Raw genomic sequence first — 70,552 nt, forward strand, 5'->3', positions numbered from 1 at the left:
CTTAATTATAGCACAGGATTGTAACATGGATTCCTCGTATTCAACATTAATATAGCTAGACCACTAAGTCTAGGCCCTTGTTGATATTTCATTTAGAAGGTTCTGTGCCTCTTCCAAATCAGTAAACAGAAAAAAATTTCCCTTAACGAGAACCTTTAGTTTTGATTGCTGTGCAATCGAGGCCTGTGCCCCATTAGCCTTGAATAACTGCAGCAATTTTACAAACTCTTTCCTTCTTTTAGCCGCAGTTGCTGTCATATCTGAGAAGATTCTGCATTTTGTGGTTTCGGAAACAGAAAACTGGCGTTGTTGATATGCCTTGGAGAGTATACGTTCCTTGATTCTAAAATCCGCAAAATTTAATAAAATAGTTCTAGGAAATGGAGAGTTCGCAAAGCGCTGAGCCGATACTCTGTGGGCTCTTGTTATTGTCAAGTCTCCTTCAAAGTCTGGCAAAACTGCCTTCTGTATAAAAGAGTTAACCCACTGCACTGTATCGGATCCTTCCGTTCCTTCAGGAACCCCTACGATCCTCAGGTTAGATCGACGGGAGTGGTTTTCCAACTCCTCGAGTTTGTTCTCCATAGAAATCCTCTTTTTTGAGGCCTCTTTAGTCTCTCCAGAAACCAGATTCATCTGATCTTCAAGGACAGCTATCCTTGACTCAGCTTCCGAGACCCTATTGGGGAGCGCCAATGTTAATTCTTCCAGCTTATCTATTCTAGCGTGGATAACAGCAAGTTCTGTTCGCTGATTATTTTTGATTTCACGGATCTCATCGAGAATTAAATTGAGCATCTCGCGAATATCAAGCTGGAATTTTACCTCAGATCTTGCTTCCTTATCGATGAGACTAGAGTCAAGTCCTGGAGTTTCTTCGTTCCCGGGAGTCTTGTCTTGCATACACCCCTCTTCCTGAACCACTTCATTTGTTACATTTATTGAAGGAAACTGAGTTTGAGATGGGGATGGAGATGCAGTCAAGTCAGGGCCCTTAGCTAACACATTCGAGGCTGGGGGATCCAGAGTACAAGAGACCAGCAGGGGCTGTGAAGAATTAGCGAGGGGAGATTTCGGAGTAGTTCTTTTTGTAAACAATGGAAAATCTTTCATCTCCTTTCCTCCCGTCCCGCTGTTTCCCCTCTCTTCTACCACCTGAGGCACTGTACCAGCCTGTGCCGGGGTGGGATTAAGAGTTAGAGGGTGGATTTCTACTTCTGCTTGTGGCTGTGTAAGTACGTCTACTGAAATAACATCAACTCCCTCCTCTGACGCTTCTTGCTGTTCGCTGTGCTGTAAGGAAGTAGAGGAGGAGGGCGACTCGTTATCTGAGGATTCAGGTGTTGTATCATCTGTTATTAGGCACCCTGCCTCCTCCTTATTGGTGTCTTTATTTTTTTCACAAGCCGCTTTACGTGCAGCTTTTTTAGCAAGAGCTAGGGCGAGGCGAGTCTTAGCTCTCTGACGGGCCGCTGCTTCCACTTTGCTGAGTTTTACCGTGTCATCATCTTTCAAAAGTTTGCCCATTTTTTCTTCCTTCTTTTTTTTTTTTTTTTAGAGGAAGTAAACTCCCCTTGTCCTTTATCCCTTTTTTTTTGATAGAGAAAAGTTTTTTTTTAATGTTCCAGTGAATTCAGGAACCCCCAGCGAATTTTTGTGTTCAATCACTACTATGCAATGCACTTCAATGCAGCTACTCCTCCGTGGAGAATTGGAATTAGCACAGCCCAATATGGTTCAATCTGTGAGTGGAATCACTCCATAGCTGTCCTGTATTTGACCGTATCCCCCACAGCCTGAAGAGATGCACTTACAGCAGACAGATATAGGATTCCTTGACTAGTCCACTATTAATTAATGATGTGCTCACCTCGTGGAGGTGCAGATGATAGGCTGCAACACAGATGAACGGCTTTTCCTGAGCCCCTGTCTGTCTGGCTGGCGGACAAAAAAAACAGCTACTGCAGCGGCGAGGTAGCATGAGATAGCGTCATCTCTCTCGGCGCATTCTAACGCCCGCCGGAATTCCTCTGCTCTGCTCAGCTCGGCGCCGCATTACACCTTCTACTTTCCCGCTTTGGCTCCCGATATCGGCGGTAGTATCAGCGTTTCAGCATTCACTGCATACGCCATTACAGAGGCGGGGCCATGGGTCGAGGATCTCACGGGAGCCTAGGCAGAGGCGTGGAACTCTGCGGACATCCCCCTGCTATTAAAATATAATTATTAGAACAAGAGGCTTTAATTTTTTAAGTTTTAGAAGAAATAACCCTTAGAAGCACGAAACACCGCTTTTGGTAATCTGGTCATGGTGGACTAGGGGAAAGTCGTAAGTCCAGACCTACCATGATAGAGCGTGGGTCAGACACAGGGACTGGATCAGTCCCACTGAGGAGTTACCTTCTCAAGTCTGGCAAGTTCCATTCTCATTTGGAGGGGGCCACTAGGAGGAGGCTTTTCATTACAATTGGTTAATCATTGCAGACGGTTGAAGTCAGCGCAAAGAGCTGGTCTTTCTGGAGCTATGAGTTTGTGGTTGTCGCAGGCGGTCGATTTCCAGAGTAAAGATGTTGCTTTGTGGTCACACGGAGCCCAAACTTTAGAACTTCTGCCTTTTATTGGGGAGGAGTTCTCGTTGATGATAGCCAAGGGTAGAGGGCTGGGGATGTAACTCTTGGGGATCAGGACTTACTCCACCAGAGGCCAGCAGCAGGGCTCAGGCATGTCTAGGCAGGGTCAGTTTGTGATGGTCTGCAGGACAGTTGTAGGGAAGCCTGTGGAAGCTTATATTTGCCCCTTTAGCCCACATAAGAGGTCAGCCAACTGACCCATGAAGCCACTCTGGGTAGCATGAGATCAAGGCAAGCAGGTCCAACCTTCCTTATTCAGACACGGCAGTCCTTCCAGCAGTAGGGCATTTTGGTTGGCAGAAGAGCAGTCCTTCTTCTGAATTTCCCAGAGATTCAGGAGTTTTCTGATGAGAGGTTCATCAGAGGTTCTCCATGCTACATTTATCCCTGGTGGTGGGGCTTTGTCTGGGGTATTCCATGGCCCACCACCAAATCTGCTTCTGGTCAGTTTTTCCCATGGATTTGCCTCCAAACTATGTAAGGTGAAAAGGGCTGGGGCAGGCCTGGTGCCAGGTTACTTTTGTGTGCTGAAGGCATGGCCCTTTGAAGAATAATCAGGTCAGGGGACAGCTCTAGCTTAGCCATCCTGTCAGGCAGAACCACACTCCTCACACCTATGCTTTCTTTCTTCCTATGTCTGTGAGCATTACTTGAAATACCATAGGAGAGCCATTCATAGTCATATGGCCCTGGACACAAGCAGAAAGGTGCATTTGGTTTAGGAAAGCAAATGTCGACTTTTCAAAAGAGGCATTTTGGGGATAGTAACTTAAAATAAGGCTCAGGAGGATTTACAAATATAATTCATTTGAGACTAAACATCACGTATCCAACTGTTCCCAATCTGAAGCTAGCACTTCTTAACTGCAGTAAAGTAACCCAGAGTTAGTGTATGAGAGAGATAGACCGTACAATAATGAGAAACAACTTAAGGAGTTTTTGACAGCTAGGACATGTAAACCCTAAACATGCAGGTCCTACTTCTTAAATAGCATTCACCCTGCTCTGGGTTGATCTTTGGTAGTTTACTACGTGAGGGAAGCTCGCCCATCTTTTTCATTGGCTTATGTCTTTGTCCTCCTAAATTCTGCCTTCCGGTTGCTTTATAGGCTTTCTTTAATGAGGTTCTCCTACTGTCCGTTCCTCCCCCTCCCGCAGTCCGTGCCTTCTCCCCCCCTGCCGCCACTCCATTTAATTGTGCCGTCTCTCCCCTCTGCCCCCCACCTGCATTCCCGATTGCTATGCAATAGGTCTTGCGTAAATGCGAGTCCTATTGCATTGCAAATGCTTGTTGTTTCTATTTTCACTCTCGGCCATTACCATTTAGGAGCATAGAGAGGGGAGTGTGTTTATGAAAGCTTGGGTTCATCCCTGTCTTTCGACTAACAAATCTTCAATGTCGTAATCGGTGAAGTTAAAAGACATTTAAAAATAGGACTTTATGGCTTGCCCATGCATTGCCTGCCCTTTAAATATGAATTAATATGTATTTTGTGCTTTGATTGGTCTAGGTGGTTACGTTGTACCTGTTCTAAGCAGGCCCGGTTCCAGGAATTTTTATTTGGGTGGGCCAAGGGTGCATTTGGGTGGGCCACTGCAAGCTCGATTTTTCGCATATATGTCTGGGCAGGCCTGCTTCAGGGCCCTCCTTTATCTCTTCTTAGTCTTAAAAGGCCCAGTAAAATGCACTCTTTCCCAAATCTCTTTCTAAATGTGATCACTCTCAAAAAGTGTTTTTTCCATGTAATGTCCCTTTGAAGGGAAGTGGAGGTTTCTGAGGTGGGAGAATCAGGCAAGTGACACTTTTCGGGCTCCCTCTGTGCGAGCCTTCAGGGAGAATCCCTCTTCATTACTACCTCCACCTGACCACGGACTCTGCAACTCACTCCCTTACAGGCTTGATTATCCACTACTACTCTCCAGTGCACCTTATCTAACAGATGACCTTGGGTCCCAGCCCCATATCAGGCACCATCGGGCTCCACTTTAATTTTTCCCGGTAAAAACATTAGGAAAATCACCATCAAACTTAAAACATTGAATATAGCAGTAAATATAATTAGCACGCACTTTAAAGTATTTTCCACAGTAGCCCTTATGACCCGACTGCTAATTAAATAAACAAAAACAGAAAGGCCAGCTTCAGCGCTGATGCGAAAGTCTTTTTTGGCGCTGCGCCAATAACCTCTTTCTCCGTAAATACCTTTACTCCCACCTTTCAACAGTGCCCTTCATCTCCCAAATGCCCCCCTCTATTGACCTCCTCCTCGGATTCCCTCAAAGCCAGACGCCACAAGTGCCCCTCATCTTCCCATAGCCCCTCCCCCTATTGATCTCCTCCTCGGATTCCCTCAATGCCACCCTCCACCAGTGCCCCTCATCGCTCCATAGCCCCTCCCACTACCTCTTCGGATTCCCTCACTGCCACCCTCCAACAGTGCCCCTTATCTTTACGTAGCCCCTCTCTCATATGCATTTCATTTGTCGCATAGCGCTACTCATATCAGTGTAATGTGTGTCAGTACTTTACACAACACACACATTATACAGATACAATGAATCATACATGTATGTAAATCAGTCTATAGGGAATGTCACATAAGCCAATGAGGATTTCAAGGTGTATGAATCACATGTCATCCATACTGGTGGGCGGGATATTTTAAGAGGGTTTGGTCTGGGGAAACACAACCTTAGGATTTAAAGAGTATTCCTTGGGGGTCAACTTTACTGATAAAAATGTATATCTGGCCAAACATACTCATTATAACAACATTAGAATAATGAAAGACTGGGGAAGTCCTAACTATATCACAAAACCAAAAAAACGAAGTTCTAACTTTACCATTCATGTTTGTATGCAGCTCTTAGATGACAGTTCATTGGTTACTGTCCTATGTTAGGATTGTAACTTCTGAACTGCAAGTAACACAAGGATCTCTGTGACAAAGGCAGTAGCCCACTGAGCTATCCAGGGCTTTAAGTGGGCCGGGTCTCACTGGATCTGAGCACCGGCAGTTTTTTTAAAGGGGCCTCGAAGCGGGTCTCTATCGGGCTCTGTTTTGTGCGCTGGTCACAGGTAGTCCGTTTTTTTCCGAACTGCAGTGACAGCAGTCTGCTGTCACTGCAGTCCAGAAGAAAGTGCCAGGGCACAAAACAGAGCCCGATAGAGACCCGTTTCGCGACAGCAGGCACATCGGTGTATCCTGCTCACACTACTCACAAGTGGAATGTTACGGCATGACGTCATGCCAGGTGAGAATTGTAGGGGGAAGAGAGTCATTTTCTCTCTGGATTTCCCTTCTCTTTTTGAAACTCAGGAGCAGCAACATTGTTTTGATGTCACGATTGCTTTAAGTGGAAGCTTTTGCAATTATATACAAGCCATAGTTGCTGTTATTTATCTTATGCTACTAACAACCATTGACAAAGCCAATAGTCCTGGCTTGTAGGTATGTTGTTACTTGTTGTATCAAATACCTGGATGCAATGACAGAAACAGCAAAATACAAGTCGGGACGCACACTACTAAACACAGATTTTTAACGTACTGTTTTTAAGCCAGGTCCTCAATTACATTAGCCACGCCCCTTTGGGAGACCCCCCATTTTTTTTATCCCTCTCAAAGCCCTGGAGCTATTCACACAAAATAGAGTTCATCTGCATTTGAAAACTACTAACAGACAAACAATTGCTCTCCAGCAGGATTATTAATCACCAGCGTTATCTGGGCATGTTGTATTCTTATTGTTGTCCTGCATTGGCCATGATAAAGATAAAAACTGTTTAAATGAAGCACACACGTATGTGTCTTGCTGGGCCTGTGCACATTTTAAAAAGAAAAATATATAGTAACAGATTCTCTTACCTACTCCAGTGCTTTAAATGGGCCGGTACTCACCGGTACTGAGTACCGGCACTTCCGATTTTTTTTGCCCACAGTACCGGCACTTCTCCACAGACAGGTTAGAGTACCGGTACTGTTGTTGTCATTTGCTGCAAGCAGCATGCTTGTCGTTATTATGGGAAGTCAGCGGCTCGGGTATACGTGTGTCACAATAAGAAGTGTAAGCTGTGTATTTCTATTTCCTGCCAATGCCCACAGTCTGTGTGTGAGGCAGGCTTACACCGACGAAATTGAGTTAAGTGTGGTTAACGCCTCATGCAGTATTTTTTGCGAAAGCCCTTTGTATTCTACAGACGCTTCTTTTAAACCGCGAGTTGGCGTCAGCGAGTGGTGGTGCGCTTGTGTATTCCGCTTAGTGCTCTATTATTTACGGGGATAACATTTCCCTCCTGGGGTCAAAGTCTCCAAAAGGGCAGAACTTGTTTCTAGAGCTAGTACAAAACAAGCTGAACATTGCAGAGTTATTCTGTCTTCTGTTTTATCTTGGCAGTTGGCACAGGTTCCCAGGTGCTGGTGATGGTAGATCGTTTTTTTGTTCATTGACCAGTCACACCAATGCCCACAGTATATCTAAACGGCAGTTTATTGCTTTTTTCTCTTTCTTCGCCCAACAAAAAATGGAAAAAGCATCATGTGCAATCAATTAAGCTGTTTTATTGCCATAAACACATTCCTCGTGTGTTTTGATGTGCTGCAACTGGTACAGAAGTCATTAGGTACGATCATATAGTGCTCTTTGCCCTGCCCCTAGCCCCGCCCACTTGCCACGCCTCTATTCTAATGAGTACCTGCACTTATTTTTTCCCATTTAAAGCACTGACCTACTCCATTAGTCAAACTTCGTGTCACAGCCTTATGTGATAAGCCACTGCAGGTGTCAGGAAAGGTGAATAGGTATAAAGAAACTTCTTTTCTCCTGCGCTGCATATAAAAATAAATGTAAACGCAGCAGAACAGTAAGCAAAGGTTACCAAAGGTTACCCTTGTCAAAGAAAGGATTTATCGCCTTTCGCCATGCAGAGATGAACGGGTGAAAGAAATAAACAAAGCCTCGTTAACATATACATGGTCTTTAAAGACCTGTGAAGTACTCGGGTGCGGCTGCGATCATCTCTAAAACTGTCTGTGAATGTGCGCCCCTCGGCCCGGGCTGACACACGCGACGGGGGAGGTTTGAAGCACTTGATCCCAAAGACGCCTGCCTTCTAGCCCTCACTGCGAGGGCCAAGGATCCCGTTTGGATGGGCCAGGCTCATGTTTGGGTGGGCCTGGCCCACCCGGCCCACCCGCTAGAACCGGGCCTGGTTCTAAGATGGCCACACTCTGTGCTTAGGACCGGTGCGGCAATTAAAGACACACCGAGGCTGTCCGTGGTGCCAAAGAAGGAGGTGCAGCGGCTTGGCCGGGAGTTGGTGGACCAGAGCCAGTCCTTGAGCCAGCGATTCCGAACTCTCTTTACCCTCCTCGCCTTGAGTGGTCCGGAGGCCATTGCCGGTATCAATGGGGCGGTCCAGGACCCGTCTGCCCTGCTCAAGCATGGGGCAGCCTACTGCCTAGGACAGATGGGGTCCGTGCAGCAGAGCCGGCTCTCAGGACAGTCCTGATGGACAGAGTGCAGGAGCCCATGGTGCGGCATGAAGCGGATGAGACTGCCAGTCTACCCAGGGCAGAGCCAGGGACACTGGAATTATGCAGCTAGGGTGGGCCAAATTATGTGGTAGGTACACTAAATTATGTGGTGAGAAAAAGCAAGTTATGTGTTATAATGCAGCACATTTCTTAATGGTATCTGCTCATTATTTAGTCATTTCTACACATTAACCTTAGAAGTGCTAGTTTATTACAGAAATACAACTATACGCCACTGAAAGTTGAACTTTCAAGTTTTGCTAAGTGTCTTCTGCTTCACACAACAAACACACAGCACATTTTTAATGATTTTTGATCTGTGTGAGCTAGTTTTTCTAAAAAAAAATCCTCTAATTATGCAGCAGATGATGAATTATGTGGCAAAACCACAATTATGCGAACAACGCTTCAAAATCTCATAATTCCAGTGTCCCGGAGTATAACTAGTTAATCATAATCTTTTATAAAGCTCCCGTAGTCGAAATGATCGCTTGGCGCTAGTGTTTTTAAGTGGATGAGAAACACAGGATAAGGGCAGTAGGCTTCTTGCTTTACTGAACAATGATCTAAGAAGCATTCACTAAGCAGCCATTATAGAATGTAGCCTTCAGCCAAGGATGCGTGCCAAAATTCTGAAAAATAAATGATTAGTTCTATCTTTATTATACACCTTGTAGCAGAATGAGCAAGAAAATAGCCTTCTCTTCCCTGAACGAGGACCATTAACAATAAAGCATTTGTCAAGGTACGCAATAGGTAGAAAATATATCTCAGCAGATCTGAAACCTTTCACCTCCAAGCCCTGTATCAGCAACCCGCACTGCACAAACTTCAGTCTCAATAGAAAACCTCTTTCAAGCGGCCACGCACCTTTAATAGTTTTTGTTAATTTTTGTTATTCGCTGTGCTCCCCCATCTGCCCCCTCATCTATTCTGTGGTTCCCCCCACTCTATTACCCATCACAGGTGCAATTCACCCCAGACAAGGCCCTGTAGAAACCCTTGCAGACACACCTCCACTCTCTCAGGGGGCGCCTGGGGCAGTGCTTCTGCCCCCTGCTGACCCAGAGATGTCTGCCCCGTTCAGGGCCAGGGGCATCTGCCCCTTGCTGACAAGTGCTTAATTTGTAAAATATTAAGTGCCAGGGCTCTGACCAGGAGGCCACTGCAGCTTGCACCACCCATCGCATTGTCATTGCTGCAAAAACAACTACTAACCATCTCTCTTGCATGTAAATGCAACAGTTCAGATTAGTCCAGGTCCCCAAAGCAAAAGAAATGGCTGGGGAGGCAGGTATTAGCACTATTTTAATGTAAATTGGGGCATATTACCTAGCAATAGCGATATTTATAGCTAAGCAAGGTTAGCGGGAATAATTTTATCGCCGCGCTACAACGATTTTTATCGCTGAGATACCTTGCTATCATCAAGGTTTATCTCAGAAACGATAAAAATCATTTGAAATGCGTGAATATCTCTGGAAATACAGCGATATTCACACATTATCGTGACAATGCTCTTAGCCATGTTATCCACCTCCCATTGGATAACATGGCTAAGTACTGCTCTGGAAAGGTGTTAGCTTTTGGAGATATTCGCGCTTAGCGTGAATATTTCCAAAACTACGCCTTTGTAGGTAATAGGAGATAGCGATGTTAGCAACTGTTTTCAGTCGCTAACATCTTGGCACGCCCACTTTGCATGTCATTAGCGATAATTATCGCTGACTTGCAAAGTGGGCCCTTAAATGCCCGCTATCGCCTACAAGCTGTCGCTAACTGGTGTTAGCGACAGCTTGGTAATAGGGCGATAAAATTATCGCCGCATTAGTGGGAAAATGTCCCACTAAAGCGGCGATAATGGCCCTTGGTAATATGCCCCATTGTATTCCTAAACAACCGTTGTCTGTTCATCTCTGAATTTAATGAGCAGCACCACCATGTGGTAGACTGTTCTAAGTACGGTGTTGACAATTAGGTGCCGGTGTCTAGCACCGGAAACAAATGAAGTGCCGGTGCTGAGCACCGGAAAGCACCAGCTCAAATTAAGCACTGCTACTGACCCAAATAAATCAGCATCCCACCAACACCAGAGATAGCAGCCCTCTGTCAGCATCATGGACCGGCACTCATTCAGGATAAGGGGACTTCAAGGTGCACGATGCTGCTGTCTATGACAGGGAGCCGAGTTGCTCTTATCAGATTTTCATGAGTGTTAAAGAAGTTTTACATGGCGTGGAGTGAAATATCAGAGGTGGTATGTTAGGCTAAACTTATAAAGCGCACTGACACCATAAGTTTCCTGGTGCTGGTACCATTTTTCGAGGAGAGATGCACATCACCATAGGAATAGGAGAAATGCGTCAGTCTTTCTTTAAAAACAAAGCACATTCAGCCAGAGAAAAAACATTTAAATGGCCTCCTCATTGTTCTTTCTCTGTCTAAAATCTTTCAGGTTTTATAGGCGGGTGTAGCACCTAGTGTTGCAGTGCACTGTGTTACATACAGATGGTTAACAATTGTGTATTCTAGATTTCTTCCATTTTTTGTCACAGTCTGTCCCCAGACCGGTTAAAGTGCTTTCATTGTTATTGCACAGGAAATCTCCACTGATCCATCCATCTCCATTCATAACACGGGCAACAAGCATTCTGTAAGATCTTGAATCTTTCTTTTAAAGAAGGAAAACTCCCTCAGCAATGGAAAGAGGCAGTAGTGAATCCCATACGTAAAAACTCCACCTCCCCTTGGACGGAACTCTCCAATCTTCGTCCTATCTCTCTTCTGCCCCTCCTAAGCAAACTGGCTGAGAAACATGTTAACACCCAGGTTTCCAGTTTCATAGAGGCGACAGGGGGCCTGGACCATTCTCAATCTGGGTTCAGGCCCAACTACAGCACCGAATCAGCACTCCTCTCCGTGACCGATAACATCAAGATGTCACAGGATAGAGGAGGCTCGATGATTCTGGTGCTGTTAGACCTGTCGGCCGCCTTTGATACTGTGTCCCATAAAATTCTTCTGAGCCTTTGCAGGGAGTGGGCATTGGAGGACAGGCCTTATCTTGGTTGGAGAGTTTCCTCCTCGGGCGCTCACAATCTGCCAGCTTGGGCCTCTATCGTTCCATCTCAAGGGTGCTGATGAAGGGGGTGCCACAGGGCTCATGTCTAAGCCCCACATTGTTCAATGTGTATGTGGCCCCCCTTGCTGAAATTGTGAGGAAGTATGAATTCACACCGGTGTCTTACGCCGATGATACCCAACTTCTCTACCCTTTCCATTCCCTTAACTCTAATGTTAGAGAAAATTTTGCTGAAGGCATGAGGGCTGTCTCAAATTGGATGGCTTCCAACTGCCTCCAATACAATGTCAGGAAGACGGAGGTCATGCTCTTTGGAAAAGCAACCATGTTATGGTCTCCCGACTGGTGGCCTCTAGATCTAGGACCAGTTCCTTCCCCAAAATCAACTGTAAAAAATCTGGGTGTGAAGTTAGACCAAAATCTAACTTTAAGGGAACACGCAAATGTGACTGCTGGAGCGTGTTTCCGCACTATTGGTCTGCTGAGAAGAGTTTTTCCCTTTCTGCCGGATACTCACAGAAAGACCCTGGTACAGGCCTTGGTGATTAGTCGATTAGACTACTGCAATGGGCTTCTGATATTAGCGAACGAAGACGCCATAAACCGGCTGCAGGTAGTTCAGAATACAGCGGCACGACTGATTGTGAAGGCTCCCACAAGAACCCCTTTGAGGCCCCTACTGAGAGAACTTCACTGGCTCCCAATACGGCAACGTGTCAAATTTAAAATCTGTTGCACGGTGCACAAATGCCTGTTTGGAAATGGTCCCAATTATCTGTCCCAAAAACTACTGCTCTATAAGCCAGTTCGATCTCTGCGCTCTAGCAACCAATTGCTATTAAAACCTCCATTCATTAAAAAGACCAGACAAGGCGGGCGGGCGCTTTCCCTGATGGGCCCGACCCTGTGGAACAACCTGCCTTTCAGTCTCAGACAAACCTCCAACCACCTATCTTTTAGGAAAATGCTTAAAACCAACCTGTTCCTGGAAGAATAACAGTTTAGATATTTTCACACTACGTCTTGCTGTAAAGCCCCCACTCCACCAACATAACGAGCAAAGCGCGGAGATACCCCGTCTGGGGTCGATTCCTGCGCTATAAAAGAAACTAAATAAATGTCTTTTTTTATTTTGTAATAACAGTATTCACTCTATAATCTTGAAAATAGTTGGGTTTTTATGAGGTTTAAGATGATCTGTTCAACAGTAAGATGAATCAGACTTTTATATTTTAATTGTATCAGAATAGGACCTAATGCAATTGATTTGTTATACAACAAAGAGAAAAGCAAGGCGCTGCTGAGAGTTGAACTCAGGATCTAGCTGTTTACTAGACGGGCGCTTTAACCAGCTAAGCCACAGCACCCCCTTGAGTCTTAACTTTGAAAGACTTTTCTTTATGGTGTTCAAGAGAATATTGTTTTTTCACTTTCATATTCTTTACTAAGTTCACAGACTTCTCTACCCAAACACTTTAGATGAAGACGCTTCACTTATTCAAAAACACCTCTTTAATTTGAAGTTTACCCTATTCATAGAATTTTAAAATATACCTTGCTGAAGAATGGATTAGTTGTATTCAACAATAGAGTGATCATTTGGCTCTATCTTGTTCTTTGTCATTTTCTTTTCGCTATTTCAGTCAATGCATTCCTATAAAAATCTTCACAATACCAAGTATTTTATTTAATTTTAAGATAACTTATTCTAAAGTTCATAGAACTGGACGTTTATTCTTAAATTGTATTCAACACTTGTTTAATGAAAATTATTCCTAAAGCATGGAGAAAACAGTTAGGTGCTGCTGAGATTTGAACTCAGGATCTCTTGTTAACAAGACAGGCGCTTTAACCACTAAGCCACAGGACCAACATCAATAACAAAAAATACATACATAATTTATTGTTGATGATGAAAATTTGTTTCCTGCTATAAATTCTTCTTTATATGTACTGTAATCTTAAACACAAAAAGATACTCAATCACTAAACAAGTATTAATATGTTTTAATAAACAGGTACTCTTATAAAACCCAATTTCATTTATTGAATACATTACAATTTTTGTTCATGAAGGCATTAATATTCCTCAAATTGAGGTAGTAATGTCATCTATGTCTTTCTCATACATATGTCTTTTTTTATTTTGCAATAACAGTATTCACACTATAATCTTGAAAATACTTGGGTTTTTATGAGGTTTAAGATGATCTGTTCAACAGTAAGATGAATCAGACTTTTATATTTTAATTGTAGCAGAATAGGACCTAATGAAATTGATTTGTTATTTATCAAAGAGAAAAGCAAAGCGCTGCTGAGAGTTGAACTCAGTATCTTCTGTTTACTAGACAGGTGATTTAACCAGCTAAGCCACAGCACCCCCTTGAGTCTTAACGTTGAAAGACTTTTCCTTGAGTCTTAACTTTGAAAGACTTTTCTTTATGGTGTTCAAGAAAATATTGTTTTTTCACTTTCATATTCTTTACTAAGTTCACAGACTTCTCTACCCAAATACTTTACATAAAGACGCTTCACTTATTCAAAAACACCTCTCTAATTTGAAGTTTACCCTATTCATAGAATTTTAAAATATACCTTGCTGAAGAATGGATTAGTTGTATTCAATAATACAGTGATTATTCGGCTCTATCATGTTCTTTGTCATTTTCTTTTCGCTATTTCAGTCAATGCATTCCTATAAAAATCTTCACAATACCAAGTATTTTATTGAATTTTATGATAACTTATTCTAAAGTTCATAGAACCAGACGTTTATTCTTAAATTGTATTCAACACTTGTTTGATGAAAATTATTCCTAAAGCATGGAGAAAACAGTTAGGTGCTGCAGAGATTTGAACTCAGGATTTCTTGTTTACAAAACAGGCTCTTTAACCACTAAGCCACAGCACCAACAGCAACAACCAAAAATACTTAAATAATTTATTGTTGATGATCAAAATTTGTTTCCTGCTATAAATTCTTTTTTATTTGTACTGTAATCTTAAACACAAAAAGATACTCAATCACTAAACAAGTATTAATATGTTTTAATAAACAGGTACTCTTATAAAGCCCAATTTCATTTCTTGAATACTTTATAATTTTTTTCATGAAGACATTAATATTTCTCAAATCGAGTTAGTAATGTCATCTACGTCTTTCTCATAGATATGTCCTTTTTCATTTTGCAATAACAGTATTCACATTATATACCTGAAAATACTTGGGTTTTTATAAGGTTTATGATGATCTGTTCAACAGTAAGATGATTCAGACTTTTATTTTTTAATTGTATCAGAATAAGACCTAATGAAAATGATTTGTTTTATGAGAAAAGCAAGGCTCTGCTGAGAGTTGAAATCAGGATCTCCTGTTTACTAGACAGGCGCTTTAACCAGCTAAGACCCAACACCGCCTTGAATCTTAACTTTGAAACACTTTTCTTTATGGTGTTCAAGAGAATATTGCTTTTTCACTTTCATATTCTTTTATAAGTTCACAGACTTCTCTTCTCAAACACTTTAGATGAAGACGCTTCACTTATTCATAAACACCTCTCTAATTTGAAGTTTACCCTATTCATAGAATTTTAAAATATACCTTGCTGAAGAATGGATTAGTTGAACTCAACAATAGAGTGATCATACGGCTCTATCTTGTTCTTTGTCATTTACTTTTCGATATTTCAGTCAATGCATTCCTACAAAAATCTTCACAATACCAAGTATTTTATTTAATTTTAAGATAACTTATTCTAAAGTTCATAGAACCAGACGTTTATTCTTAAATTGTATTCAACACTTGTTTGATTAAAATTATTCCTAAAGCATGGAGAAAACAGCTGCTGCTGAGATTTGAACTCAAGATTTCCTGTTCGCGAGACAGGTGCTTTAACCATTAAGCCACAGCAACTATGTCAAAAACAAAAAAAAATAATAATAATTTATTGTTGATGATGAAAATTTGTTTCCTGCTATAAATTCTTCTTTATATGTACAGTAATCTTAAACACAAATAGATACTCAATCACTAAACAAGTATTAATATGTTTTAATAAACAGGTACTCTTATAAAACCAAATTTCAATTCTTGAATACTTTACAATTGTTTTTTTCATGAAGGCATTAATATTGCTCAAATCGAGGTAGTAATGTCATCTACGTGTTTCTCATAGATATGTCTTTTTTTATTTTGCAATAACAGTATTCACTCTATAATCTTGAAAATATTTGGGTTTTTATGAGGTTTAAGATGATCTGTTCAACAGTAAGATGAATCAAACTTTTATATTTTAATTGTATCAGAATAGGACCTAATGAAATTGATTTGTTATATAACAAAGAGAAAAGAAAGGCGCTGCTGAGAGTTGAACTCAGGGTCTCCTATTTACTAGACAGGTGCTTTAAGCAGCTAAGCCACAGCTCCCCCTTGAGTCTTAAATTTGAAAGACTTTTCTTTATGTTCTTCAAGAGAATATTGTTTTTTCACTTTCATATTCTTTACTAAGTTCTCAGACTTCTCTACTCAAACACTTTAGATGAAGACGCTTCACTTATTCAAAAACACCTCTCTAATTCGAAGTTTACCCTATTCATAGAATTTTAAAATATACCTTGATGAAGAATGGATTAGTTGTATTCAATAATAGAGTGATCATTCGGCTCTATCTTGTTCTTTGTCATTTTCTTTTCGCTATTTCAGTTAATGCATTCCTATAAAAATCTTCACAATACCAAGTTTTTTATTTCATTTTATGACAACTTATTCTAAAGTTCATAGAACCAGCCGTTTATTCTTAAATTGTATTCAACACTTGTTTGATGAAAATTATTCCTAAACCATGGAGAAAACAGTTAGGTGCTGCTGAGATGTGAACTCAGGATCTCCTGTTAACAAGACAGGCGCTTTAATCACTAAGCCACAGCACCAACGTCAATAACAAAAAATACATAAATAATTTATTGTTGATGATGAAAATGTGTTTCCTGCTATAAATTCTTCTTTATATGTACTGTAATCTTAAACACAAAAAGATACTCAATCACTAAACAAGTATGAATATGTTTTAATAAACAGGTACTCTTATAAAACCAAATTTCAATTCTTGAATACTTTACAATTTTTTTTCATGAAGGCATTAATATTGCTCAAATCGAGTTAGTAATGTCATCTACGTCTTTCTCATAGATATGTCCTTTTTCATTTTGCAATAACAGTATTCACATTATATACCTGAAAATACTTGGGTTTTTATAAGGTTTATGATGATCTGTTCAACAGTAAGATGATTCAGACTTTTATTTTTTAATTGTATCAGAATAAGACCTAATGAAAATGATTTGTTTTATGAGAAAAGCAAGGCTCTGCTGAGAGTTGAAATCAGGATCTCCTGTTTACTAGACAGGCGCTTTAACCAGCTAAGACCCAACACCGCCTTGAATCTTAACTTTGAAACACTTTTCTTTATGGTGTTCAAGAGAATATTGCTTTTTCACTTTCATATTCTTTTATAAGTTCACAGACTTATGTACTCAAACACGTTAGATGAAGACGCTTCACTTATTCAAAAACACCTCTCTAATTTGAAGTTTACCCTATTCATAGAATTTTAAAATATACCTAGCTGAAGAATGGATTAGTTGAACTCAACAATAGAGTGATTATAAGGCTCTATCTTGTTCTTTGTCATTTATTTTTCGATATTTCAGTCAATGCATTCCTACAAAAATCTTCACAATACCAAGTATTTTATTTAATTTTTAGATAACTTATTCTTTCACTTCAAAACAATTTTATTGAATTTTAGCAGAGAAAAGACACAAAGAGACAAAACAGAAAAGTATATGCTTTATCAGTAAAATGCAAATAATGGATCAAGAACAATTACAAATAACAGTCATAAAAAAGTGCAATACAATACGCAATAGTCAATCAAAGGAAAAACCAAAGTCAAGGGAGGGAGGGGAAGGGAAGAAGGGGAAGGGAGCAGACCATTTCATAGCATAATAAAGTTAATAAATAGAGTTACCAATAATATACTAAAAACGAGTATAGCAAGTAATAGGTAAAACAGTTAACAATGTATAACATGAGTCATAACAATAAATATGAATCAATAGGGGACCAAAAAGATTGAAAAATAGAATTATGAAGAACACCTTGTAACGACAATTGAGCACCTCTTCTTGCAAAGATAATCCATGACCACCAAGCATGAACTGAAAGAGAAGTAGCATCCTTCCTACAAAAAGTAATTGACTTTAACGCAGCAGAAACCAAAAAATTAAATAACTTTGCCTCAGTATCTTCAAGAGGGTGTGACAAAACAACTGATTTGCAAATTAATAATTTATAAGAGAGCACATCAGAAATAGGCAAAATTTTCAATATTACATTCCAAACTTCGGACCAAAAGTTCATAATCACAGGACATTCAAATAACATGTGACGTAAAGATCCAGGAATCAATTTACAGTGCCAACAGAGATCTGATGGTAATAAATGAGCACGAAATAAACGTAGTGGGGTCCATAAGGAATTAAACAAAATGTATGCATTCGTTTGATAACGTGATACTGGTAACCAACCAGAAATACTATTGGTCCAAATTAATGACCAAGAGTCAACAGATAGGGAAATGGGAAGCTCATCATTCCAAAAAGCGGAAAGTACATCAAGGTTGGTGCCCATTGAAGAGGTAAGTTTTTTATAAAATACAGAAACTGCTTTAGAAGATGCAGAAACAGTATTGAGGTAAATTATAAAATCAGATGAAAAACTAGTTGGAATACCATTTGGGAAGGAGTCTAAAATGGAGTTACATAAAAACTTGGTATTTCAGCAAATCAGACTTTGACAAGCTGAAGTGTAATTGAAGCTGAACGAAGGGAATAAAAGCACCATCAGAAAAAACGTCTTCGAGATAAAAAATGCCGTTGGCAATCCACGAGGACCAAAAAGTAACATTTCTATTTAATTTTATTAGAACACTGTGCCATAGTGACAAATGTACCGTAGAAAGTAGAGGAGAGGCAAAATTAGAATCCAAATCATTAAAAATTAATCTGGATGATTTGATTATAGTTGAGTAATGTACAACCTTAGAGGTATGAGACATGGTTAACAGGGAGGGTAATGGGAAAGGTTTTATAAGTGATTGTTCGATATGAAACCAGATAGGGGGCTTAATAATAGGCGAGGTATTAAACCACAAAAAACTCTGTTTTAAGATAAAGGCCTTATGGTACAAATAAAAGTCAGGGAGGGCAAATCCTGCTTGGCATTTAGGAATTTTAAATTTTTTATACGCAATACGAGGAGGTTTATTATTCCAAAGAAATTTGGATAATAGTTTCTCAATATCTTTATAAAATGTAAGTGGGAATTGAGTGGGGATCATAGCAAGGGAATAAAATATTTTTGGGGCAGGATTTCTATAGATTCCATTCTCCCCCACCAGGAAAGATGAAGGGAAGACCATTTAGAAGTTTTCTGTTTGACAAAATCATATATAAAAGTATAATTTAATTTTAACTTATCATGTAATGAGGATGAAAACAAAATGCCAAGGTATTTCAACTTGCTTTTTTGCCAAATAATATCAGGTGAAGGTAACATATCGGAAGTACAAAGCATATTCAAAGGAAAAAAATCAGTTTTGCTAACATTTAATTTATACCCTGAAACAGCTGAATATTTGGCAATAATGTCAAGTAAAACCGGAACAGAAGAAATAGGATTGCTGATAAACAATAACACATCATCAGCATATGCTAAAGTTTTAACAGTAACATCTTTGATGGTGATACCCTGAATATCCTCACACCTACGTATGTAATTAAGAAAAGGCTCTATTCCTAATAAAAATAAAAGAGGGGAAAGTGGACAACCCTGTCGTGTGCCTCTAAAAAGGGAAAATTGAGTAGAAATTTGACCATTAATAAACAATCGGGCAGTGGGAGCAAAATATAAAGCCGAAACCATAGGAATAAATGAGGGACCAAAATTGAAAGACAATAAAGTTTTAAATAAAAACTGCCAATTAATTTTTATCAAAGGCTTTTTCTGCATCCAAAGCCATGACACCTGCTGGAACAAGAAGTGTGGAACTCTGCTCAATAACATGTAATAATGTTCGAGTGTTGTTAGCGGAGTATCTATTCTTCATAAAACAAGATTGATCTGGATGAATAATAGAATGGAGGACAGGAGCTAATCTAGAGGCAAGGATTTTAGCATATAGTTTGCAATCTTGGTTTATTAAAGATATGGGACGGTAATTAGAGACAAGGGTGGGATCTTTATCAGGTTTAGGGAGTACAATAATTAAGGCTTCTGAAAAAGAGCCCGAAATGGTTCCTGAGGAACCAAAATGTGAAAAAAGTTGGAATAAATAAGGCAACAAATGAGGTTGGAATTCTTTATAAAATTCAGCAGGGAGGCCATCAGGACCTGGAGATTTATTCTTTGGGAGTGATTTGATGGCATTCAGGATTTCATCAGTAGTAATTGGTAAATCTAACCCAAGTCTGTCTGAGGGAGAAATGTAAGGTAAATCACATGTGTTTAAAAAAGTATCAATTAAGGAATAATCACAAAAATCTGGTTTATTATATAAGTTGGAATAAAAGTGTAAAAATTCCTGAACAATATCATTATGGGAGAGAGCAACATTACCCTGAAGGCCCCGAATGGAAGTAATTTGTGTTTCATCCCTTTTAATACGCAAATTATTTGCGAGGAGTTTCCCAGACCTATTGGAATTGAAGCGAAATTTGGCATTGGATTTAGAGAGTTGGACCCCGGCCCTAGTACTAAGGATAATATTACATTCATATCTAAGTTTTTGTAATTTAAGTTTATATTGAGGATCATTGGAAGTAATAAATAAACGCTCACATTTTGCTATTTGTTTCTCCAGAAGTTTAATGTTGGAGTTAAATTATTTATTCTCATGAGCCATAATAGAAATTGTAGAGCCTCTAATGTATGCTTTAAATGCGTCCCATCTATTTACTATAGACGTAGAGTCTTCAGGATTGAGCAGAAAGTAATCCTGAATCGCCTGTAATAATTTAGGTTTATGAGTGTCATTAAGGACAATGCCAGTATTCATACGCCATCTAGTTTGCTTAGCAAAAGTGGACGAAACATTCAAAACAAAAGAAATCAAGGCATGGTCTGAAATATCAATGGTACCAATAAGAGGATTAGTTGCAGATTGAATAAGAGAAGGGGAAAGCAAAAAATAATCAATTCTGGAATGGGCATTATGAGGGTTGGAGAAAAAAGAAAAAATATTTATCAGTGGGGAAGTGTAATCTCCAAATGTTAGCTAATTTGGTAGTATGAATAAAAGCTTTAATTCATGGAAAACCTTGGAGGGTCGAAATCGGGTGGCAGATAACCTATCTAACAATGGGTCAGCAATAACATTAAAATCCCCTCCAACGATCAATGGAACTCTTCCCAACTTTAAAACTTCAGTAGTAATAGTAGCCCAAAATACGGGATCATCTGCTGTGGGGCTGTAAATATTAAACAAAAAGAAAATAGAGTCATGAATTTTGATTTTGACTAAAATATATCTCCCTTCAGAATCTGAAATCTTACTGAGAATTTGGCAATGTAATCTTTTAGCAAAGAAAATAGCGACTCTTACCTTTGGCAGGTGAGGAGACAATAGTATCTACCCAGTTTTTTATTCATGTACTGTAAGATCCTATCCTCAACATGTGTTTCTTGAACAAAACAAATATCAGCTTTGGAACTACCCAGATAATCTAGAATTTGTGTACGTTTAATTGGATGTCTCAAACCCTTTACATTAAGAGAATCAATTTTAATCTTATGAATATTAGCCATGAGGACTTAGAAGGAAGAAGAAAAAGGAATCAGAACAAGAAGAAGGAAGAAATAGCCATGTTAAAGGAGTAACCCTATATAGAAAATATGAAAGGGAAGAACAGAAAAGAAAGAGAAAGGAACAAACAAGAAACATAAATAAAGACAAGGAAATGCACACCCATTCCACAAGTATGGCCAGGAACCGTTGAAGCCCGTGAATATATGAATAAGCAAAGATGTGACAAGTGAAGTCAGACTAGACGAACTCAAGTATTAGGATCATGAGTGTCCATAGATGGAGGAGCTTGCTGATCAAGAAACAGTCGAAGATCTTCAGGTCGTTGAAAAGATTTGGAGACATTGTCTTTCCACACACGCATTGTAGAATGATCAAAAACTCCATATTTAAATCCAAGGCTTCTCAGCTGCGGACGAAAGGCAGAAAACTCTTTACGAATAGCAACCGTTTCTTTAGCATAGTCCTGGTGAATAAAGATTTTCGTTCCATTCACCAATAATGAAGGAATTTCTCTTGCAGCCTTCCGAATGAGAACCAGATGATGATGACGCAGGACCTTGAATATCATTTGCCTGGGTTTAGTATGTCGAGGATTGCGATGTGAAGGGACTCTGTGGGCTTTATCAATCTCACATTTTTCTGTGAATTTAATACTCAAAAGACCCGGTAGAAGAGATTCAAGATATAAACGACAGTTTGACCCCTCAAAATCTTTAGGCAAATTAAAAATACGAAGGTTGTATTGCCTATTACGATTTTCCATGTCCAGCAGTTGAGTATGCATTGGAACTATTTTGGCCATTAAAGGCGCGAAAGCGTCAAGTTTATTTTTATTATCTTGAATTTTGATGGCATTGTCAGAAACTTTCATTGACATAGAGGCCATATCTTTACGGACGTTTTTGACTTCTGAGGCAATTGTATCAGTATTTAGACGCAATGCTTGAATTTCTTCCAAAATTAGTGCAAGAGAAGTTTCTGAAGATTCTACCATCTTAGATTTGGTTGGAGGAGGAGAAACCTGCTGCTTCCTTTTATTAGTAGTTGAATTCTTGGAATCCATTCTGAGGTGAAAAAATTCTCAACAATACGTGAAGAATAATAAAGTCAAGAAAACAGCCTCAAAATGCAAGAAAAATTATGTAATTAGTGAAGAAAACATCAAAACTCTCTTCAAAACAACAGGTGCAGCAGCTAAATTGGACAGTAGACGTGGCTAGGCCCAAGCCAGGAGCTGTCATAGATATTACTCCGCCCCCAAGCACTCAAAGCCGGTAGTACCTGCAGGTGAGGCTGGGAGCAGGAACCATGGAGCCACGAAGAACACTTCCGCTGGAGGAAATCGTCCAAAAGTTACTCCACAGGTAGGAAATAGTATGTACAGGCAAGCGCCGCTATTTTCGCCGACTACTTGACACAAAATTCGGCGTTATAAAGAGATTCGGGCTGTAATATTTACGGAGCTCCGGTGGCGGCGGCCATCTTGGTTGACACTCTCGCGCGTCTCCAAGATAACTTATTCTAAAGTTCATAGAACCAGACGTTTATTCTTAAATTGTATTCAACACTTGTTTGATGAAAATTATTCCTAAAGCTTGGAGAAAACAGTTAAGTGCTGCTGAGATTTCAACTCAGGATCTCCTGTTTACGAGACTGGCGCTTTAACCACTAAGCCACAGCACCAACGTTAATAACAAAAATACATAAATAATTTATTGTTGATGATGAAAATGTGTTTCCTGTTATGAATTCTTCTTTATATGTACTGTAATCTTAAACACAAAAAGATACTCAATCACTAAACAAGTATTAATATGTTTTAATAAACAGGTACTCTTATAAAACCCAATTTCATTTCTTGAATACATTACAATTTTTTTTTCATGAAGGCATTAATATTGCTCAAATCGAGGTAGTAATGTCATCTACGTCTTTCTCATAGATATGTCTTTTTTTATTTTGCAGTAACAGTATTCACTCTATAATCTTGAAAATACTTGGGTTTTTATGATGTTTAAGATGATCTGTTCAACAGTAAGATGAATCAGACTTTTATATTTTAATTGTATCAGAATAGGACCTAAAGAAATTGATTTGTTATATAACAAAGAGAAAAGCAAGGCGCTGCTGAGAGTTGAACGCAGGATCTCCCGTTTACTAGACAGGCGTTTTAACCAGCTAAGCCACAGCACCCCCATGAGTCTTAACTTTGAAAGACTTTTCTTTATGGTGTTCAAGAGAATATTGTTTTTTCACTTTCATATTCTTTACTAAGTTCACAGACTTCTCTACTCAAACACTTTAGATGAAGATGGTTCACTTATTCAAAAACACCTCTCTAATTTGAAGGTTACCCTATTCATAGAATTTTAAAATATACCTTGCTGAAGAATGGATTAGTTGTATTCAACAATAGAGTGATCATTCGGCTGTATCTTGTTCTTTGTCATTTTCTTTTCGCTATTTCAGTCAATGCATTCCTATAAAAATCTTCACAATACCAAGTATTTTATTTAATTTTAAGATAACTTATTCTAAAGTTCATAGAACCAGACGTTTATTCTTAAATTGTATTCAACACTTGTTTGATGAAAAATATTCCTAAATCATGGAGAAAACAGTTAGGTGCTGCTGATATTTGAACTCAGTATTTACTGTTTACGAGACAGGCGGTTTAACCACTAAGCCACAGCACCAACGTCAATAACAAAAAATACATAAATATTTTTTGTTGATGATGAAAATTGGTTTCCTGCTATAAATTCTTCTTTATATGTACTGTAATCTTAAACACAAAAAGATACTCAATCACTAAACAAGTATTAATATGTTTTAATAAACTGGTACTCTTATAAAACCAAATTTCAATTCTTGAATACTTTACAATTTTTTTTCAATGAGGGCATTAATATTGCTCAAATCGAGGTAGTAATGTCATCTACGTCTTTCTCATAGATATGTCTTCTTTTATTTTGCAATAACAGTATTCGCTCTATAATCTTGAAAATACTTGGGTTTTATGAGGTTTAAGATGATCTGTTCAACAGTGAGATGAATCAGACTTTTATATTTTAATTGTATCAGAATAGGACCTAATGAAATTGATTTGTTATATAACAAACAGAAAAGCAAGGCGCTGCTGAGAGTTGAACTCAGGATTTCCTGTTTATTAGACAGGAGCTTTAACCAGCTGAGCCACAGCATCCCCTTGCGTCTTAACTTTGAAAGGCTTTTCTTTATGGTGTTCAAGAGAATATAGTTTTTTCACTTTCATATTATTTACTAAGTTTACAGACGTCTCTACTCAAACACTTTAGATGTAGACGCTTCACTTATTCAAAAACACCTCTCTAATTTGAAGTTTACCCTATTCATAGAATTTTAAAATATACCTTGCTGAAGAATGGATTAGTTGAACTCAACAATAGAGAGACCATACGGCTCTATCTTGTTCTTTGTCATTTTCTTTTCGATATTTCAGTCAATGCATTCCTACAAAAATCTTCACAATACCAAGTATTGTTTTTAATTTTAAGATAACTTATTCTAAAGTTCATAGAACCAGACGTTTATTCTTAAATTGTATTCAACACCTGTTTGATGAAAATTATTCCTAAAGCATGGAGAAAACAGTTATGTGCTGCTGGAATTGAACTCAGCATCTCCTGTTTATGAGACAGGCGCTTTGACCACTAAGCCACAGCACAAACGTCAATAACAAAAAAATACATAAATAATTTATTGTTGATGATGAAAATTTGTGTCCTGCAATAAATTCTTCTTTATATGTACTGTAATCTTAAACACAAAAATATACTCAATCACTAAACAAGTATTAATATGTTTTAATAAACAGGTACTCTTATAAAACCCAATTTCATTTCTTGAATACATTACAATTTTTTTTCATGAAGGCATTAATATTGCTCAAATCGAGGTAGTAATGTCATCTACGTCTTTCTCATAGATATGTCTTTTTTTATTTTGCAATAACAGTATTCACTCTATAATCTTGACAATACTTGGGTTTTTATGAGGTTTAAGATGATCTGTTCAACAGTAAGATGAATCAGACTTTTATATTTTAATTGTATCAGAATAGGACCTAATGAAATTGTTTTGTTATATAACAAAGAGAAAAGCAAGGCGTTGCTGAGAGTTGAACTCAGGATCTCCTGTTTACTAGACTGGCGCTTTAACCAGCTAAGCCACAGCACCCTATTGCGTCTTAACTTTGAAAGACTTTTCTTTATGGTGTTCAAGAGAATATTGTTTTTTTCACTTTCATATTCTTTACTAAGTTCACAGACTTCTCTACTCAAACACTTTAGATGAAGACGCTTCACTTATTCAAAAACACCTGTCTAATTTGAAGTTTGCCCTATTCATAGAATTTTAAAATATACCTTGCTGAAGAATGGATTAGTTGAACTCAACAATAGAGTGATCATACAGCTCTATCTTGTTCTTTGTCATTTTCTTTTCGATATTTCAGTCAATGCATACCTACAAAAATCTTCACAATACTAAGTATTTTATTTAATTTTAAGATAACTTATTCTAAAGTTCATAGAACCAGACGTTTGTTTTTAAATTGTATTCAACACTTGTTTTATGAAAATTATTCCTAAAGCATGGAGAAAACAGTTAGGTGCTACTGAGATTTGAACTCAGGATCTCCTGTTTATGAGACAGGCGCTTTAACGACTAAGCCACAGCACCAACGTCAATAGCAAAACATACATAAATAATTTATTGTTGATGATGAAAATTTGTTTCCTGTTATAAATTCTTCTTTATATGTACTGTAATCTTAAACACAAAAAGATACTCAATCACTAAACAAGTATTAATATGTTTTAATAAACAGGTACTCTTATAAAACCCAATTTCATTTCTTGAATACATTACAATATTTTATCATGAAGGCATTAAGATTGCTGAAATCGAGGTAGTAATGTCATCTACGTCTTTCTCATAGATATGTCTTTTTTCATTTTGCAATAACAGTATTCACTCTATAATCTTGAAAATACTTGGGTTTTTATGAGGTTTAAGATGATCTGTTCAACAGTAAGATGAATCAGACTTTTATATTTTAATTGTATCAGAATAGGACCTAATGAAATTGATTTGTTATATAACAAAGAGAAAAGCAAGGCGCTGCTGAGAGTTGAACTCAGGATCTCCTGTTTACTAGACAGGCGCTTTAACCAGCTAAGCCACAGCACCCCCTTAAGTCTCAACTTTGAAAGACTTTTCTTTATGGTGTTCAAGAGAATATTGCTTTTTCACTTTCATATTCTTTCATAAGTTCACAGACTTCTCTACTCAAACACTTTAGATGAAGACGCTACACTTATTCAAAAACACCTCTCTAATTTGAAGTTTACCCTATTCATAGAATTTTTAAATATACCTTGCTGAAGAATGGAATAGTTGAACTCAACAATAGAGTTATCATGCAGCTCTATCTTGTTCTTTGTCATTTACTTTTCGATATTTCAGTCAATGCATTCCTACAAAAATCTTCACAATACCAAGTATCTTTTTTAATTTTAAGATAACTTATTCTAAAGTTCATAGAACCAGACGTTTATTCTTAAATTGTATTCAACACTTGTTTGATGAAAATTATTCCTAAAGCATGGAGAAAACAGTTATGTGCTGCTGAGATTTGAACTCAGCATCTCCTGTTTATGAGACAGGCGCTTTAACCACTAAGCCACAGCACAAACGTCAATAACAAAAAATACATAAATAATTTATTGTTGATGATGAAAATTTGTGTCCTGCAATAAATTCTTCTTTATATGTACTGTAATCTTAAACACAAAAAGATACTCAATCACTAAACAAGTATTAATATGTTTTAATAAACAGGTACTCTTATAAAACCCAATTTCATTTCTTGAATACATTACAATTTTTTTTCATGAAGGCATTAATATTGCTCAAATCGAGGTAGTAATGTCACCTACGTCTTTCTCATAGATATGTCTTTTTTATTTTGCAATAACAGTATTCGCTCTATAATCTTGAAATTACTTGGGTTTTATGAGGTTTAAGATGATCTGTTCGACAGTAAGATGAATCGGACTTTTATATTTCAATTGTATCAGAATAGGACCTAATGAAATTGATTTGTTATATAAATAACCGAAAAGCAAGGCGCTGCTGAGAGTTGAACTCAGGATCTCCTGTTTACTAGACAGGTGCTTTAACCAGCTAAGCCACAGCACCCCCTTTAGTCTTAACTTTGAAAGACTTTTCTTTATGGTGTTCAAGAGAATGTTGTTTTTTCACTTTCATATTCTTTACTAAGTTCACAGACTTCTATACTCAAACACTTTAGATTAAGACGCTTCACTTATTCAAAAACAACTGTCTAATTTGAAGTTTGCCCTATTCATAGAATTTTAAAATATACCTTACTGAAGAATGGATTAGTTGAACTCAACAATAGAGTGACCATACGGCTCTATCTTGTTCTTTGTCATTTTCTTTTCGATATTTCAGTCAATGCATTCCTATAAAAATCTTCACAATACCAAGTATTTTTTTTAATTTTAAGATAACTTATTCTAAAGTTCATAGAACCAGACGTTTATTCTTAAATTGTATTCAACACTTGTTTGATGAAAATTATTCCTGAAGCATGGAGAAAACAGTTATGTGCTGCTGAAATTGAACTCAGCATCTCCTGTTTATGAGACAGGCGCTTTAACCACTAAGCCACAGCACAAACGTCAATAACAAAAAATACATAAATAATTTATTGTTGATGATGAAAATTTGTGTCCTGCAATAAATTCTTCTTTATATGTACTGTAATCTTAAACACAAAAAGATACTCAATCACTAAACAAGTATTAATTTGTTTTAATAAACAGGTACTCTTATAAAACCCAATTTCATTTCTTGAATACATTACAATTTTTTTTCATGAAGGCATTAATATTGCTCAAATCGAGGTAGTAATGTCATCTACGTCTTTCTCATAGATATGTCTTTTTTTATTTTGCAATAACAGTATTCACTCTATAATCTTGAAAATACTTGGGATTTTATGAGGTTTAAGATGATCTGTTCAACAGTAAGATGAATCAGACTTTTATATTTTAATTGTATCAGAATAGGACCTAATGAAATTGTTTTGTTATATAACAAAGAGAAAAGCAAGGCGCTGCTGAGAGTTGAACTCAGGATCTCCTGTTTACTAGTCAGGCATTTTAACCAGCTAAGCCAGAGCACCCCCTTGAGTCTTAACTTAGAAAGACTTTTCTTTAGGGTGTTCAAGAGAATATTGTTTTTTCACTTTCATATTCTTTACTAAGTTCACAGACTTCTCTACTCAAACACTTTAGATGAAGACACTTCACTTATTCAAAAACACCTCTCTAATTTGAAGTTTACCCTATTCATAGAGTTTTAAAATATACCTTGCTGATGAATGGATTAGTTGTATTCAACAATACAGTGATCGTTCGGCTCTGTCTTGTTCTATGTCATTTTCTTTTCGCTATTTCAGTCAATGCATTCCTATAAAAATCTTCACAATACCAAGTATTTTATTTCATTTTATGATAACTTATTCTAAAGTTCATATAACCAGACGTTTATTCTTAAATTGTATTTAACACTTGTTTGATGAAAATTATTTCTAAAGCATGGAGAAAATAGATGCTGCTGAGATTTGAACTCAGGATTTTCTGTTTACGAGACAAGCACTTTAACTACTAAGCTACAGCACCAACTTCAATAACAAAAAATACATAAATAAATTATTGTTGATGATGAAAATTTGTTACCTGCTATAAATTCTTCTTTATATGTACTGTAATCTTCAACACAAAAAGATACTCATTCACTAAACAAGTATTAATATGTTTTAATAAACAGGTACTCTTATCAAACCCAATTTCAATTCTTGAATACTTTGCAATTTCTTTTTTCATGAAGGCATTAATATTGCTCAAATCGAGGTAGTAATGTCATCTACGTCTTTCTCATAGATATGTCTTTTTTTATTTTGCAATAAGAGTATTCACTCTATAATCTTGAAAATACTTGGGTTTTTATGATGTTTAAGATGATCTGTTCAACAGTAAGATCAATCAGACTTTTATATTTTAATTGTATCAGAATAGCACCTAATAAAATTGATTTGTTATATAACAAAGAGAAAAGAAAGGCGCTGCTGAGCGTTGAACTCAGGATTTCCTGTTTACTAGACAGGAGCTTTAACCAGCTGAGCCACAGCATCCCCTTGCGTCGTAACTTTGAAAGACTTTTCTTTATGGTGTTCAAGAGAATATTGTTTTTTCACTTTCATATTCTTTACTAAGTTCACAGACGTCTCTACTCAAACACTTTAGATGTAGACGCTTCACTTATTCAAAAACACCTCTCTAATTTGAAGTTTACCCTATTCATAGAATTTTAAAATATACCTTGCTGAAGAATGGATTAGTTGAACTCAACAATAGAGTGATCGTTCGGCTCTATCTTGTTCTTTGTCATTTTCTTTTCGCTATTTCAGTCAATGCATTCCTAAAAAATCTTCACAATACCAAGTATTTTATTTCATTTTATCATAACTTATTCTAAAGTTCATAGAACCAGAAGTTTATTCTTAAATTGTATTCAACACTTGTTTGATGAAAAATATTCCTAAAGCATGGAGAAAACAGATAGGTGCTGCTGAGATTTGAACGCAGGATTTCCTGTTTACGAGACAGGCGCTTTAACCACTAAGCCACAGCACCAACGTCAATAACAAAAAAATACATAAATAATTTATTGTTGATGATGAAAATTTGTTTCCTGCTATAAATTCTTCTTTATATGTACTGTAATCTTAAACACAAAAAGATACTCAATCACTAAACAAGTATTAATATGTTTTAATAAACAGGTACTCTTATAAAACACAATTTCATTTCTTGAATACATTACAATTTTTTTTTCATGAAGTCTTTAATATTGCTCAAATTGAGGTAGTAATGTCATCTACGTCTTTCTCATAGATATGTTTTTTTTATTTTGCAATAACAGTATTCACTCTATAATCTTGAAAATACTTGGGTTTTTATGAGGTTTAAAATGGTCTGTTCAACAGTAAGATGAATCAGACTTTTATACTTTAATTGTATCAGAATAGGACCTAATGAAATTGATTTGTTATATAACAAAGAGAAAAGCAAGGCGCTGCTGAGCGTCGAACCCAGGATCTCCTGTTTACTAGACAGACGCTTTAACCAGCTAAGCCACAGCACCCCCTGGAGTCATAAATTTGAAAGACTTTTCTTTATGTTGTTCAAGAGAATATAGTGTTTTCACTTTCATATTCATTGTTAAGTTTAGAGACTTCTCTACTCAAACACTTTAGATGAAGACGCTTCACTTATTCAAAAACACCTCTCTAATTTGAAGTTTGCCCTATTCATAAAATTTTAAAATATACCTTGCTGAAGAATGGATTAGTTGTATTCAACAATAGAGTGATCATTCGGCTCTATCTTGTTCTTTGTCATTTTCTTTTTGCTATTTCAGTCAATGCATTCCTATAAAAATCTTCACAATACCAAGTATTTTATTTGATTTTAAGATAACTTATTCTAAAGTTCATAGAACCAGACGTTTATTCTTAAATTGTATTCAACACTTGTTTCATGAAAAATATTCCTAAAGCATTAAGAAAACATATAGGGGCTGCTGAGGTTTGAACTCAGAATTTCCTGTTTACGAGACAGGCGCTTTAACCACTAAGCCACAGCACCAACGGCAATAACAAAAAATACATAAATATTTTTTGTTGATGATGAAAATTGGTTTCCTGCTATAAATTCTTCTTTATATGTACTGTAATCTTAAACACAAAAACATACTCAATCACTAAACAAGTATTAATATGTTTTAATAAACAGGTACTCTTACAAAACCCAATTTCAATTCTTGAATACTTTACAATTTTTTTTCATGAAGTCATTAATATTGCTCAAATTGAGGTAGTAATGTTATCTACGTCTTTCTCATAGATATGTCTTTTTTTATTTTGCAATAACAGTATTCACTCTATAATCTTGAAAATACTTGGGTTTTAATGAGGTTTAAGATGATCTGTTCAACAGTAAGATGAATCAGACTTTTATATTTTAATTGTATCAGAATAGGACATAATGAAATTGATTTGTTCTATAACAAAGAGAAAAGCAAGGCGTTGCTGAGAGTTGAACTCAGGATCTCCTGTTTACTAAACAGGCACTTTAACCAGCTAAGCCACAGCACCCCCTTGAGTCTTAACTTTGAAAGACGTTTCTTTATGGTGTTCAAGAGAATATTGCTTTTTCACTTTCATATTCTTTCATAAGTTCACAGACTTCTCTTCTCAAACACTTTAGATGAAGACGCTTCACTTATTCAAAAACACCTCTCTAATTTGAAGTTTACCCTATTCATAGAATTTTAAAATATACCTTGCTGAAGAATGGATTAGTTGAACTCAACAATAGAGTTATCATACTGCTTTATCTTGTTCTTTGTCATTTACTTTTCGATAGTTCAGTCAATGCATTCCTACAAAAATCTTCACAATACCAAGTATTTTATTTAATTTTAAGATAACTTATTCTAAATTTCATAGAACCTGACGTTTATTTAAAAAAAAATTTCAACACTTGTTTGATGAAAATTATTCCTAAAGCATGGAGAAAACAGTTATGTGCTGGTGAGATTTGAACTCAGAATCTCCTGTTTTTGAGAGAGGCGCTTTAACCACTAAGCCACAGCACAAACGTCAATAACAAGAAATACATAAATAATTTATTGTTGATGATGAAAATTTGTGTCCTGCAATAAATTCTTCTTTATATGTACTGTAATCTTAAACACAAAAACCTACTCAATCACTAAACGAGTATTAATATGTTTTAATAAACAGGTACTCTTATAAAACCCAATTTCATTTCTTGAATACATTACAACTTTTTTTTCATGAAGGCATTAATATTGCTCAAATCGAGGTAGTAATGTTATCTACGTCTTTCTCATAGATATGTCTTTTTTTATTTTGCAATAACAGTATTCTCTCTATAATCTTGAAAATACTTGGGTTTTTATGAGGTTTAAGATGATCTGTTCAACAGTAAGATGAATCAGACTTTTATATTTTAATTATATCAGAATAGGACCTAATGAAATTGATTTGCTATATAACAAAGAGAAAAGCAAGGCGCTGCGGAGAGTTGAACTCAGAATCTCCTGTTTACTAGACAGGTGCTTTAACCAGCTAAGCCACAGCACCCCCATGAGTCTTAGCTTTGAAAGACTTTTCTTTATGGTGTTCAAGAGAATATTGTTTTTTCACTTTCATATTCTTTACTAAGTTCACAGACTTCTCTACTCAAACACTTTAGATGAAGACGCTTCACTTATTCAAAAACACCTCTCTAATTTGAAGTTTACCCAATTCATAGAATTTAAAAAAATACCTTGCTGAAGAATGGATTAGCTGTATTCAACAATAGAGTGATCATTCGGCTCTATCCTGTTCTTTGTTTTTTTCTTTTCGCTATTTCAGTCAATGCATTCCTATAAAAATCTTCACAATACAAAGTATTTTATTTAATTTTAAGATAACTTATTCTAAAGTTCATAGAACCAGACGTTTATTCTTAAATTGTATTCAACACTTGTTTGATTAAAAATATTCCTTAAGCATGGAGAAAACAGTTAGGTGCTGCTGAGATTTGAACTCAGGATTTACTGTTTACGAGACAGGCGCTTTAACCACTAAGCCACAGCACCAACGGAAATAACAAAAAATACATAAATATTTTTTTTTGATGATGAAAATTGGTTTCCTGCTATAAATTCTTCTTTATATGTACTGTAATCTTAAACACAAAAACATACTCAATCACTAAACAAGTATTAATATGTTTTAATAAACAGGTACTCTTATAAAACACAATTTCATTTCTTGAATACATTACAATTTTTTTTTCATGAAGGCTTTAATATTGCTCAAATTGAGGTAGTAATGTCATCTACGTCTTTCTCATAGATATGTTTTTTTTATTTTGCAATAACAGTATTCACTCTATAATCTTGAAAATACTTGGGTTTTTATGAGGTTTAAAATGGTCTGTTCAACAGTAAGATGAATCGGACTTTTATATTTTAATTGTATCAGAATAGGACCTAATGAAATTGATTTGTTATATAACAAAGAGAAAAGCAAGGCACTGCTGAGAGTCGAACCCAGGATCTCCTGTTTACTAGACAGACGCTTTAACCAGCTAAGCCACAGCACCCCCTGGAGTCTTAACTTTGAAAGACTTTTCTTTATGTTGTTCAAGAGAATATAGTGTTTTCACTTTCATATTCATTGTTAAGTTTAGAGACTTCTCTACTCAAACACTTTAGATGAAGACGCTTCACTTATTCAAAAACACCTCTCTAATTTGAAGTTTGCCCTATTCATAAAATTTTAAAATATACCTTGCTGAAGAATGGATTAGTTGTATTCAACAATAGAGTGATCATTCGGCTCTATCTTGTTCTTTGTCATTTTCTTTTTGCTATTTCAGTCAATGCATTCCTATAAAAATCTTCACAATACCAAGTATTTCATTTAATTTTAAGATAACTTATTCTAAAGTTCATAGAACCAGACGTTTATTCTTAAATTGTATTCAACACTTGTTTGATGAAAAATATTCCTAAAGCATGGAGAAAACATATAGGTGCTGCTGAGATTTGAACTCAGAATTTCCTGTTTACGAGACAGGCGCTTTAACCACTAAGCCACAGCACCAATGTCAATAACAAAGAAATACATAAATAATTTATTGTTGATGATGAAAATTTGTTTCCTGCTATGAATACTTCTTTATCTGTACTGTAATCTTAAACACAAAAAGATACTCAATCACTAAACAAGTATTAATATGTTTTAATAAACAGGTACTCTTATAAAACCCAATTTCAATTCTTGAATTTTTTGCAATTTCTTTTTTCATGAAGGCATTAATATTGCTCAAATCAAGGTAGTAATGTCATCTACGTCTTTCTCATAGATATGTCTTTTTTTATTTTGCAATAACAGTATTCACTCTATAATCTTGAAAATACTTGGGTTTTAATGAGGTTTAAGATGATCTGTTCAACAGTAAGATGAATCAGACTTTTATATTTTAATTGTATCAGAATAGGACCTAATGAAATTGATTTGTTCTATAACAAAGAGAAAAGCAAGGCGCTGCTGAGAGTTGGACTCAGGATCTCCTGTTTACTAAACAGGCACTTTAACCAGCTAAGCCACAGCACCCCCTTGAGTCTTAACTTTGAAACACTTTTCTTTATGGTGTTCAAGAGAATATTGCTTTTTCACTTTCATATTCTTTCATAAGTTCACAGACTTCTCTTCTCAAACACTTTAGATGAAGACGCTTCACTTATTCAAAAACACCTCTCTAATTTGAAGTTTACCCTATTCATAGCATTTTAAAATATACCTTGCTGAAGAATGGATTAGTTGAACTCAACAATAGAGTTATCATACTGCTTTATCTTGTTCTTTGTCATTTACTTTTCGATAGTTCAGTCAATGCATTCCTACAAAAATCTTCACAATACCAAGTATTTTATTTAATTTTAAGATAACTTATTCTAAATTTCATAGAACCTGACGTTTATTTTGAATTTTTTTTCAACACTTGTTTGATGAAAATTATTCCTAAAGCATGGAGAAAACAGTTATGTGCTGGTGAGATTTGAACTCAGAATCTCCTGTTTACGAGACAGGCGCTTTAACCACTAAGCCACAGCACAAACGTCAATAGCAAGAAATACATAAATAATTTATTGTTGATGATGAAAATTTGTGTCCTGCAATAAATTCTTCTTTATATGTACTGTAATCTTAAACACAAAAACCTACTCAATCACTAAACGAGTATTAATATGTTTTAATAAACAGGTACTCTTATAAAACCCAATTTTATTTCTTGAATACATTAGAACTTTTTTTTCATGAAGGCATTAATATTGCTCAAATCGAGATAGTAATGTTATCTACGTCTTTCTCATAGATATGTCTTTTTTTATTTTGCAATAACAGTATTCACTCTATAATCTTGAAAATACTTGGGTTTTTATGAGGTTTAAGATGATCTGTTCAACAGTAAGATGAATCAGACTTTTATATTTTAATTATATCAGAATAGGACCTAATGAAATTGATTTGCTATATAACAAAGAGAAAAGCAAGGCGCTGCGGAGAGTTGAACTCAGAACCTCCTGTTTACTAGACAGGTGCTTTAACCAGCTAAGCCACAGCAGCCCCGTAAGTCTTAACTTTGAAAGACTTTTCTTTATGGTGTTCAAGAGAATATTGTTTTTTCACTTTCATATTCTTTACTAAGTTCACAGACTTCTCTACTCAAACACTTTAGATGAAGACGCTTCACTTATTCAAAAACACCTCTCTAATTTGAAGTTTACCCAATTCATAGAATTTAAAAAAATACCTTGCTGAAGAATGGATTAGCTGTATTCAACAATAGAGTGATCATTCGGCTCTATCCTGTTCTTTGTTTTTTTCTTTTCGCTATTTCAGTCAATGCATTCCTATAAAAATCTTCACAATACTAAGTATTTTATTTAATTTTAAGATAACTTATTCTAAAGTTCATAGAACCAGACGTTTATTCTTAAATTGTATTCAACACTTGTTTGATGAAAAATATTCCTTAAGCATGGAGAAAACAGTTAGGTGCTGCTGAGATTTGAACTCAGGATTTACTGTTTATGAGATAGGCGCTTTAACCACTAAGCCACAGCACCAACGGCAATAACAAAAAATACATAAATATTTTTTGTTGATGATGAAAATTGGTTTCCTGCTATAAATTCTGCTTTGTATGTACTGTAATCTTAAACACAAAAACATACTCAATCACTAAACAAGTATTAATATGTTTTAATAAACAGGTACTCTTACAAAACCCAATTTCAATTCTTGAATACTTTACAATTTTTTTTCATGAAGGCATTAATATTGCTCAAATTGAGGTAGTAATGTCATCTACGTCTTTCTCATAGATATGTCTTTTTTTAGTTTGCAATAACAGTATTCACTCTATAATCTTGAAAACACTTGGGTTTTTATGATGTTTAAGATGATCTGTTCAACTGTAAGATGAATCAGACTTTTATATTTTAATTGTATCAGAATAGGACCTAAAGAAATTGATTTGTTGTATAACAAAGAGAAAAGCAAGGCGCTGCTGAGAGTTGAACTCAGGATCTCCTGTTTACTAGACAGGTGTTTTAACCAGCTAAGCCACAGCACCCCCTTGAGTCTTAACTTTGAAAGACTTTTCTTTATGGTGTTCAAGAGAATATTGTTTTTTCACTTTCATATTCTTTACTAAGTTCACAGACTTCTCTACTCAAACACTTTAGATGAAGATGCTTCACTTATTCAAAAACAGCTCTCTATTTTTAAGTTTACCCTATTCATAGAATTTTAAAATATACCTTGCTGAAGAATGGATTAGTTGTATTCAACAATAGAGTGATCATTCGGCTGTATCTTGTTCTTTGTCATTTTCATTTCGCTATTTCAGTCAATGCATTCCTATAAAAATCTTCACAATACCAAGTATTTTATTTAATTTTAAGATAACTTATTCTAAAGTTCATAGAACCAGACGTTTATTCTTAAATTGTATTCAACACTTGTTTGATGAAACATATTCCTTAAGCATGGAGAAAACAGTTAGGTGCTAGTGAGATTTGAACTCAGGATTTACTGTTTACGAGACAGGCGCTTTAACCACTAAGCCACAGCACCAACGTCAATGAAAAAAATTACATAAATATTTTTTGTTGATGATGAAAATTGTTTTCCTGCTATAAATTCTTCTTTATATGTACTGTAATCTTAAACACAAAAAGATACTCAATCACTAAACAAGTATTTATATGTTTTAATAAACAGGTACTCTTATAAAACCCAATTTCAATTCTTGAATACTTTACAATTTTTTTTCATGAAGGCATTAATATTGCTCAAATCGAGGTAGTAATGTCATCTACGTCTTTCTCATAGATATGTCTTTTTTTAGTTTGCAATAACAGTATTCACTCTATAATCTTGAAAATACTTGGGTGTTTATGAGGTTTAAGATGATCTGTTCAACAGTAAGATGAATCAGTCTTTTATATTTTAATTGTATCAGAATAGGACCTAATAAAATTGATTTGTTATATAACAAAGAGAAAAGCAATGCGCTGCTAAGAGTTGAACTCAGGATTTCCTGTTTACTAGACAGGAGCTTTAACCAGCTGAGCCACAGCATCCCCTTGCGTCTTAACTTTGAAAGGCTTTTCTTTATGGTGTTCAAGAGAATATAGTTTTTTCACTTTCATATTATTTACTAAGTTTACAGACGTCTCTACTCAAACACTTTAGATGTAGACGCTTCACTTATTCAAAAACACCTCTCTAATTTGAAGTTTACCCTATTCATAGAATTTTAAAATATACCTTGCTGAAGAATGGATTAATTGTATTCAACAATAGAGTGATCATTCAGCTCTATCTTGTTCTTTGTCATTTTCTTTTCGCTATTTCAGTCAATGCATTCCTATAAAAATCTTCACAATACCAAGTATTTTATTTCATTTTATGATAACTTATTCTAAAGTTCATAGAACCAGACGTTTATTCTTAAGTTGTATTTAACACTTGTTTGATGACATTTTTTTCTAAAGCATGAAGAAAACAGGTGCTGCTGAGATTTGAACTCAGGATTTCCTAGTTACGAGACAGGCACCTTAACCACTAAGCCACAGCACCAACGTGAATGACAAAAAATACATAAATAATTTATTGTTGATGATGAAAATTTGTTTCCTGCTATAAATTCTTCTTTATATGTACTGTAATCTTCAACACAAAAAGATACTCATTCACTAAACAAGTATTAATATGTTTTAATAAACAGGTACTCTTATCAAACCCAATTTCAATTCTTGAATACTTTACAATTTCTTTTTTCATGAAGGCATTAATATTGCTCAAATCGAGGTAGTAATGTCATCTACGTCTTTCTCATAGATATGTCTTTTTTTATTTTGCAATAAGAGTATTCACTCTATAATCTAGAAAATACTTGGATTTGTATGAGGTTTAAGATGATCTGTTCAACAGTAAGATGAATCAGACTTTTATATTTTAATTGTATCAGAATAGGACCTAATAACATTGATTTGTTATATAACAAAGAAAAAAGCAAGGTGCTGCTGAGAGTTGAACTCAGGATTTCATGTTTACTAGACAGGAGCTTTAACCAGCTGAGCCACAGCATCCCCTTGCGTCTTAACTTTGAAAGGCTTTTCTTTATGGTGTTCAAGAGAATATTGTTTTTTCACTTTCATATTCTTTACTAAGGTCACAGACTTCTCTATTCAAACACTTTAGATGAAGACGCTTCATTTATTCAAAAACACCTCTCTAATTTGAAGTTTACCCTTTTCATAGAATTTTAAAATATGCCTTGCTGAAGAAAGGATTAGTTGAACTCAACAATAGAGTGATCGTTCGGCTTTATCTTGTTCTTTGTCATTTTCTTTTCGCTATTTCAGTCAATGCATTCCTATAAAAATCTTCACAATACCAAGTATTTTATTTCATTTTATGATAACTTATTCTAAAGTTCATAGAAGCAGAAGTTTATTCTTAAATTGTATTCAACACTTGTTTGATGAAAAATATTCCTAAAGCATTGAGCAAACAGTTAGGTGCTGCTGAGATTTGAACTCAGGATCTCCTGTTTACGAGACAGGTTCTTTAACCACTAAGCCACAGCACCAACGTCAATAGCAAAACATACATAAATAATTTATTGTTGATGATGAAAATTTGTTTCCTGCTATAAATTCTTCTTTATATATACTGTAATCTTAAACACAAAAAGATACTCAATCACTAAACAAGTATTAATATGTTTTAATAAACAGGTACTTTTATAAAACCCAATTTCATTTCTTGAATACATTACAATTTTTTTTCATGAAGGCATTAAGATTGCTGAAATCGAGGTAGTAATGTCATTTACGTCTTTCTCATAGATATGTCTTTTTTTATTTTGCAATTACAGTATTCACTCTATAATCCTGAAAATACCAGGGTTTTTATGAGGTTTAAGATGATCTGTTCAACAGTAAGATGAATCAGACTGTCATATTTTAATTGTATCAGAATAGGACCTAATGAAATTGATTTGTTATATAACAAAGAGAAAAGCAAGGTGCTGCTGAGAGTTGAACTCAGGATCTCCTGTTTACTAGACAAGCGTTTTAACCAGCTAAGCCACAGCACCCCCTTAAGTCTTAACTTTGAAAGACTTTTCTTTATGGTGTTCAAGAGAATATTGCTTTTTCACTTTCATATTCTTTCATAAGTTCACACACTTCTCTACTCAAACACTTTAGATGAAGACGCTTCACTTATTCAAAAACACCTCTCTAATTTGAAGTTTACCCTATTCATAGAATTTTAAAATATACCTTGCTGAAGAATGGATTAGTTGAACTCAACAATAGAGTTATCATGCAGCTCTATCTTGTTCTTTGTCATTTACTTTTCGATATTTCAGTCAATGCAATCCTACAACAATCTTCACAATACCAAGTATTTTTTTTAATTTTAAGATAACTTATTCTAAAGTTCATAGAACCAGGCGTTTATTCTTAAATTGTATTCAACACTTGTTTGATGAAAAGTATTCCTAAAGCATGGAGAAAACAGATAGGTGCTGCTGAGATTTGAACTCAGCATCTCCTGTTTATGAGACAGGCGCTTTAACCACTAAGCCACAGCACAAACGTCAAAAATAAAAAATACATAAATAATTTATTGTTGATGATGAAAATTTGTGTCCTGCAATAAATTCTTCTTTATATGTACTGTAATCTTAAACACAAAAAGATACTCAATCACTAAACAAGTATTAATATGTTTTAATAAACAGGTACTCTTATAAAACCCAATTTCATTTCTTGAATACATTACAATTTTTTTTCATGAAGGCATTAATATTGCTCAAATCAAGGTAGTAATGTCATCTACGTCTTTCTCATAGATATGTCTTTTTTATTTTGCAATAACAGTATTCGCTCTATAATCTTGAAAATACTTGGGTTTTTATGAGGTTTAAGATGATCTGTTCAACAGTAAGATGAATCAGACTTTTATATTTTAATTGTATCAGAATAGGACCGAATGAAATTGATTTGTTATATAACAAACAGAAAAGCAAGGCGCTATTGAGAGTTGAACGCAGGATCTCCTGTTTACTAGTCAGGCGTTTTAACCAGCTAAGCCACAGCACCCCCTTGAATCTTAACTTAGAAAGACTTTTCTTTATGGTGTTCAAGAGAATATTGTTTTTTCACTTTCATATTCTTTACTAAGTTCACAGACTTCTCTACTCAAACACTTTAGATGAAGACACTTCACTTATTCAAAAACACCTCTCTAATTTGAAGTTTACCCTATTCATAGAGTTTTAAAATATACCTTGCTGATGAATGGATTAGTTGTATTCAACAATAGAGTGATCATTCGGCTCTATCTTGTTCTTTGTCATTTTCTTTTTGCTATTTCAGTCAATGCATTCCTATAAAAATCTTCACAATACCAAGTATTTTATTTCATTTAATGATAACTTATTCTAAAGTTCATAGAACCAGACGTTTATTCTTAAATTGTATTTAACACTTGTTTGATAAAAATGATTTCTAAAGCATGGAGAAAACAGGTGCTGCTGAGATTTGAACTCAGGATTTTCTGTTTACAAGACAGGCGCTTTAACCACTAAGCCACAGCACCAACTTCAATAACAAACAAAAAATACAAAAATAATGTATTGTTGATGATGACAATTTGTTTCCTGCTATAAATTCTTCTTTATATATACTGTAATCTTAAACACAAAAAGATACTCAATCACTAAACAAGTATTAATATGTTTTAATAAACAGGTACTCTTATCAAACCCAATTTCAATTCTTGAATACTTTCCAATTTCTTTTTTCATGAAGGCATTAATATTGCTCAAATCGAGGTAGTAATGTCATCTACGTCTTTCTCATAGATATGTCTTTTTTTTATTTTGCAATAAGAGTATTCACTCTATAATCTTGATAATACTTGGGTTTTTATGATGTTTAAGATGATCTGTTCAATAGTAAGATGAATCAGACTTTTATATTTTAATTGTATCAGAATAGGACCTAAAGAAATTGATTTGTTGTATAACAAAGAGAAAAGCAAGGCGATGCTGAGAGTTGAACTCAGGATCTCCTGTTTACTAGACAGGCGTTTTAACCAGCTAAGCCACAGCACCCCCATGAGTCTTAACTTTGAAAGACTTTTCTTTATGGTGTTCAAGAGAATATTGTTTTTTCACTTTCATATTCTTTACTAAGTTCACAGACTTCTCTACTCAAACACTTTAGATGAAGAGGATTCACTTATTCAAAAACACTTCTCTAATTTGAAGTTTACCCTATTCATAGAGTTTTAAAATATACCTTGCTGAAGAATGGATTAGTTGTATTCAACAATAGAGTGATCATTCGGCTCTATCTTGTTCTTTGTCATTTTCTTTTCGCTATTTCAGTCAATGCATTTCTATAAAAATCTTCACAGTAAAAGTATTTTATTTCATTTTATGATAACTTATTCTAAATTTCATAGAACCAGATGTTTATTCTTAAATTGTATTCAACACTTGCTTGATAAAAATTATTCCTAAAGCATGGAGAAAACAGCTAGGTGCTGTTGAGATTTGAACTCAGGATTTCCTGTTTACGAGATAGGCGCCTTAACCACTAAGCCACATCACCAATGTCAATAACAAAAAAGACATAAATAATTTATTGTTGATGATGAAAATTTGTTTCCTGCTATAAATTCTTCTTTATATGTACTGTAATCTTCAACACAAAAAATACTCATTCACTAAACAAGTATTAATATGTTTTAATAAACAGGTACTCTTATCAAACCCAATTTCAATTCTTGAATACTTTACAATTTCTTTTTTCATGAAGGCATTAATATTGCTCAAATCGAGGTGGTAATGTCATCTACGTTTTTCACATAGATATGTCTGTTTTTTATTTTGCAATAACAGTATTCACTCTATAATCTTGAAAATACTTGGGTTTTTATGAGGTTTAAGATGATATGTTCAACAGTAAGATGAATCAGACTTTCATATTTTAATTGTATCAGAATAGGACCTAATGAAATTGATTTGTTATATAACAAAGAGAAAAGCAAGGCGCTGCTGAGAGTTGAACTCAGGATCTCCTGTTTACTAGACAGGCACTTTAACCAGCTAAGCCACAGCACCCCCTTTAGTATTAGCTTTGAAAGACTTTTCTTTATGGTGTTCAAGAGAATATTGCTTTTTCACTTTCATATTCTTTCAAAAGTTCACACACTTCTCTACTCAAACACTTTAGATGAAGACGCTTCACTTATTCAAAAACACCTCTCTAATTTGAAGTTTACCCTATTCATAGAATTTTAAAATATACCTTGCTGAAGAATGGATTATTTGAACTCAACAATAGAGTTATCATGCAGCTCTATCTTGTTCTTTGTCATTTACTTTTCGATATTTCAGTCAACGCATTCCTATAAAAATCTTCACAATACCAAGTATTTTATTTCATTTTATGATACCTTATTCTAAGGTTCATAGAACCAGACGTTTATTCTTAAGTTGTATTTAACACTTGTTTGATGAACATTTTTTCTAAAGCATGGAGAAAAGAGGTGCTGCTGAGATTTGAACTCAGGATTTCCTGTTTACGAGATAGGCACCTTAACCACTAAGCCACATCACCAATGTCAATAACAAAAAAGACATAAATAATTTATTGTTGATGATGAAAATTTGTTTCCTGCTATAAATTCTTCTTTATATGTACTGTAATCTTCAACACAAAAAAATACTCATTCACTAAACAAGTATTAATATGTTTTAATAAACAGGTACTCTTATCAAACCCAATTTCAATTCTTGAATACTTTACAATTTCTTTTTTCATGAAGGCATTAATATTGCTCAAATCGAGGTGGTAATGTCATCTACGTTTTTCACATAGATATGTCTGTTTTTTATTTTGCAATAACAGTATTCACTCTATAATCTTGAAAATACTTGGGTTTTTATGAGGTTTAAGATGATATGTTCAACAGTAAGATGAATCAGACTTTCATATTTTAATTGTATCAGAATAGGACCTAATGAAATTGATTTGTTATATAACAAAGAGAAAAGCAAGGCGCTGCTGAGAGTTGAACTCAGGATCTCCTGTTTACTAGACAGGCGCTTTAACCAGCTAAGCCACAGCACCCCCTTAAGTATTAACTTTAAAAGACTTTTCTTTATGGTGTTCAAGAGAATATTGCTTTTTCACTTTCATATTCTTTCAAAAGTTCACACACTTCTCTACTCAAACACTTTAGATGAAGACGCTTCACTTATTCAAAAACACCTCTCTAATTTGAAGTTTACCCTATTCATAGAATTTTAAAATATACCTTGCTGAAGAATGGATTAGTTGAACTCAACAATAGAGTTATCATGCAGCTCTATCTTGTTCTTTGTCATTTACTTTTCGATATTTCAGTCAACGCATTCCTATAAAAATCTTCACAATACCAAGTATTTTATTTCATTTTATGATACCTTATTCTAAGGTTCATAGAACCAGACATTTATTCTTAAGTTGTATTTAACACTTGTTTGATGAACATTTTTTCTAAAGCATGGAGAAAAGAGGTGCTGCTGAGATTTGAACTCAGGATTTCCTGTTTACGAGATAGGCGCCTTAACCACTAAGCCACATCACCAATGTCAATAACAAAAAAGACATACATAATTTATTGTTGATGATGAAAATTTGTTTCCTGCTATAAATTCTTCTTTATATGTACTGTAATCTTCAACACAAAAAATACTCATTCACTAAACAAGTATTAATATGTTTTAATAAACAGGTACTCTTATCAAACCCAATTTCAATTCTTGAATACTTTACAATTTCTTTTTTCATGAAGGCATTAATATTGCTCAAATCGAGGTGGTAATGTCATCTACGTTTTTCACATAGATATGTCTGTTTTTTATTTTGCAATAACAGTATTCACTCTATAATCTTGAAAATACTTGGGTTTTTATGAGGTTTAAGCTGATCTGTTCAACAGTAAGATGAATCAGACTTTTATATTTTAATTGTATCAGAATAGGACCTAATGGAATTGATTTGCTATATAACAAAGAGAAAAGCAAGGCGCTGCTGAGAGTTGAACTCAGGATCTCCTGTTTACTAGACAGGAGCTTTAACCAGCTAAGCCACAGCACCCTATTGCATCGTAACTTTGAAAGACTTTTCTTTATGGTGTTCAAGAGAATATTGTTTTTTCACTTTCATATTCTTTACTAAGTTCACAGACTTCTCTACTCAAACACTTTAGATGAAGACGCTTCACTTATTCAAAAACACCTCTCTAATTTGAAGTTTACCCTATTCATAGAATTTTAAAATATGCCTTGCTGAAGAATGGATTAGTTGAACTCAACAATAGAGTGATCGTTCGGCTTTATCTTGTTCTTTGTCATTTTCTTTTCGCTATTTCAGTCAATTTATTCCTATAAAAATCTTCACAATACCAAGTATTTTATTTCATTTTATGATAACTTATTCTAAAGTTCATAGAACCAGAAGTTTATTCTTAAATTGTATTCAACACTTGTTTGATGAAAAATATTCCTAAAGCATAGAGCAAACAGTTAGGTGCTGCTGAGATTTGAACTCAGGATCTTCTGTTTACGAGACAGGCGCTTTAACCACTAAGCCACAGCACCAACGTCAATAGCAAAACATACATAAATCATTTATTGTTGATGATGAAAATTTGTTTCCTGCTATAAATTCTTCTTTATATATACTGTAATCTTAAACACAAAAAGATACTCAATCACTAAACAAGTATTAATATGTTTTAATAAACAGGTACTCTTATAAAACCCAATTTCATTTCTTGAATACATTACAATTTTTTTTCATGAAGGCATTAAGATTGCTGAAATCGAGGTAGTAATGTCATCTACGTCTTTCTCATAGATATGTCTGTTTTTTATTTTGCAATAACAGTATTCACTCTATAATCCTGAAAATACTAGGGTTTTTATGAGGTTGAAGATGATCTGTTCAACAGTAAGATGAATCAGACTTTTATATTTTAATTGTATCAGAATAGGACCTAATGAAATTGATTTGGTATATAACAAAGAGAAAAGCAAGGCGCTGCTGAGAGTTGAACTCAGGATCTCCTGTTTACTAGACAAGCGCTTTAACCAGCTAAGCTACAGCACCCCCTTAAGTATTAACTTTGAAAGACTTTTCTTTATGGTGTTCAAGAGAATATTGCTTTTTCACTTTCATATTCTTTCATAAGTTCACACACTTCTCTACTCAAACACTTTAGATGAAGACGCTTCACTTATTCAAAAACACCTCTCTAATTTGAAGTTTACCCTATTCATAGAATTTTAAAATATACCTTGCTGAAGAATGGATTAGTTGAACTCAACAATAGAGTTATCATGCAGCTCTATCTTGTTCTTTGTCATTTACTTTTCGATATTTCAGTCAATGCAATCCCACAAAAATCTTCACAATACCAAGTATTTTTTTAAATTTTAAGATAACTTATTCTAAAGTTCATAGAACCAGATGTTTATTCTTAAATTGTATTCAACACTTGTTTGATGAAAATTATTCCTAAAGCATGGAGAAAACAGTTATGTGCTGCTGAGATTTGAACTCAGCATCTCCTGTTTATGAGACAGGCGCTTTAACCACTAAGCCACAGCACAAAAGTCAAAAACAAAAAATACATAAATAATTTATTGTTGATGATGAAAATTTGTGTCCTGCAATAAATTCTTTTTTATATGTACTGTAATCCTAAACACAAAAACATACTCAATCACTAAACAAGTATTAATATGTTTTAATAAACAGGTACTCTTATAAAACCCAATTTCATTTCTTGAATACATTACAATTTTTTTTCATGAAGGCATTAATATTGCTCAAATCGAGGTAGTAATGTTATCTACGTCTTTCTCACAGATATGTCTTTTTTTATTTTGCAATAACAGTATTCACTCTATAATCTTGAAAATACTTGGGTTTTTATGAGGTTTAAGATGATCTGTTCAACAGTAAGATGAATCAGACTTTTATATTTTAATTATATCAGAATAGGACCTAAAGAAATTGATTTGTTATATAACAAAGAGAAAAGCAAGGCGCTGCTGAGAGTTGAACTCAGGATCTCCTGTTTACTAGACAGGCGCTTTAACCAGCTAAGCCACAGCACCCCCTGGAGTCTTAACTTTGAAAGACTTTTCTTTATGGTGTTCAAGAGAATATTGTTATTTCACTTTCATATTCTTTACTAAGTTCACAGACTTCTCTACTCAAACACTTTAGATGAAGACGCTTCACTTATTCAAAAACACCTCTCTAATTTGAAGTTTACCCAATTCATAGAATTTAAAAAAATACCTTGCTGAAGAATGGATTAGCTGTATTTAACAATAGAGTGATCATTCGGCTCTATCTTGTTCTTTGTTTTTTTCTTTTCGCTATTTCAGTCAATGCATTCCTATAAAAATCTTCACAATACCAAGTATTTTATTTAATTTTAAGATAACTTATTCTAAAGTTCATAGAACCAGACGTTTATTCTTAAATTGTATTCAACTCTTGTTTGATAAAAAATATTCCTAAAGCATCGAGAAAACAGATAGGTGCTGCTGAGATTTGAACTCAGAATTTCCTGTTTACGAGACAGGCGCTTTAACCACTGAGACACAGCACAAACGTCAACAAGAAAAAATACATAAATAATTTATTGTTGATGATGAAAATTTGTTTCCTGCTATAAATTCTTCTTTATATGTACTGTAATCTTAAACACAAAAAGATACTCAATCACTAAACAAGTATTAATATGTTTTAATAAACAGGTACTCTTATAAAACCAAATTTCAATTCTTGAATACTTTACAATTTTTTTTCTCATGAAGGCATTAATATTGCTCAAATCGAGGTAGTAATGTCATCTACGTCTTTCTCATAGATATGTCTTTTTTTATTTTGCAATAACAGTATTCACTCTATAATCTTGAAAATACTTGGGTTTTTTGGAGGTTTTAGATGATCTGTTCAACAGTAAGATGAATCAGACTTTTATATTTTAATTGTATCAGAATAGGACCTAATGAAATTGATTTGGTATATAACAAAGAGAAAAGCAAGGCGCTGTTGAGAGTTGAACTCAGGATTTCTTGTTTACTAGACAGGCGCTTTAACCAGCTAAGCCACAGCAGCAGCTTATCTTCTGGTCTTGATCTCTATGCCCTGACTAAGCACTATTGAGACCGACAGCGTATGGTACGCTGGATATGGAAAATTTTGTCTGAAGAATATAAGACTCTGCAGCAGGGATGACAGACCCCATGGTAACGAATGTAGAATGTGGTCCTGAAACACTGAGAGCATTGACTTGGAATGTGAAGGGGCTGAATGATTATCGCAAACTGAGAAAAGTGCTAAAATATTTATACAGACACCACATTGATCTCGCCCTCATTCAAGAATCCCACCTCCCCCTTACGAGTAAAATGCTTTCTGCTAAAGGCTTAGAATTTAACAGTATAGCGGCAGGGTTTACTACACACTCTAGAGGGGTGGTCACATGGGTCAATCCCCGATCCAAATTAAAATTAACGCTGATGGAAGCTGACTCGGAAGACCGCTACTTAATCACCAGATGCGTCGGTAAAGGCCACGAACTAGTGGTAGTTAATGTATATGGTCCCAACTATGATAACCCCGAGTTCTACGCTGCCCTAGCTGCCCTTTGTAGGACCCACGTGGAAACTAGAATGTTATGGGGGGGTGACTTTCATTTTATATTTAATCCGGACACTCTAGTGTATTCAAGTCCATAAGGCAAAGACTAAAACGCTTGGAATCACAATTGTTGGACCTAGAGAAGCAACACCGGAACTCCACTGACCCCGACATCGAAGCCCAGATCAAAACTTTGGTCTCTGAATTCAATGAGGAGGCTGATAGGGAAGTACAGCACATGGGCAAGTATGCCACGGCACACACATATGGAGAGGGGGAGCGCCCGGGCTCATTGCTAGGTAGAATAATTCGTAATACCAGGTGGCCCCTGGTAATCGATGAACTGGTCACATCTGCAGGGGAGGTGATCACTGGAGAGATGGAGATTCTCGAAGAGTTTAGGGGTTACTACGCTGGGCTTTATACATCCAAATCTTCCCAGATGGAAGAGGAAATAGATGACTACGTCAGCTACATTAAAATGCCCTTTCTTTCCAACTTCCAGAGGGAATTTCTGATGATGCCCATACAAAAGGAAGAGATTCTGGAGGCGTTGGAGGGGATGCGATCTGGCAGTGCTCCAGGGGCTGATGGGCTGACGGTGGCCTTTTATAAGGCGTTTACGGATAAGCTTATACCACACTTGATGACCCTCTTCGATGGCATCTGTGAGGAAGGTAGAATGCCTGGTTCGATGAGAGAGGCCCTTCTCGTCACCATATTAAAGCCGGGAAATCCCCCTAACGCGTGTGGATCTTATAGAACACTCTCCCTGATTAATGTGGACACCAAGTTGTATGCCAAGGTTTTAACTACGCATCTGGCGTTGCTTGTCCCGGAACTAGTTGCCCTGGAACAGGCGGGGTTCATACCGGCCAGAAACCTCACGTATAATATTCGAACCATCCTAGGTACCATGCAACATATGCGCCGGGAAAATAAAGCCTTAGCGATATTCCTTGACATGGAGAAGGCTTTCGACTCTGTGGAGTGGCCATTCATGCTGAGAGTGCTGAGGAAATTGGGATTGGGTGAACCCTTTTTGCAGATGCTAGGAGCATTATATTATAGACCCACAGCAAGACTGAGAATAGGAGATCACGTCACGGGTGCATTTGAAGTCAGCAGAGGAACAAGACAAGGCTGCCCCCTTTCACCCCTCCTATATGCTCTGGTAGCGGAACCCTTGGCCTGCGCAATTCGGGAATACCATAGGTCTGAGGGTATTAATTTCCCCACCTATAAGATTGGTATCTCTACATATGCAGATGATACCCTACTGTATGTTCGTGACCCGGAGGCGAACCTCTCATCAGTGCTGAGAGAAGTGGTTAAATTTGGGGCCCTGTCAGGACTGAAGGTGAACTGGAACAAGTCTGTGGCGTTCCCATTAACACCTGTTACCCTGCCATTTGAAACGGAATATCCTTTGCAGTGGACAACTGACTCAATTAGGTATTTGGGGATACAGCTACACACGGATCCGGACGTACTAGTTCGAGAGAACTATGGGGTTGCATACACCAAGCTGGTTGAGGATGTGGATAAGTGGTGCGCGCTTCCCTTATCCCTAATGGGAAGGATAGCCATCATGAAGATGGTGGTTTTACCAAGATTCCTGTTCTTATTCAATAACATTCCAGTGGTGCTATCCAAGGTCTTTTTCAAACAATTGACTCAAATCCTTATTAAGCTGGCCTGGGAAGGAAAACAACCTAGAGTTCAGTGGAAGATTTTAATACTCCCATACGAAATGGTGGGGCTGGGAGCTCCAGACCTGGAAAGATATTACAGAGTAGCGCAGGCGGCTCATCTGCATACATGGATACATGGAAGCTCTGCTGTCCCACATGTGATCTTAGAACGATTGTTTGCAGAACCGCTCCCCTTGCCTGCCATTGTCTTCCAACAGGTAGACCGCAGCGTAGGTAGACTGGACTCCCTAAAAGCCACGAATCATGCCTGGAATGCGCTGATGCGAGTGCAGGACTGCGAACTGCTATATTCCCCGCTAATGAAGATAGAGTGGGCGGTCTGGCTCTCCCCAATGACAGAGAAAGGAGTAACAAATGCACTGTATAAGCTAGGAAGCACAAAGATGGAAGACCTATTTCGGGATGGGGTAGCGAAAACGTAGGATCAGATCAGCTAGGCGCAGCCCGACTGCACGTTATTGCAGCGTTTCCAGTTCCATCGGGTGCGTAGTGCGCTGTTAGAATTACTAGGCCCAGACTTGGCAGAACCCCCGGATGTTCCGGAGCTTACGTACGTCATTAAGATGGAGTCGTCATCCAATCTAGTTACACATCTCAATAAGATCGGGAATCAACACAAGAAGCACCAATACTCCAAGGCAAGGACTGAATGGCAACGTGACCTCCAAATGCCAATCACTGATGAGATGTGGGAATACTGTTGTGCTAGCACTAGGAAGCTGTCGCTAAATGGACGACATAGATTGATACACGTTAAATATTTGCAACGTGTTTATTACACGCCAGAGAGGCTACATAGGTATGGGCTTAGGCAAACGGCGGAGTGTGAACGCTGTCGCTTTCCAGTAGTGGACTTCATGCATATGGCTTGGCAATGCCCCGGAATATATAAGTTTTGGAAGGAGGTGTTTCAGGAGCTGAGCATGATGCTGGAAACGGAGATACCAGCCAGTCCATCGCTAGCACTGCTGGGATATTCCAAGTCGCTTCCGGCGTCACTGCGGCGCCTGGCGGACATAGCCTTGCTAACAGCTAGGAGAGTGGTGGCGACATGCTGGATGAGGGGACCGCTCCCAACTAAAAAGCGGTGGGCTAGGGATATGCTGTACTGCAACACGCAATCGGAAACGTACAGCGAATTGCTCCCCCCGAAGAGTCGGCCCAAGAATTTCTGGGGGTTATATTTAAATGCAGGGGATAACGAGGAAACTGAGCAGGGTGAAGCACAGGGTGAGGAACTCGACACACAAGACTTGGTCGAGTTGGACACTGGGCAAGATTAGGTTCTTGCAGATCTCCAGTAGAGAGGGCGACTGGGACGGGAGACGGGACGAATGTCTGCATACTTCGAATGCTGGGGCGGGTTGTTCTGATTTAGCTACCATACGAAGGGGTTCCCTAATGGAAGATTGGAATGGTAATGCAAGATTGAATCAGGACTCAATGTAGGATTTTGCCTGATAGTTGACAGGAAGTGAGGTGTGATGTCAAGTGTGCGAGGAGTTGGGTGGGAGGGTGAGCTGCTGGCATATTGTGGGTGGGAGGGGTTTGTTGGGATTAGAGTTTATGATTGGAACGTCCAAAACACTGCACAGATCTTCAGCCTACATGGGATAACACAACAATTGTAGACCAACACACAAATGTGCGATACACAGGCGGGGTGGGGGAAAAGGTGCAACATTAACATAGAACGTGATTGCGGAGACGCTACTACGAATCTTCATTGATACGCCGCCGGCCCTCCGGGTTGTCGGCTAAATGGCTGTGTAAGATAAGACTGGGCGGCTCAGCCGAGTTGCAAAGACCCGCTGCCGAACGCTGTGTAGTAGGTTGTATATTCTGTGGAATGCCTGATAAGTAAATAAAGGTTTTTGAAATCTAAAAAAAAAAAAAAAGTTATGGAATCCCCATTTATGGAGATGTATATTTTTATAGCCGCTGATGGAGCGAGGTTGGAAAAAAAATGTTTGTATACCCCTCGTGAAATTGCTTCTCCATAACAGTAACATGAATTAATTGTGTGGTTTTGAAATTAACCAACATAGAATAGATTGCACATACACAAACACACGTAGGATATTAATTTGCATGTATTGCGAACTATAATCTACTAATTAAGTAATATTGTCATGTTTAATCTGTGCGTGTTTGTCATAATCTAATCGAAATTTGCATGAATATGCTTTTGTCTGTCTTATTGTGGCATAAATGATGGAGAATGCTGAGTAAACCTTGCTTATGTGTTGCTTAAATTGCTACGTAATAACTAATTGGGATATCTTAGAATGAGGGGAGGTAACAAGAAGGGCTACATTTCTAAAATTTACGTTTATTTGTGTTTGTTTCTATAATAGTTCCCAATTGTGGCCTCTGTGGCCCATCAAAAATGGAAGCTGTCTGCAACTCCAAGTTTGCGATGATGTACGCATGCGTGACAGAACTCGAGGAGAGCGCGAGCAGCCTGTGCCTGTGCAGAATGGATCAAGGACAGAGTGGCCTGGCTAGCAGATGGGTGCCAACTTTTTTGAATGGCAGCATCGTGAACATGGGAAAGTTAACCCGAATAACAATTTAAAGGACACAAGCGAAAGAGGACTGCTAAGGACAATAGTAACTTTATTTTCTAAATTATAGCGATGAGTCTGCGGAAAATAAACAATAAGGTGATGAGGTTATGCTCACCCACCCTTTGAATTGACCAATCCGGACAGTCTAAGACCACAAAAGTTACAACTTTTAGATAGATAAGTTAGTGAAAAAGGGTATAAAAGAGGGCATTTGGAAGTATGAAAAAAGCTTGCTTTCTGATGTTATCTTTGCACCCCGACATGCTGTCGGACTGTGAAAACTTTTCTATGGCGCAAGGACTTTGAAATTTTCTGAACTTTAACTTTTGATTGGGTACGGAGAGCTATGGGAGATGAACACCGAGAGAGATAGAGAGGTGTTTTTGGGAACAATTCTGTCCTTATGCTGAAGTCCGTGTTCTGAAATCTTGGTAATATGAATTTTTGTTTATTTTTTAAACTATTATGCTAATAAATATACATGTTTTACATTTAAATACTTTTCTTTTTAGGTTATTGATGTTTAAATGACTATTGAAGTCGCACATCACATAGTCTGTTTCAAAGTAGTGACATTGTCGTATGTTACAAGTTTAGGGACCTTTACGTGTAAAAGTGGTGAATGTATAGCGAAGTCAACCCGTAAAATCTTGTGCTTGAGCACAGGGATCAATGCATATTCTGTCTTAAAATTTAACCCTTAGAAAGTAATAGAGTTTACCCTAAGCTTGAGAGAAGGGTAAGGTAGAGGGAAGTGCTACTTTATCGGCAAAAGGAAAACTCTGTGGTAGATAAGAGGTAAGCGCTGTCTACTGGTAATACAGAATACTTGTGTGATTGAGAAACCTATCACTTTGGTTTTAGTGAAACAGACAAATGGAGTTATTTTATGTGGTTACTAACTGGTTTTAGTTGTATAAAAATGTAAATGCAGTGTACCAATACATTTTGTGAAGGAGGGGTCAGTCGAAGCTGCAGAAGCCGGAGCAGGGCCGACGTCAAAAGTGTCGCACTGGGATTGGTCCGCATGACTAAGACAGAGTAAGGGCTGATTGGTGCATCAGTCAAAGCAGTGAAATCATTGGTTGAGCACAAATGAAAAGTACCTTGTTCTAATTGGTGCGTTAGTGTGAACCGCGCTGTGATAGGCTGGTGTAACGAAGCAGTTTTTGGAAGAGTGCGCAATTGTTTTGAAAGTCAGGAAATTATCAGAAAAATGTGTTTTATTATGGAGCGGAGAAAAAAAAATCTACATGGTTTCAGAAATTGAAAAATGTGTTTAAAAATGATAAGACAATAGTGACAAGAGAGGGAAAATTGCTTCCTCTGCCTAAAATGCCTGCATCGTACATGATGACAAAATATGGCTACCATTCATGTATATGGTTAGAAAATTGGGCTAGATATACCAAGAATGATGGAGCATTTGCTCTTCCAGAAGTAGGATCTTTTAGACTTGCAGTATTAAGCAATTTGAGAGACAAAATGATGAAGCTTGAACCAAGACCTAGACCGACTCAATTTGAAGCATTGGCTGAGTGGGAAGATGAAATGCATGATTTGGAACGAGAAAGGTTTGAGTATTACATAGGACCAAAAATAGATTCCGTGGATTTTGTAGAGCAAGTCATGAGAATAGAATGCGGAGATGGAGAAATGCTAATATGTGTGATGGGATATATCCGGTTAGAATGGACGGAAATGCATGAAGAAAAGAAATGATGTGGAGACAGAAAGGAAAGGTTATGAGAATTGCGAATCAGAGGATGCAGTGCTGGAGGAGATATTAAATAGAAGACCACCACCATAACAACCGAGTTCTACAAGTACAACTCCAAATGCTCCACCAGTGGAGGATAGGTTTGCTGAAACCCCAAGACGATTTTCAAATTTCAGAGATCTTACAGAAAGAGTAGTAATGAGATATAATTCTAATGCCCCATTAATGGAAACTAAACTTACTGGTTCACCTATCAATCAATCAATCAATCAATCAATCAATCAATCATTTGTAGAGCGCACTACATACCCGTGAGGGTCTCAAGGCGCTGGGTGGGGGTGTAGAAGCTGAGTCGACCGTTGAGTCATGCTGGTCCGGCGTTGTGTAGGGCTTTGTGTGCACGGATGAGGAATTTGAAGGTGATCCTCTTGTTTACGGGGAGCCAGTGCAGGTCTCTAAGGTGGGGTGTAATGTGGCTGCGTTGGGGGACATCGAGGTCCAGTCGTGCTGAGGCGTTCTGGATGCGTTGCATCCGTCTCAGGAGCTTGGTTGTTGTTCCTGCGTAGAGGACGTTCCCGTAGTCCAGTCTGCTGGTGACGATGGCCTGGGTGACGGTTTTTCTCGTGTCGGAACATTCGGAGGGTTTTGAAGCAGGAAGCGGAGATGGCGTTGACCTGCTTGGCCATAGAGAGGGCGTAGTCGAGGATGACCCCTAGGTTGCGTGCGTGGTCGGCGGGTTCTGGGGCTGTTCCTAGCGATGTTGGCCACCAGGAGTGGTCCCAGGCTGAGGGGATGGAGCCGAGGATGAGGACCTCCGTCTTGTCTGAATTCAGCTTTAACCTGCTGTCCTTCATCCATTCGGTGATGGCCTTCATTCCTCTGTGGAGTATGGCTTTGGCGATGTGGGGGTCTTTGGTGAGGGAGATGATAAGCTGGGTGTCATCGGCGTAGGAGATGATGTTGAGGCTATGCTGTCAGGCGACGTGGGCGAGTGGTGCCATGTAGATATTGAACAGCGTCGGCATGAGGGATGATCCCTGTGGAACGCCGCAGATGATCTTGGTGGTCTTGGAGCAGAAGGGTGGGAGGCGGACCTAAACAAAATGATGAAAATAGAGGAAATATTGTTGTAATTCTATCTAGCACCCTAATTCGATATTCCTGATTTATGCCCTTATGTGGTTATAATAAATAATATCCTTATAAAGGCATAAGAATCATGTCCATATTTAGTCGTAGCCGATGTGGTCCACATTAAGCAAAGGCTACTTCCCTAGGCTTCTAGAAAGTACAACGAGTTCTGTAAACAAAACAAACCTCCAGCAACCTGGGAAATTCCCATTGCTTTTGTTTTGATTTCGTCCTAGAACTCCTGTGAAACACTGTAAGAACGGCCAGTTCTTAGTGACATCTTTATTGACGTCTTATGTCCAACCTTACGTCAAACCCGGCACCTTTCAGGTATAAATATACCAACGTTGCCTTAAGCAAACACACGGTGGTGGTTTTGGAGCAGAGGGGTTATCTACTTGCCCGAGAGCCCAGCTGATGCGAGAGCCCACGGACGCCACCCCTCCTCTTTGACGCACTGAGAGAGACGCTGTCTTTTCTCCTGCCGAGAAATCCAGCTCCGGTCTTCCCAGATACCCTCGCGGGTTACTGGGATATCGAGTCCTGAAAAAGAGATACAAGACCTCCTGCTTTCTATTACCCAGGTACGGAGCTGACTAAAACGTTAACGAGAATTCTTGAGACAGATTCTTGGCAAAAACCAACTTAACTTAAACTGCTACTTACTTACACCTTCCCACGTATTAGGCTTAGGTCAGGTACACCGGGGTTGGCGTATTTAGAAGCACCAGTTGAGTACGTTAGTCAATATATATTTGTATGTATATATTTTATCTATTTTAGAGTATCATATGGCTAAGAAACCATATCAATGCTTTTACAGTATTATTTCATAATACTCCTTTTACTGTACACACTTTACTTTATGCTAAGTATTGCAATTGTGGCAATTCATTTCTCCTGCATGAGAAAGAAGACTGCTCAATAAATAACATCTTTTATTGAAAACGCCCGTCTCTCTTTTCTCTGCACTCTGGTGAAACTAAGTATGCACACTTGACTGAGTGAAATAGCTGTCTATTGTTTTCACATGACTCTAGAGATACACTCTTATTCTGGGGGAGCAAAGTTGTCATGTTATATGGTTGTCAGAAGCTAATCCCTTCTTGTCTATCCAGGGAGGTTAAACTCCTCCTCGTTTATTCGAGAAAGTTTCTAGTGACCTCTGAGCTAGCTGGCAAAACTTAAGTCTAATATAGTCAGTAGAGACCTAGTCGACTTCAGTCCTACGTCTACACTGCTGAATATATTATTCCAATGTGCTGAGCCTATTGGGAATATACAGCCTGATTCATGTAGGTAAATTGCACTCGCAAAGGGCCAGATTCTGAGAATCTGGCCCTTTGCGAGTGCGATTTTTGCATTTGGTATTCATGATACCAAATGCAAAAATCGCTATGTAAGAATTCGCATATTTGCGTGGAATGGCATTTAAGGAATCTCTAATAGAGATTCCTCAAATGCTATTCATGACACAAAACAAAATAGCGATTTTGGCCTTTTGGGGCCGCTATTTACCGACAGGTTAGACCTGTCGGTAAATAGCAAAAACTCAGAAAAATGCTTTTAAAAGCATTTTTCAAAGTTGCATGTAGCACACACACATGTCCTTTGGACATGTGTGTGCGCAACACCTGTCCAAAAGTGCATTTTAGGGGTGCTACAGGGCGTCCTTTGGACACCCCTGGCACCCTTAAAATCGCTATCTTAGTTGCGAGTAGCAAATTGCTACTCGCAAATCCCCATTCATTCCTATGGGCCTCTTGGCCCATAGGAATGAATGGGGAGTATTTGCGAGTAGCAAATTGCTACTCGCAAATAAAGAACATGTAGGAATCGCTATTTAAGTAGCAATTCCTACATGAATGCCGTTTTGCGTGTCCTCAATAGCGAATCGCTATGATTCGCTATTAGGGACACGCAAAACGGCATGTACATGAATCAGGCTGAAAGGAACTACACTACAATATGGTTAGAGTAGAGAGGCAAATTGAAGATCAATCAAGTACTTCTGAATATATACGTTCTACAAATGAATTAACTGAAAAGATACAAGAACTCACTAAAAATATAGAAGCTGTAACTGTCTCCGTAACAATAGGTCCTGTAATCCCGGTGTTTGAAAATCAGAAAATAAAAGAATCATCTTTGACAATTCCTTTGAATCAAAGTCTTCAAAAAGTATGAGAAATGGTTTATCCAGATTTGTCTGAGGTTAGTCGCACTAGCCATATGACACCGCCTGACTTGACTTTTAACCAAAGTCTTCCGTACAAGTTTCCAACTGGTGCGGAATCTGATTCTGTGAGTCCTGATAAAAGTATAGAGAAAATTGATTTGTCACAAACCCCAGTAGGACCAACAGAACAGGAATTAAGTGATTGGATTATAACTTTGAAAGTAAAAGAACACAAACCAAAAATATTAGATGTGACTAGACTAAAAATTGACATGGAAGAATTGATAATTGGAACAATTGGGACAGATAGATTAAAAACATACCAAGATGATGAATTAATGTTTATGTGTAAAAGCATTGCTTGGAAACCCAAAAATATGCATGACCGATTAGAAGGATTGGCAAGTGAGCTGAATGCAGATTTTGTAAAGTATAAAGTGTTACAGAAACCCTACAGAGTAGATTTTACTGAAAAAGACATTGAGAAGATGAATACCGCAGGAGGAATAACTCAAATAAAAGAATTAATTGTGTTACTGAGATAATGGGGAGACGTTGATAAGTGGAAAGTGATATGGGCAAAGAAAAGAGAAGAAAGTAATGATAAATCATCATTAGCATTCCCAGTAAGAGAAAAAGAACCAGTAGTAAATGAATTCCCTATAAGAGAAATACCAGGAGGAGGTTATGTACCTGTTCCTTGGTCTAGACAGGATATATTATCATTTACAAATGATTTCCCCAGATTAAGAGAAAAACCAGTAGAGAGGTATCGACAGGTGGATCGATTTGTGAAAGTTTCATAGGTGCCATGGAAAGATTTAGATGGATTTTGTGACATAGTGGTACCAGCAGATGTATGGTCTGAGTGCAAAATTACAGTGGATTGGCCTAAAACTGAATATTCACAAGATAAAGTAACAGGTGCTCTTGGACCTGAAGTAATGCGAAAGTATGAACAATTGATAGTGTTTCTAAAAAATACAATCCCACCAAAAGAGACAGATTGGGTAAAGATTGACAGAACACTGTAAGAACCAAAGGAATCAGTACATGCATTTTATGAGAGACTGTTATTCGTGTTTAAACAGTACAGTGGATATGAGGAGTTGAATGAAAAATATATGAGTCATTTTGTATATCGCTGTGTGTTTGAATTAATACCAGAAATAGGGGACATGATTAAGCATAATCTGATGGGATGGCAATCCTGTTCCGTCGATTAAGTTTTGAAACATGAAAAATACTGTAGTGATGAGATTGAGGTAAAACAAAGAAAGCTTATAGAGAAAGCAATGTCGGCACAAGTAAAAGTAACCGAACATCAAATAGCTCAATTAAAAAATAAAAATGCAGAAGGAAACCAGGGAAGAATGAAGGGAAATTTCAATAAATCAAAATTAACGGGAAATTTGGATGAGCTAAAGAAAAAATATCCTAGTCATAATTGCAGCAGGTTAGGGCATTGGAGGAAAGAGTGTAAGTATCCACCAAAGGGTAATCCCGAAAATACATCATTGAATCCGCAGGTGCAGAATGAGGTAATTCAACAGCCATCGCCACAGCAGCAGATAGCTACTCAACAAAGTCAGGTGCCACAACCTCCACTCCCACACAGTGTAAACCTACAGAAATACAATGCAGAGGCAGGGTTCTGCGGAGGAGAACAGGTAATAAGAACACCAAGAGTGGGTGTGAGTCCGCAGTATTGGTTGAAGGAAGACGGGAGTGAGTCTGATGATAGTTTCTGACGGTGCCTCAGAGAGGGAGAAGAGTGCCTACTTGGCGCTACTCTAGAGGTAGATCAATCTGGTCTTTTTGTGAATGGAAAGGAGAATGATGTAAATGTGGCTTGGACGGCAGTGGAGATGGCTGCCTAACCGAGAGCTCCGCTGGACAGGAGAGCAATTCTAAGGCAATCACGGTGATTTACCGCGGCTTGGTCGTGTTTTTCACCACGGACCGACTCCCTGTGATGAGCGTCCCCTCTTGTGGCCGAGGGAGCGGTGAATAATAACGCCTGAATAGACCAAAATAGAATTTACCTCCACGCCAGTGATTCCGAGACGGACGAGCTAAGATGGCGCCGTGCTTCTATCTCGGAGATGCCTGACACCGAGGTGTTCGATATTGCTGATTCCCCTTGATTCCCCTTGAGCTGCCTGTACAAGAGCCAGATTGCAACTGGAGGACCCGGTCTGCCTTCTGCCTTCATATGCGGTGAGCGCACATCCCTTACCAGCGGCCACACACCTTGAATCGTTCCGCCTTGCCTGACCTCAAAATGGCGGCGGTTGGGACTGAATGTGCAGCGTGGCCGGTTATGGAGAGCCGGAATCGTGGGGGATGCCTGGTGCTGTTGCCGAACGGTTCCTTGTAGTTCTTTCAGTCTCCCAGCACTCCCCCACACCCTGACAAGCCGACCCTGCGAGCCCTCACATGCTTCCATTCAGATAGTTTTCAGCACACTGCTCCAGCGCTCTGCATCGATCCAGTACACCACAGCACTCCTGTGTATTGCAGAGGACATGCTTCGCTTCCACTCACATACCTGAGATCCTTCGGCCTGGTCAGCATTGAAATGGGAGCCTAAGGGAGCCTTCTCGCCATACGCCACACACATACTTGAGGTCCCCCGGCCTGGCCATCTTCGGAACTAGAACCTGGGGAGCCATCCTGCAGGATACAAGACTACCTTCTACCAAAAAGGTCAAAGGTCTCTATCACTCCTCTATATGCCAGCCAGTCAACCATCTGAAGCAAGCCCTTTCTACCTAGGCTCCTAGCGCCTGCACTTCGCTTATGTCCCTAAAACAGCAACCGGTCTTCCTAACTAACTGTCATCACCTTGCGCTCCAGCGTGCCTTCGCCACTCCACCAGCGGAGCAACTTTGCCACTTCCCAACCCTGGTCACGTCCTAACAGGTAGTCGTTCACACATTTGAACCACACACTGCAAGCTGGGGCCTATGCCCGTCTGAGTCTGCTCCAATCCAACAGTTCAGGGAACTCTTTAAGCAGATCTGAGCACCTACATCAGTCATCGCTGCAGTTCGACCATCAGTCGCTTTCCCTTCTCTTCATTCTAGCATTGGCGTGACTGATCCGCGATGGCAGATAGAGAAGGCAGGGGCAATAATAAGAAGGTGCGCACGGAACCAACGATCTCAGACTCTCCCATCAAAGCCAGAGCAGACATGGCAGCCACCATGGAGATGATACTTAAAAAGTTGGCAGATATCCACGACCTGGCCAAGTCCACCAAATGCAATACGGACTCCATGCAACTCGAACTCACCGCGATTAGAGCTGACATGAGCGTGATGAATAAAAGCATAGGAGAAGCTGAACAACCCCTGAGCGATGTGGAGGACATTTCCCTACAATCATCAAAAGCGGTGCAACGTCTGGAATCTACCGCCGACTCCCTCAGACGACACAACGCCGAATTGGAAGACCGCAACAGACGGGGGAACATTTGCATCTTTGGTATTCCGGAAAACGCTGAAAAGGACGCAGATTCTTGTGTAGCTTTCCTAGAGGCATGGATCCCCACGGTGACTAAAATTGAGTTCCCACATGGTTTCGAGCTCGACAGTGCACACAGGATACCCACCTTCATTGATAAAAAGAGGAAAGGGCCTCGCGAGATGATCTGTAAACCTCTAAGATTCCAGCATGTTGAGGCAATCCTCCAGTTCGCAAGAAAGAACCACCATATTATGTGGGAAGGATGTCGCATTATATTCACCCAGAATTTCTCCAAGGACACAATTGAACTCCGGAAAGGTTTCCTCCAACTACGCGACAAACTCAGAGCAAAGAACATTCCCTTCTCCTTTGCGGGACCCTCAAGATTTAAAATCATAGAGAAAGGTCACCCCCACTTCTACAATGATTCCAGAGACTTAGCGCATCACTTGGAAGACTGCCCGTCGCAAAGTATGGACCAATCAAGCGGATCATGCAACAAAAGGAAGACGGTCATCCATGAATCTCAGGACTCTTCTCCATCTTGATCACAGGCGTCCGGCCATACTCTAAGTGAATTTGAACTGTCCTCTTGCTTCACGTTCGCTCCTTGATGTTCCATTCCAGGGGAACTGTATTTGGCCGTTGTTGCATGCCGAGGCCCCCTATAATGGACTACCTGTACCGTGAGTGACGCACTGGGTGACTACCAAGTCTTCCCAGTTGTTATATCTGGTTCCTTGTAATAGGTTTATCCTTGGCAACACATGTGTTTCTTACTGCTCTAACCTCACCCCACTTTAAGGGGGCTTCTGACCAGATGTGCTGCTTTTTTAATTGTATTGATGCCTTCTGAACCCGGTTTCTTTCCTTAGGCCTGCTTAAGGTACCAATGTGAATACTTAGTTATTGTTGCCCTTTTTAGAGAGTTGAGTTATTGTTCTTAGATCCATTACTGAATGCCTTGTTGGTAGCTACCATATCTCCTGACCCAGGGTATATACTGCATTGCTCAGATATGATTTATAGCCGTGTTGGTTAATCCTATAATTGACCCGATTGGGTTATCGCCTTGGTGGTGTTGTCATGATGTTTAGAATTCCTGTTCCGCCTAGCAACGGTACTGCCGTCGTACTCCCTACGTACGTATGGTGGGGGGGAGGGGAGGGAGGGAGGTGGCGCGGGATGTTGAGGGGGTGGGTAGGGAAAGGGGAAGAGGGGTGGACAGGGGTAGAAAAGGGGAGTATTTATGCATCGTCTTTGTCTTTATGTACTTTTATTTCACCTTACAGTCATTTCAGGATGTAGCAGCTCACGCACATACTTTGACACACAATTCATACATTGTCACGAGACCTGGGTTAGGCCCATCTTTTAGATTCCTCCTAAAGATACGGATTAGCAATACACACCTTTCTAGTGCTCTGATGTTCCAATGGGCGGCAATCCCTGACACCAATGGCCGGTACTAAATCCATATCAGACAACCTTAATATAGTCTCCCTGAATGTCACGGGCCTAAACCATCCGATTAAGTGACGGAAAGTCTTGGATTACCTCGCCAAATCAAAAGGGGATATTCTGTTACTACAGGAAACCAAACTGTCAGAGGAAGACACACGCTTTATTAGTCACCACTGGATCTCACACACTCTCTGTTCCCCAGAGGTACACAAAAAAGGTGGAGTGATTACTCTGGTAGCGAAAAAATCAAATCTTTCAGTAGTTTCACACACACACGACGAAGAGGGCAGACTTCTCATTATACATCTCTTGAGAGACAACGATCCTATTCATGTTGTGAACATTTACGGTCCCAACTCTGACACGCCAGAATTCTGGGACTCGTTAGCCCAAGCCATGGAACACATCCCACAAGACGACCTCCTAATAGTCGGGGGTGATTTCAACCTTCCCATGGACCCACTACTAGGCCGTCAATCTAAAGGTATATTCCACACCTCGCGCTCACATGTTTTACTCATGCGACTCTGTGACCGTTTTCTCCTAAAAGACTCTTGGCACCTACAGAACCCAAGTGGTAGGGATTACACTTTCTATTCAGCCCCAAATAACTCATATTCACGAATTAATTTCATCCTTATCTCGAGCCCTTTCACTTATTAAAGAAACGGATATTGCCCCAATACTAGATTCCGATCACGCATGTGTTAGCGCCAAACTCGCTGGTTCCTGAGCGATTCTACCCCCTAAGCGCTGGCGCTTCAACGACGAATTCCTGGCAGACCCTGTACATAAACAACAAATAATAGAAGCCATGGAGGAATATATTGTGATAAACGCTACCCCAGAAACAGCTCTCTCCACTCTGTGGGACGCACTCAAAGCCACAATCCGTGGTGTCATCATAAAAATCAGGGCAAGGACGAATAAGAAGCTGAATAAGGAGCTAGATGAACCCGAGCGAGAAATTAAAAACCTAGAAGCAAGCCACAAAGCAAACCCCAGCAACACAGTACCCCGTGATCTCCTAGTGAAGAAATAATATGAATACAATGCGATAACTAGCAGATGGGCCGGGGTCTGGGTGAACAAATTCAAAGCTCTAAAATTGTGTGACGGCAACAGAGCGGGGAAACTTCTTGCCTCTTATTTAAAACATAAGCAGAAGCTGACCCCCATTGCGTCGATTAAGGACGCCTCGAATACAGTACACACGAAGCAGGCTAAAATTCTAGCCACTTTTAGGTCCTAATATGATGACCTTTACAAAAATGAAGTGTCCCTTGATACAGTAGCCTGTGTTAACTATTTGGAATCCCTGAACCTTCCCAAACTTTCAGAGGACGATAGCGCGCACACTGGCTCACCCATCACAGATTCTGAAGTCATATCCGCCATCAAGGGCCTGAAAAATAACAAAGCACCGGGCCCTGACGGGTTCTCTGCATCCTTTTATAAGGCCTTTGACAGACAGCTTACCCTCACCCTTCAAACACTTTTTAACTCATTTCCTGCAAGTGGCAGTGTCTCCCCCTCGATGAGCGAGGCTACCATTATAGTGATCCCTAAAGAAGGTAAGGACCCTCTCTTAACCAAGAACTACCGCCCCATCTCACTGATAAACTTAGATTGCAAAATGTACGCAAAGATCCTGGCGGCTAGATTTAATGCCCTGCTTCCCAAACTGATTAGCACCTGCCAGGTCGGTTTCCTGAAACACCGTCTATCAAACGATAACACCAGGCTCCTGTGCCACATTCTGGAGAAAGCCAAGTCCTGCCCCTACCCAGCAGTAGCCATAACCCTGGATGCCGAAAAGACATTGTATGCAGTCCTTCAACTTAGGTCCCTCATATAACACTTGCCGTCTGCCAGGATTGCCATCAATGGTACCCTCTCTGACTCAATCCGACTGTACCAGGGCACTAGACAAGGCTGCCCTCTCTCTACCGCGCTGTTCCTCCTGGCTCTTGAACCCCTCTTGGCTGACATCAAGCGCAACGATGACATAGCGGGGATGCGGTTTGGCAACAAACGGGTAAAATTGGCGGCATACGCAGATGACATCCTCATTGCATCAGAAGACCCAGAAAGATCCATTAAAGGACTTATGTCGTCAATTGATAGGTATTCTGTCCTTTCAGGATATAAACTGACCCGGGATAAATCGGAGGTCAAACCCCTTAATGTACACACTACCAGGTATCTCCTAGGCACGTCTGGCCTCACATGGCAAACCAGCTTCATCAAATACTTAGGCATAGAGTTTGTGGACTCCCTGATCAAAACACTGCGCCATAACGAAACCTCTACCCTAGACAAAATTAAACAGCTACTGGATGGCTGGTCCCCCCGCTTTATCACCTGGTGGGGGCGAGTTGAAACCATCAAAATGATGATTTCCCCCCTGGTCAACTACCTCATCACCATGCTACCCCTCACCCTCTCTAATAACTTCCATCACAAACTGGACACCCTTATGTCCAGCTTTCTAAGGAAAGGAAAGAGAGCCAGGATCAGCCTTAAAAAACTGCGACTTGACAAATCACAAGGAGGGGTTAACCTCAGCGAACTTTAAAACATATCAAACGGCCTTCCTTGCCAAACAGGGGTACACTCCAGTATGGCTCACTGTTGAAAGAGCCCTCCTTAAGTCCCTCGACCCCGCCACCTTCCTTACCATTGCATTGCGTCCCTCCATCTGCGCCGGACCCATCTTCAAGAACACAAAAGCTGCCCTCTTGAGAGTCAGCAAACTTCTACCGCACCAGTTCAAACGCTCGAGATGGGAATCTCTATGGCACAATCCTGCCCTGACATACAAAGGAAGCCCACTTTCCAATCCATCATGGATGGCAAAAGGGATATTCTTCCCACACCAACTTTATAATGAATCCAGGCCTCTGTCCTTTGCCGAATTCAGGGGAATATACGATATTGAGGAGACAGACTTCTACTACTTTCTGAACATCAAAGTGGCAGTTTCCAAAGCAAAACTTATCAATGCCACACCTTCCCTTCCTACCTTCCTTGCTACTCTTACCAAATTAGGTCATCAGGTCTCTAAGCTGTATAAATTGTTGAGACCACAGCAACCCAATCTAGCTGACCCACTTCGACAATTCTGGGACTCATACTCTTCTACACCGATCACAGATGTGGAATGGGCCAGAACATGGGAATCTACCACACGTCACAAAGTTAGCTCTACTCTCTCCCAGACTAAATTCTGGCTCCTCCACAAAGCCTTTTGGACACCCCATCGACTTTTCTTGCATAATATTAGAGATGACGATACATGCTGGAATTGCAATGGGGAGGGAGGCGATCTAGAACACTTAATCTTCAGATGCGAATGTGTCACAAACTATTGGGATAGAATATTCGAGTTTATCACTAAGGTGTTCACCACCTCCCTACCACGAGAATTCTCCACCTTAGTAATTGGATTCTCCAGAGCCCCGGAGATTGCTTATGAAGACAGGGCCTTGATAGATCTCCTTCTTACTGCTGCGGTTAAGTTAATCCTGAACAATTGGATGCGCACCCGTAAGGCTTCCTTCCCCCACTGGCTCAACTGGATCGCCAGCTTAGGAGGCGCTGATAACATTTCACTAGCAAACACCCCCTGGCGCCCCCACGAAGGAGGATGTGGTCCTCACTGGACGCCTACTTCAACCTACACAAACCCCCGTGAACGCTGGCACTACTATTACTTGACGAGTCTTTGCCCCCCCCAGAATACTGATGCCTAGACTCAGATTTACCCGACTTTTATGACTACACCTCGATCATAAACACTTTCCTCTACATACTACCATGTTTCCCCATATAGCCCTGTGTCGCGACTGCTGTATAAAGATATCACCTATAATGCCTTAATATGTATCTGCTTACCTGCCTTATGAGTTTGTATTTGCGATATCAACACATCACAATCCTGTAACTATCCTTGATTCGCAGGTTTTGTTCTAATTTCTGTATCGTCTCATTCTTTTATTGTACATGTAATGTCTTTTTTATTTTGCTGAAACTCCAAATAAAAATCTTGTGAAATTAAAAAAGTAAATGTGACTTTCCTAGTGGACATAAGTGCTACCCGTTCTACTGTCAGGGCAGTAGAAGTCAAAAATGTTCCACTCTCTGGAGAACACATCCAAGTTGTAGGTGTAGCAAATAGGCAGATCAAAACCTTCTCTAACGAAACCAGTTGAAGTAGAAATTGGAAATTTTAAAGACATGCACCAATTTGTGGTGTGTGACAGTAGTCCTGTTAACCTTCTTGGTATGGACATTCTGTGCAAAATGAACTTTGCCATTTATTGTTCACCAGATGGCATTGAACTTCAAACCCCAGATGAAGATAGTTTGTATAAAATGACCATGTCACTGATAGAATCAGAGAAGAATAGTATGTTTCCTGTGTTTGATCAAGAAAAGATACCTGATGAATTGAAAGAGGTAGTCAAAGAACGAGTGTGGGATTTCACAGGAGAAGAGATTGGATTAATGAAAAATGTAGATCCTGTGAAAGTTTCTGTAAAGGAAAGAGTGAGTTACCCAAATATCCCTCAATACAAAATGACAGCTGAAATAGTTGAAGGAATAACCCCCATTAAAAATAAAATGATTGAACAAGGAATGTTGAGAGAAATAGAAAGTAGTCCTTTTAATTCACCTATAATGGGACTGAAAAAGCCTAATGGACCATTCAGAATAGTACAGGATTTGAGAAAGGTTAATAAAATTGTTGTTCCATGTTGTCCAATTTTGCCAAACCCAGCATTAATTCTATAACAAATTCCACATGATGCAGAATGGTATACAGTCATTGACTTATGTAATGCATCCTTTACTGTTCCACTACATCCTGAGAGCCAGCCAATATTTGCATTCCGGTTTGGAGACCGTATTTTGGCATGGTGCAGAATTCCTTAGGGGTATACTGAGAGTCCATCTATCTTTAATCAATTGCTAATGACATCATTAGAAAGTCTAAGCATGCCTGGAGAATCAGTTCCTGTTCAATACATTGATCACCTGTTGGTGGCATCCAAATCAAAAGATGCTTGTGTTTCAGAAACTGTTGCATTGCTAAATCATTTGGCAGAAGTTTTGTCAGAAAGAAGTACAATATTTAGGTCACAAGGTTGCTAAAGGAATTAGACAAGTCACTATAGAAAGAATTAAAATGATACAAGGAATGCAACTTCCAAAAACACAGAAACAAGTGAAAATGTTTCTAGGTATGGTAGGTTACTGTCGACAATGGATTAGTGGATTCTCACTAATAGCCATGCCCTTACAGAGGTTGACAAAAGCAGATGTAAAAGACCCCATAGTGCTGAATAAAGCTGAAATGGAAGCTTTTGAGCAATTAAAAACCAGTCTTTGTGAAACACCCCCATTTTGAATGCCTGATTATGAAAAAGAACTCTATTGCAGTGAGAGAGAAGGATGTGCATTATCAGGTCTAATTCAAAGACATGGAAGACTGAGAAAGCCAATTGTATATTTCTCAGCTGTTTTAGATCCAGTTGCAAGGGCATTGCCCGGATGTTTAAAAGCAGTAGCTGCCACAAGTGTGAGTCTGGAACAAAGTGAAGGTATAGTAATGGGATTTCCTTTGAGAGTATATGTACCTCATTCGGTGGAGATTCTTCTTACTAGGACAAAGACACAGTACCTTACCAATAACAGAATGACAAAATATGAAAAAACAATCCTAGGTGCAGATAATGTAACTATTTCATGATGTGTGAATGTGAATCCATCAACACTGCTACCTGATGTTATGGATGTTGAAGTGAGAAATGAAGTTGATCACAAATGTTTGGATGTTCTTGAATACTGTACCAAACCAAGGCCTGACATTAAGGATGAACCGTTGCCGGAATCTGATTATGTAACGTTTGTTGATGGCTCATGCTTAAGAACAGATGAAGGTGCTCTGAGTGCTGCATATGCTGTATGTACAGTAGCAGATGTTCTAGAAGCATCTTGTCTGAAAGGAATTTGTTCTGCTCAAATAGCAGAGTTGAATGCTTTGATTCGAGCATGTGAACTGGGAAAAGAGATAAGGGTCACCATAGTGACTGACAGTCAGTATGGATTTGGGGTTGTCCATGATTATGGTCAATTGTGGTCCCAAAGAGGATATATGACTTCTGCAGGATCCCCCATTAGAAATGCTGAATTTGTGAGAATGTTGATTGATGCAATTCAATTACCTGATAAAATTGCGGTTGTGAAATGTGCAGCTCACAAGAAGGGAGATGACTATGTCATCAGAGGCAATAGGTATGTGGATTCAATTGCAAAATACTGTGCCAAAAATCTTGCATCTATAAATCGGGACAGACAAACTGAACATGTTTCAAGTCCTTTAATGCTAACTACAGTAGTTGAGACATGGCAGGAAGTGAGGCAGATGCAGGAAGAAGCTAGCGAGGAAGAGAAAAACATCTGGTTAAAAGCAGGATGTAGGTAGAGAGAAGAGGATGAAATCTGGGTTTATAAAGATGAAAGACCAGTAATACCTGATAACATGATTTTAAATATGGCCCGAATGTACTATGGTCAAGCTCATTTTGGAAGTGACGCCATGATAAGGATGTTCAGACAGACATGGTATAATCCTAAGTTTAGGATGATTGCTGAAAGTCTGTGCCAGAGGTGTCTTGATTGCCAACAATTAAATTCAAGGAGAAAAACAGTTGTGAGTTTGGGAACCATAGGATGGGAGGGAGGTCCATTTACCTGAATGCAATTGGACTTCACAGAACTGCCACCTTGTAACAGACTTTGATATGTACTTGCGATTATTTGTCTGATTTCACGGTGGGTGGAGGCTTTTCCCACAAGGAGGAACGATGGAGTAACTGTTGCAAAACTATTGTTACATGAGATAATACCACGCTGCAGTTTACCAATAACTATTGAGACAGATCGTTGAACACATTTTCACAATGATTTAATGCAGATGATTTGTGAAGCACTGGACATTTGTCAGAAATTGCATTGTGCTTACAGACCAGAGGCTTCTGGGGTAGTTGAGCAAAGAAATGGAACAACAAAAAACAGAATTGCAAAAATGTGTTTGGCCACTGGACTAAAATGGCCTGATGCTTTGCCACTTGTTCTGATGACCTTTAAGGAGCATACCTGATAAAAGGACAGGATTAAGTCCACATGAGCATTTAATGGGAAGATTTATGGGACAAGCATTTGTGCCAGTTGATAAACTGTTGACTAATAATCATGATAGCATACTGGATTACAGCAAAAATCTGTCTGACGTGGTAACTTCTGTGTTCCATCAGGTGGGAACTGAGGAAAACTTGAAAGAAAAACATCCAGCTCATGATCTAGTTCCTGGAGATTGCTTTTGAATAAAAGTTCACAGGAGAAGAAACTGTTTAGTGCCTCGCTGTCACAAGCCCAGACAAGTAATTCTGGTTAGCACGACTGCAGTTAAATGTGCTGGTGTAAAGAGATGGGTACATGCCAGCCACACCATGTGTGTGTCTGAGCCAGAAAATCCAGAGGACGAGAGTGAAAGCACAACTGATTCAGATTCTCAAGGTGAACCAGAAAAAGATCCAGATATTGAGGCTCGACCTGTTCGTCGGCATCTGGAGATATCAGATGCTAGTTCCGCGTCTGAAGGAGAAAATGAAACTGTCGAAGTACCAAATTTTGAAGATCGACCTATAAGTCGAGATTTGGTAGAAATTGATACCAGTACGGACTTTGAGCAAAGTGAAATACAAAACTGGTAGTCAAGAGAATACTGAAGGACAGTCTAAAAGCTCTGAAAGCCGGAACTGAAATCTTGAAACTAGTGAAAAGGAAAAAGCTCACGATGAGGATGAGCTTCCAAGTACCAGCTATGAAGAAGTTCCTAACAGAGTGAAAGTACTGACCAAAGAGAAAACAAGTTCAGAGAATGAACCAGACATCATAAAGTTCACCGTAAATAAAACTGTAGAGAGATCTGACACTGAGACTGATGACAGTGATGATGAAACTCAGTTAAGGAAACATTCAAGAAAAAGTGCTTGGAGATCGGAACGTAACACTGTTGAACCTGAAACAAAAAAAGCTTGAAAAGGAGATAATTGGCCTAAAGGAACTGATGGACTGAAATTTCAACTGGTTA

General features: G+C 38.0%; 30 non-coding genes across 30 annotated transcripts; all 30 read right to left on the reverse strand.

Annotated features, from left to right (window-relative positions):
- Window positions 1–13,045: 13,045 nt before the first annotated feature.
- TRNAT-UGU (transfer RNA threonine (anticodon UGU)) lies at window positions 13,046–13,118 on the reverse strand. Its single transcript has one exon. It is a non-coding gene; the product is annotated as a tRNA-Thr (tRNA).
- Window positions 13,119–15,088: 1,970 nt separating this feature from the next.
- Window positions 15,089–15,161, reverse strand: TRNAA-CGC (transfer RNA alanine (anticodon CGC)). Its single transcript has one exon. It is a non-coding gene; the product is annotated as a tRNA-Ala (tRNA).
- Window positions 15,162–22,724: 7,563 nt separating this feature from the next.
- TRNAT-CGU (transfer RNA threonine (anticodon CGU)) lies at window positions 22,725–22,797 on the reverse strand. The gene has a single exon. It is a non-coding gene; the product is annotated as a tRNA-Thr (tRNA).
- A 2,966-nt stretch (window positions 22,798–25,763) lies between these two features.
- On the reverse strand, window positions 25,764–25,836 carry TRNAM-CAU (transfer RNA methionine (anticodon CAU)). The gene has a single exon. It is a non-coding gene; the product is annotated as a tRNA-Met (tRNA).
- A 436-nt stretch (window positions 25,837–26,272) lies between these two features.
- Window positions 26,273–26,346, reverse strand: TRNAT-AGU (transfer RNA threonine (anticodon AGU)). The gene has a single exon. It is a non-coding gene; the product is annotated as a tRNA-Thr (tRNA).
- Window positions 26,347–26,776: 430 nt separating this feature from the next.
- Window positions 26,777–26,849, reverse strand: TRNAM-CAU (transfer RNA methionine (anticodon CAU)). The gene has a single exon. It is a non-coding gene; the product is annotated as a tRNA-Met (tRNA).
- A 434-nt stretch (window positions 26,850–27,283) lies between these two features.
- Window positions 27,284–27,357, reverse strand: TRNAT-AGU (transfer RNA threonine (anticodon AGU)). Its single transcript has one exon. It is a non-coding gene; the product is annotated as a tRNA-Thr (tRNA).
- Window positions 27,358–29,809: 2,452 nt separating this feature from the next.
- On the reverse strand, window positions 29,810–29,882 carry TRNAT-CGU (transfer RNA threonine (anticodon CGU)). The gene has a single exon. It is a non-coding gene; the product is annotated as a tRNA-Thr (tRNA).
- Window positions 29,883–30,319: 437 nt separating this feature from the next.
- Window positions 30,320–30,393, reverse strand: TRNAT-AGU (transfer RNA threonine (anticodon AGU)). Its single transcript has one exon. It is a non-coding gene; the product is annotated as a tRNA-Thr (tRNA).
- Window positions 30,394–30,823: 430 nt separating this feature from the next.
- Window positions 30,824–30,896, reverse strand: TRNAT-CGU (transfer RNA threonine (anticodon CGU)). Its single transcript has one exon. It is a non-coding gene; the product is annotated as a tRNA-Thr (tRNA).
- A 435-nt stretch (window positions 30,897–31,331) lies between these two features.
- On the reverse strand, window positions 31,332–31,405 carry TRNAT-AGU (transfer RNA threonine (anticodon AGU)). Its single transcript has one exon. It is a non-coding gene; the product is annotated as a tRNA-Thr (tRNA).
- A 430-nt stretch (window positions 31,406–31,835) lies between these two features.
- On the reverse strand, window positions 31,836–31,908 carry TRNAL-CAA (transfer RNA leucine (anticodon CAA)). The gene has a single exon. It is a non-coding gene; the product is annotated as a tRNA-Leu (tRNA).
- A 437-nt stretch (window positions 31,909–32,345) lies between these two features.
- TRNAT-AGU (transfer RNA threonine (anticodon AGU)) lies at window positions 32,346–32,419 on the reverse strand. The gene has a single exon. It is a non-coding gene; the product is annotated as a tRNA-Thr (tRNA).
- Window positions 32,420–32,849: 430 nt separating this feature from the next.
- On the reverse strand, window positions 32,850–32,922 carry TRNAT-CGU (transfer RNA threonine (anticodon CGU)). Its single transcript has one exon. It is a non-coding gene; the product is annotated as a tRNA-Thr (tRNA).
- A 435-nt stretch (window positions 32,923–33,357) lies between these two features.
- On the reverse strand, window positions 33,358–33,431 carry TRNAT-AGU (transfer RNA threonine (anticodon AGU)). Its single transcript has one exon. It is a non-coding gene; the product is annotated as a tRNA-Thr (tRNA).
- Window positions 33,432–33,861: 430 nt separating this feature from the next.
- On the reverse strand, window positions 33,862–33,934 carry TRNAT-CGU (transfer RNA threonine (anticodon CGU)). The gene has a single exon. It is a non-coding gene; the product is annotated as a tRNA-Thr (tRNA).
- A 943-nt stretch (window positions 33,935–34,877) lies between these two features.
- TRNAT-CGU (transfer RNA threonine (anticodon CGU)) lies at window positions 34,878–34,950 on the reverse strand. The gene has a single exon. It is a non-coding gene; the product is annotated as a tRNA-Thr (tRNA).
- A 437-nt stretch (window positions 34,951–35,387) lies between these two features.
- Window positions 35,388–35,462, reverse strand: TRNAT-AGU (transfer RNA threonine (anticodon AGU)). Its single transcript has one exon. It is a non-coding gene; the product is annotated as a tRNA-Thr (tRNA).
- A 937-nt stretch (window positions 35,463–36,399) lies between these two features.
- TRNAT-AGU (transfer RNA threonine (anticodon AGU)) lies at window positions 36,400–36,473 on the reverse strand. Its single transcript has one exon. It is a non-coding gene; the product is annotated as a tRNA-Thr (tRNA).
- Window positions 36,474–38,926: 2,453 nt separating this feature from the next.
- TRNAT-CGU (transfer RNA threonine (anticodon CGU)) lies at window positions 38,927–38,999 on the reverse strand. The gene has a single exon. It is a non-coding gene; the product is annotated as a tRNA-Thr (tRNA).
- Window positions 39,000–39,435: 436 nt separating this feature from the next.
- TRNAT-AGU (transfer RNA threonine (anticodon AGU)) lies at window positions 39,436–39,509 on the reverse strand. Its single transcript has one exon. It is a non-coding gene; the product is annotated as a tRNA-Thr (tRNA).
- A 430-nt stretch (window positions 39,510–39,939) lies between these two features.
- TRNAM-CAU (transfer RNA methionine (anticodon CAU)) lies at window positions 39,940–40,012 on the reverse strand. Its single transcript has one exon. It is a non-coding gene; the product is annotated as a tRNA-Met (tRNA).
- Window positions 40,013–40,947: 935 nt separating this feature from the next.
- On the reverse strand, window positions 40,948–41,020 carry TRNAT-UGU (transfer RNA threonine (anticodon UGU)). The gene has a single exon. It is a non-coding gene; the product is annotated as a tRNA-Thr (tRNA).
- A 1,457-nt stretch (window positions 41,021–42,477) lies between these two features.
- TRNAT-AGU (transfer RNA threonine (anticodon AGU)) lies at window positions 42,478–42,551 on the reverse strand. Its single transcript has one exon. It is a non-coding gene; the product is annotated as a tRNA-Thr (tRNA).
- A 938-nt stretch (window positions 42,552–43,489) lies between these two features.
- TRNAT-AGU (transfer RNA threonine (anticodon AGU)) lies at window positions 43,490–43,563 on the reverse strand. Its single transcript has one exon. It is a non-coding gene; the product is annotated as a tRNA-Thr (tRNA).
- Window positions 43,564–44,500: 937 nt separating this feature from the next.
- On the reverse strand, window positions 44,501–44,574 carry TRNAT-AGU (transfer RNA threonine (anticodon AGU)). Its single transcript has one exon. It is a non-coding gene; the product is annotated as a tRNA-Thr (tRNA).
- A 430-nt stretch (window positions 44,575–45,004) lies between these two features.
- On the reverse strand, window positions 45,005–45,077 carry TRNAT-CGU (transfer RNA threonine (anticodon CGU)). The gene has a single exon. It is a non-coding gene; the product is annotated as a tRNA-Thr (tRNA).
- Window positions 45,078–45,514: 437 nt separating this feature from the next.
- On the reverse strand, window positions 45,515–45,588 carry TRNAT-AGU (transfer RNA threonine (anticodon AGU)). Its single transcript has one exon. It is a non-coding gene; the product is annotated as a tRNA-Thr (tRNA).
- Window positions 45,589–46,018: 430 nt separating this feature from the next.
- TRNAM-CAU (transfer RNA methionine (anticodon CAU)) lies at window positions 46,019–46,091 on the reverse strand. Its single transcript has one exon. It is a non-coding gene; the product is annotated as a tRNA-Met (tRNA).
- Window positions 46,092–46,527: 436 nt separating this feature from the next.
- On the reverse strand, window positions 46,528–46,601 carry TRNAT-AGU (transfer RNA threonine (anticodon AGU)). Its single transcript has one exon. It is a non-coding gene; the product is annotated as a tRNA-Thr (tRNA).
- Between the last annotated feature and the right edge of the window lie 23,951 nt (window positions 46,602–70,552).

Source organism: Lissotriton helveticus, chromosome 3_1 (genome assembly GCF_964261635.1).
Source record: "Lissotriton helveticus chromosome 3_1, aLisHel1.1, whole genome shotgun sequence".
NCBI classification, from domain to species: domain Eukaryota; kingdom Metazoa; phylum Chordata; class Amphibia; order Caudata; family Salamandridae; genus Lissotriton; species Lissotriton helveticus.